General features: G+C 35.3%; 4 protein-coding genes across 5 annotated transcripts in view; 2 read left to right on the top strand and 2 right to left on the bottom strand.

Annotated features, from left to right (window-relative positions):
• Positions 1 to 2,976, bottom strand: part of LOC109435548 (C-type lectin domain family 12 member B) — an 8,517-nt gene extending 5,541 nt beyond the window's left edge. The window contains exons 1-2 of the mRNA XM_019713490.3: positions 2,366 to 2,976; positions 630 to 728 (exon numbers count right to left, since the gene is read on the bottom strand). Of these exons, the coding sequence (XP_019569049.3) occupies positions 630 to 728; positions 2,366 to 2,456 (190 nt within the window). The 5' untranslated portion in view covers positions 2,457 to 2,976. The remainder of the gene's footprint in view (positions 1 to 629; positions 729 to 2,365) is intronic.
• Positions 2,977 to 15,057: 12,081 nt separating this feature from the next.
• CLEC1B (C-type lectin domain family 1 member B) lies at positions 15,058 to 23,426 on the top strand. 2 transcript variants are annotated; one of them, XM_019713472.3, is made up of 6 exons: positions 15,062 to 15,324; positions 15,986 to 16,084; positions 17,114 to 17,233; positions 17,393 to 17,544; positions 19,784 to 19,890; positions 21,423 to 23,426. In XM_019713472.3, the coding sequence occupies exons 1-6, from the start codon at positions 15,261 to 15,263 to the stop codon at positions 21,565 to 21,567; spliced, it is 687 nt and encodes a 228-aa protein (XP_019569031.2). In that variant the 5' UTR covers positions 15,062 to 15,260; the 3' UTR covers positions 21,568 to 23,426. The 2 variants fall into 2 exon arrangements, with proteins under 2 accessions (XP_074182121.2, XP_019569031.2); XM_074326020.2 differs by lacking the exon at positions 15,986 to 16,084 and having other exon boundaries at positions 15,058 to 15,324.
• Positions 23,427 to 23,538: 112 nt separating this feature from the next.
• On the top strand, positions 23,539 to 37,544 carry CLEC9A (C-type lectin domain containing 9A). The gene is made up of 6 exons (XM_019713528.3): positions 23,539 to 25,782; positions 27,494 to 27,574; positions 32,641 to 32,787; positions 34,724 to 34,875; positions 36,065 to 36,186; positions 36,972 to 37,544. The coding sequence occupies exons 1-6, from the start codon at positions 25,692 to 25,694 to the stop codon at positions 37,102 to 37,104; spliced, it is 726 nt and encodes a 241-aa protein (XP_019569087.3). The 5' UTR covers positions 23,539 to 25,691; the 3' UTR covers positions 37,105 to 37,544.
• Positions 37,545 to 41,713: 4,169 nt separating this feature from the next.
• On the bottom strand, positions 41,714 to 60,463 carry CLEC1A (C-type lectin domain family 1 member A). The gene is made up of 6 exons (XM_019713516.3): positions 60,132 to 60,463; positions 50,053 to 50,151; positions 48,486 to 48,662; positions 44,945 to 45,096; positions 44,025 to 44,143; positions 41,714 to 42,927 (listed from the first exon to the last, which is right to left on the bottom strand). Exons 1-6 carry the CDS (start codon positions 60,244 to 60,246, stop codon positions 42,777 to 42,779), a joined length of 813 nt encoding a protein of 270 aa, XP_019569075.1. The 5' UTR covers positions 60,247 to 60,463; the 3' UTR covers positions 41,714 to 42,776.
• Between the last annotated feature and the right edge of the window lie 485 nt (positions 60,464 to 60,948).

Consider the following 60,948-nt stretch of genomic DNA (forward strand, 5'->3'; position numbering starts at 1 on the left):
ATTGTCCAGTGATGGGCCAGAATCAAGGGAATACTCTTTTTTTTGTCAATTGTGCTCAGGAGTGGAGCTTGTATTGTTATGTGGCAGTGGTTTAACTTCCTATCTACTGGCTAAGGTATGTCAGGCAACTCTTCCTCCTTGTTTCTATTTTTTCACGCATAGCATCCCGGCCATTGCTGCTGCTTAGAAGTTTTCTCTACACTAGAAATGTCTTGGGTGATGGATTAAGCCAGTCTTGTACAGTCTTAGAGGTAAATGAAATGGCATGCTCTTCCTTAAAGCCAATTTCCTCGGCTCCCTGTTTCTTACAATTGGGATAAGTGGATGTGTGTCTATATAGAAAAGAGGCTCCTTATTCCAACGAATAACTGGAAAAATAAATGTCATCTTCATAGTCTAGTCTAGCTTATAAACAGACAATAGTGGGTTTAGGACAAAATCCTCATAATAATAAAGTATGTTTTTTGCCGGTTTACCTTGGAGCCATGGGGAATGAGAGAGATAGGAAGAGGCAGAAAATATTAGAGAATTCAGCATGTAGCACCTATCATATAATCTAACCTGAATTTACGTAGTTTACAAACGTGTTTCATAATCACCTATCTTGGATTTGATGCAAATATACTTACACATGATCCCCAAGGTCACCAGCCCAATCATCAGCAGCAGACAAACAGTTAGCAGACTCAGAGCAGCCCAACTCCATGTGGGGGATGGAGCTAGAGACCCTGGAGAAAGTCAACAGAGGAATTAGCAAATACCACTGCCTAACAGTGTTACACATGCTTGTTTATTTCTCCCACTTAGGAAGCTTCTTAAGCTTCTTCAATGCCCTTATCTGGAAAATACCTAAAACAATGTGCTGTAGGGCCCTACTATCAGGTGTCCTCCATTTCTTTTTTGACCATTCTCCTTTCCTTCAAGAGGAAGCATCTTCTAATTTTTAAGTTTCTGTTTTATATCATCACACATTTCTTCTTCAAATTTACTAAGTTCATGAATAAGATGTTGTGGAAAATGCTTATCTGGATGATCCTGACAGAAGATACCCCAAGGTTTTGAGATTTCAAACCTCCAGAAGGCAAGTATCATTACGGATTTTATTTTTACCTATTATCTATTCTATTTATCATCCAGTAGACAAAGAATGAATACTGAGTGAAAGAAAGAATGAATGTGATATCTAACCTACAAACAGCAGAATAGACCAGAAAGCCAGTGAATAACTTCAAATTTTACATAGAAATACAAATGGTTCTATTTACCTCAACTTCCTATTCCTTCACTGCATCTAGCTCAATATTTCAGATAAATTAATGCAATCACCAGGTGCACTCACATCCACCACATCCACAACTCTATGTCAAGGATTAGAGTTATGTTTCTGAAAAAAAAACAAAACAAAAATGTATAACCTTTATTAGAAACATGCAAAGTCTATTCACACACACACACACACACACACACACACACTTACACTAAAAATACATCTAAAAAGAAGAATATAGTTCATATATTTTAGATCATTTAGGACAACAACCTGAACGGTCAACAGATTCTTGACGGTAAGGGATGTAGTCTGATATATGAAATTGGATTCCTGACCCCCAATCGGGTACAAGGAAATGAGTGGAAGACTAGAGCTTTGTGTGAACTCCAGCACATAACAGTTGTATGAACTTGGTTAAATCATTTCATTTCTTTCAGCCTCAGTTTTCTCATTAACACTTTGGAGAAAACACCAATATTACTCCATTTACTTCACAGTAATATTTTGATAAAGATATGCTATAATGCGTATAAAATACTAAAAAATATATATTGGTATTAACTGTTACACTACTAATTATATTGGAAATTTCAACTCCCTAAAATTTTTAAAAATCTTATAAAACAGATACTATCTCTTGTCTATATCTGACGACTCATCTTTTAATTTTTCTCTTCAGTTATTTATACGTTTGAAAAGAAAATTTCCCTTCACTTCCTCTGTTTTAGGAACCTTTGATCTGGCTTCTAAAACAATAGTCCCCTGGCATCTCTCACAAGGCAAAAATATCAAGGACTACATTTATAAAAGAAATCTATTAGTCCCCAAACTCAATCTCTGTCTGACATATCTAACCAAAATTTTTCACCATAACACAGAGCTTCATGAAACATGGTGATATCACAAAATTTAAAGTATGTGTTTTCTCCTCAACATTAGGAACATTCATTCTACTAATATATTTCACAACTTTGTCTCCATTTCTGAGCTTCCCCAGTACCCCTCTCTTTAGCATCAATACCAAAGCCAGAAACTCAAAGCATTGACCACCTGTCCATCCCCCAAGGTCAAGTCTTGCTTTCTCTGAACTCCTACCTCTTTTCCTTAGGTTATTTCTATCCTGGTTATTTCCTGCTCCAACAGAATCCTGAAATGTGAGTGTCGCGTAGGTCACTTCTTCAGACATTGTAGAAGAAAGCACTACTATAAATTATGTAATTAATGTTTCAATATCCTCAGGCCTGGGAACAAGATATTCTTTTCAAGGATGGGAACTTTTATGTAGACACTCAACCGACCCAGGACACATCCCATTGCCCCTTTGTAAAGACAGAATGACAATAGATTTTTCTGCAGAGAAAGTGAGAGAAGTCAAATATTCTCCTTAGAAACCAGGATATTGTAGATTTCAAACTGTCTGCTCTTTCATCATTGTTTCTTGATGCGAAACAAAGAAGAGCTACTTGGAAGCAGAGCAGGAATGCTGGTTTCATGTGAGAATTCCCACAATCTTTAATGTTTCAATAAAGGACCATGTTGTCCTCTTTACATGTATCAAAGGGCAGCTATCCTGCATGGACACATTGGATCTGGTTTAAACTCACCCATATCAGATATCAAGCAGACAAACCTATTAAGACAGGAAGAGGTATGCAGTCACCTGTACTGAGACAGAAGAGCTGTATAGTTAAAAACCACCCACTCATGGCTGCTGTTTTAAGAAATCCAAGTGTGTGTGTGTGTGTGTGTGTGTGTGTGTGTGTGTGTGTGTGTGTGTCTAAGAGAGAGAGAGAGAGAGAGAGAGAGAGAGAAGGCTGAGTGCATTGTTGGTAATGGGGGTATGGAGAAGAAATTGACAGCCATTAAAACTGTATGAGAAATGTCTCTCCAGGTCCTCTGCCAATTTTTCAATTGGGTTGCTTGTTTTTTTCTTGTTGAGTTGTATGAGTTCCTTGTATATTTTGGATATTAGCCCCTTATGGGAGGCAGTGTTTGCAAAAATCTTCTCCCATTCAGTTGCTTGCATCTTTATTTTGTCGATGGTTTCTTTTGTTGTGCAGAAGCTTTTAAGTTTGATACAGAGGACATACAAATGGTAAATAGACATATGAAAAAATGCTCAACATCACTAATCATCAGAGAAATGCAAATAAAAACCACAAGGAGATATCACCTCATCCCGGTTAGAATAGCTATCATCAACAAGACAAATAGTAACAAGTGTTGGAGAGGCTGTGGAGAAAAAGGAACCCTCATACTCTGTTGTTGGAAATGCAGATTGGTGCAGCCTCTATGGAAAGGAGTGTGGAGGTTCCTCAAAAAATTACAAATAGAATTACCATATGACCCAGTAATTCCTCTTCTGGGTATATACCAAAAAAATCTGAAAACATTTATCCATAAAGAAAAGTGCTCCAATGTTCACTGCAGTTTTATTTACGGTGGCCAAGACATGGAAACAAACAAAATGTCCTTCAATAGATGAATGGATAAAGAAGTTGTGGTATATATACACAATGGAATACTATTTGGTGGTAAGAAAAAATGAAATAGGATCATTTGTGACAACATGGATGGATCTTGAGATTATGATGCTAAGCGAAATAAGTCACACAGAAAAAATAGAGAACCATATGATTTCACTGATATGTGGCATATAAATCAAAAACAACAAAAGAACAAGACAAGCAAATGAGAAACAAAAACTCATAGACACAGACAATAGTTTAGTGGTTACCAGAAGGTAAGGGAGGAGAGGGGTGGTGGTAGATGAGGGTTAAATGGATCAAATATATGGTGATGGAAGGAGAACTGACTCTGGATGGTGAACACACAATGTGATTTATAGATGATGTAATACAGAATTATACATTTGAAATCTATGTAACTTTACTAACAACTGTCACCCCAACAAACTTTAATAATAATAATAAAAAGACTTAAAAAACAAAACAAAAAAACTGTGAATGGGAGTTCCCTTCTGGCATGGCTTAATTTGTAACAGAATAATCCTGTTGCAGATCACAACTAATACTCAGGACAAGATTTTAAAAATAATTATCTGGAGGTTTCAGGAGAGTGAAAAACTCAGGCAGATGCCAAGAGAATGAGACTGGCACACGATAATGTGCTTTTGCTTTTAATTCATTTGGTTGATTTGGTTTTAGCCTGAGGGTAGCACAGTCATTGTTGTGGGGCAGCTAAAACTCCTATAGAAAACATTTAGCCTTTCAGGTCTGAAAAGTCAGAAGATTGAGTTTGGGGGGCAATCACAGGCACCAACAGTGCTGGGTATTCATATAGAACATGGATATGGGGGAATCTATACAGTCTTTTTCTGTCTTGACATCTTGTTAAGCTACAATTTATTAACATTTCATTTAAAAAAAAGTAACTAGGTAAAATAACCTACCCCGATCTTCTCTTTCTTAGGTCTAGAAATACCGTGAAGAGATGTTTCCAATAAAACCGACGTAAACTCCAGGATTTATGCTGTAATACTCTACGTTTCAACAACATATGAGCAAAAAAGAGTTGACAAGTTTTATAGGAAGTGTTCAGGCTGTTATTTGGAAGACGTAAGAAAAAGCAGCACATTGCATGCGTAGTTGGTCATTTAGTCACAATAGACATCAGACTCATAGCTCTTGAAGGATTGCATCTACTTTTAAGCCCACCATAATTTTCATAAAATTTACTAATTTATATAAGAAAGTAAATTTTTGTTAAGAACCTGTGGTAGGAAGAATAACAGAACTCCCCCACCCCCAAAAGATGTTCACTTTATAATTCCCAGAACCTCTGAACATGGTATTTTACATGACAAAAGAGACATTGCAGATGTGATTAAGATTACAGACCTGGACCTGCACTATCTGGGTAGGCCCAATTTAATCACATGAGTCCTTAAAAGTGGAAAACCTTTCCTAGATGTGGTCAGAGAGAGATGTGACAACAAAGGGTCAGAGAGATACAACATTGCTGGCTGAAGGTGGAGGAACGGGGCCAGGAGCCAAGGAATGTGACTAGAAGATGGACAGGTTAGGAAACTGATTCTCCCACTGAGCCTTCAGAAAGGAATATAGCCTAGCCCATAGCCTTGATTTTATCTTATGATTCTCATATCAGACTTCTAACCTACAAAGCTATGAGAAGATAAACATGTGTGGTTTAAACTGCTAATTTGTGTAATTTGGTACAGCAGCAATAGGGAACTAAAATAGGACTCAAAAAAATATTTGGGCTCTATCTATGAGCAATGAAACTAAGGAATCTTTTCTAAGAATTTCCTTTGGGGGTAAGGAGGAGAAGATTAGGTAACTAATCTCAGGGGAGCATTTGGTGTGGGTTTTGTTTTCAGATGGCTGAGGGAATGATCCAAAATCTTCCAAGGTCCACCTCTGTTCAAAGATTATCTTAAATCAGAAGTCTCCAGAATGAGTGATACCCACCTCAGGGGTGGAAACAAATATCTAATGGGCTGGAGAAAGGCAATGTAACAATAATAATTCATCAGTGACATTTGTGCATGTTCTCTAAATACATAAATGTACATATATTTCTTGTTCATGTTCACTTTTTTTCAAACTAATGGAGTGCTCAGTCAAAAAAGAAGTTTGGAGGATCAGGGTCATAATCAACTAAACTCCATTTCCCAAAATGTGGAAATGAATAACAAATCTATGTTTATGTTCACTATTCTAAGCAAAGTAGGTAAAGGCAGAGACCACTTATCTGAGGAAAAGATACATCAAATAAGTGATTATAGAAATGAAAATTTAGGATGTTTTTCCATCTCTGCTGTGGTCTTTGACTTTCACCAAAGGTTGCTAAGACAGAGTTTTCATGTTCATTTCCATGATTCTTTCACATACCTTAAAGTTCACTAAAAAGGTATTTAAGCTCTTACTATAATGCTTGGGTAAAATAATGAAAAATCTTACCTGGTTCATAATTATTTCTATAAAGAAGAAAATTGATCACAATTTTTGTTTGTTTTTACTTCACTACCTACCTACTTTTTTCTCAGATCTGCTGATTCTTCTTTATCTGATTTTAAAATGCTGCTGTACCCCAGAGTTCAGTACTTGGTTCTCAATTTTCTGTTTATGCTGATCCCTGGATCTGGATGAGCTCTTCTAGATTCATGGCTTAAAGTAACGGCCGTACACTGATGACCTCCAAATGTATATCTCCATTGATCTTCAGGCCCATCTGGTTGACTAAGGATTTGTCATATGTATTTAGATGTGTTATAGGATTTTCAAACTTAACACGTAAAGAAATGAACAAGACTTTCTCAATGTATTTTACTCTATGCTTCCCCATCTCAGTAAATAAAAACTTCATATAGTTCCTCACCCCAAAATTTAGAAACACATTTGACTTTTCTTGCCGCTCTCACATGTGTTAAAACATCAGAAAATATTGTTTATTGCACACAAGTACTAAATATAGAAATATTGTTGATATGGGATACATTAAAAGAAACACCAAGTTTACCTGCTAGGAAGTTATATTCTCACTCTGTTCTTCAATGACAATTCCACTGCCACCGATTTTTCCTATTTCATATTTCAGAGAACACTTTTAAAGAAAGTACACAGGGTATTGGGTAGTACCCAGAGAATGGCCAGAATGGGAATTAATTCAAACATTTTTCCAAAAAAGGAGGAAGAAAAGTGAAGATTAAATTTGATGTATCAAACATCTAAAGAAAATAAAGATAAAAGCAGAAAGAAAAAATGGCCACAAGGGGGAGCCAGAAGATGACCATAGGATGGAATTTATAATACTTCCAAATGCATATTAATCCAATCAGGGTAATAAAATATCCTTATTAAAATAAAAAGTTCTGAAGACAGGCTGATTGATTGAAATTCTGCATCAACATTTACTTGTCCTGTGACTTTTGGCAAGTTACTTAACCTCTGTGTTTTACCTTTCTTACTAGTAAAACCGGCGTAAGTCTAATACCCACCATAGAGGTGAGTAATGCATATACCGTGTTTCCCCGAAAACAAGATCTAGCCAGACAATCAGCTCTAATTCGTATTTTGGACCAAAAATTAATATGAGACCCGGTCTTATAGCATATAATACAATGTAATATAATGTAATACCGGGTATAATATAATATAGTACTGGGTATGATGTAATATATAATATAATGTAATATAATATAATATAATATAATATAATATAACATAACATAATATAATATAAAGACTGGGTCTTGTATTAATTTTTGCTCCAAAAGATGCCTTAGAGCTGATTGTCTGGCTAGGTCTTATTTTTAGGGAAACACAGCAGACATAATAATAAATGGTAGCTATCACTATTAGTATATCAGAAGTAAGATTAAGTATTCTAGATTATATTAAAAATGGAAGAAACTGTGTAATTGCCCAAGCATTTCTAGTAAAAGTTAAACAAACCAATTCAAATGAACACAGCTAGGGCCTGTCCCATACCTGACCAGTAGAGATCTATTATCCGATTTTTTTTCCTTCATCGCATTTCTCATGAAATTATCTTGCTCTTTGCTTCCTTTGCTTCTTTGCTATCTGTGTCCACCCTCCCACCCCCCACTAAAATATAAGCTCAGTAAGAGAGCAACTCCTGTACATTTTTTTCATCATTTGATCTCCAGAATACAGAATAGTGCTTGAAACATAAACAGTGGCCAATAAATATATGTTCTAATAATTGATTTATGGATTGTGCCTGCCATGTAAGTTTTATAATCATTTTGATAGGACACCTTCTATTCAAACATGCTGTGAAATGAATCCTTAGTTTAAATATGGTTGATCAATTGACTGCCTCTTGATCACATGCTCATTCAAACATACAGTTTCATTCAGATGTTTCCCATGCATGGTAAACATTCTCTTTCTCTCTCTCATGAAATGTTGCCTTTCCTTCAAGTCTTATATATTCCATTTGGTGATCATTTAACATGTTTACTACAGATGTTTTGTATGCATGTGTATGAAAAACTTCTCAGTAGTACAGATGGAGTCTCACACATAGTTTTTCTTCATTTTTCTCTGCTACGTCTAACAAAACGCTCTGCCATAGTTGCTGTCTGATAGTTATTCATTGTTTAGTTCACTAATTTTTAATACAGCTTATTTTAACTTCAGTCCACATGTTCAAGCTTTCTGAAAATAAAGAGAAAATATTAATTATGCCTTTTTCATGACAGGAAATCCTAGCCTTTTCCAAAAATAAACAGTATTTAATGTGTGTAAGAGGTTATTCAGTAAAAGGTGAATCGAAAATGTTAATGCAGAGGACTGAAAGAGGCAACAGAATATCACCGATAAATACACCTAAAGGTGATTAGCTTAAAGGTGATGTACATTAAAAAGTCTATAAAAAGATATCACCAACTGCAAAATGCTCAGTTCCTTTGCATATTTTTTCAGTTTAGAGACATTATTATAGCATTCAACATTATTTTCTTTTTCACTTTCTCTTTCACACATCTACTAGCCATCATTTTATATTGATCAGTCTTATCTGTCACGTTATGCGTTCCACTAATTTCTTTTCTTATTGCATTTACAACTTGTCATTGTGACCCTAGTGTCTTTTACTTCTTCTTCAGCTATAAACATAGATAATGGTGTCTGGACAATGCCTAAATTTAAAAGCCGTCATAGTGTAGTGAAAAGACCTTGGAAACCAGGCAGATGGTACTACTTTTTACAAGAAGTATGATCACAGAAGCCCCAAACTTCCTTAAACTTCTCTTTTTGCATGAGTAATATTAGAATGAAAATACCCATTGTACATATATTTATCCATTCATTTATTCACCAGTATCTGTTGCGTGGTAACTGTATGTCAGTCACTATTGTAGTGTTATGCAATACACACTTGAGGGGATAAATAACAAAAATTTAAATATCTAGGAAGACTATATGTGTCAGATAGTTAGGTGTTACAGAAAAGAGTGAAACATGGCAGCAGAATGAGATGTGGGCTGGTGTGCAGTGGGGTAAGGGAAGTTGTTCTAAATGCTGAAAAATAAAGGGTAGAGAGCAAAAGTCTAAGATTCTGTGCTCCATAAGGACTAGTACCATGACTTTCTCTATGAATGCTCAATGTCAGTTTCGGTGTCTGAAATACAATAAACATTAATTAAATACCTGCTTTAAAATAAAAGAGATAATTCATGCAAAAGTGCCTCTTAAATAGTAAACAAATAAAGGTTTTTATTCTAAATTCAAACTCATAAGTTTGTTTGGAATAAATAATGTTTTCTCAGATGTTTTTTAGTTCCCTGGACCAAAAAAAGAGGGAGCAATGAAACATTCAAGCAAAGTTAAAATATGTCAATAATATGCCTTGTAGCATGATTAAGAGTTATCTAGCAAAGCTCCTAGATTTTGGAAAAAAGAAAGTGTCGTGAGGGGAGGCCTGCAGGGTCTCTGGTCCCGCTCCCCACATAACGCAGGATATGGTGAGGCCAAAAAGGAACACCCACGGAGCCATAGGTAGGGCAGTCATACCACTACGGTTCACTGGACGTGCGACCTGCTGTCCGTTTTGTCTGCAACCCACCGACGACTCTCTTTCACTCTCCTTCTCTCTCCTCCGTAGCCGCAGCAGTTATATTAGCGGCTAATTGGCTAACTGGCTACAGCTGACGGCCAATCAGCCACAGCTGATAGCCATCTACTACCTGAGCCAGCACTCCTCCACGTGAGGCCGAGAGCCTGTAAACTACTTTCTGGGGCTCTGTCCCCACAGAAAGCTTGTGATATCTATGCTCTTTGTCCTGCAGTTCTCTGTTTAATTGTTGCTGAGTAACTCAGCTTGTATTTATAAGACATGTAGAGGGAGAAAGCAGAATTAAGACTCAATGTTATCACGAGCTCCATTGAGAGTCTCTGTACTCAGAGCTAACATATTTCCAATAGCACAAAGCTATTCTTGGGGGATACAAATAAAGGCAAATATGTTTTTATGAAACATAGATCTAGACATAAGACTCTCAGTCTGTGGCTAGAGTCATCAAAGACCCTAAAACCATTATGAATTATATTCCAGAGACTGAGATATAACAAAGGAATATCATCTGAGGCTTCCTGTTACCTGTTTCAGCTTTATTTACTTCGGATGTTAAATGTATACTTTTTAAGCATGCATGGATCAAGAAGTAAGTCCAGAGTACTCCTGGATTTGGGGATTTAAGAGATTCAAGTACTTCATTTTTAGTATATTATCACATTTGACTTTTATTTAAAGTAAGTGGCATTTTTCATTAAGGATTATATTTTGGTGAAAATATTTAAATCATTGCTTTTGAGGTCAAGTTCATAAAATCCTCTCTGAACCCAAGGTCCAGAAGTCTAGTACCTATGCTTTCCTCTATGCGATTTATTGTTTCAGGTCTTATATTTAGGTCTTTGATCCATTTCGAGTTAATTTCGTATGTGGTGACAGATAGCAGCCTAGTTTCATTCTCTTGCACGTGTTTTTCCATTTTTCCCAGTACCATTTATTGACCTCAAAAGCAAGGGAAGTAAATGCCAAAATAAATGAATGGGGCTTGTTGGGGCAGAGCCCCAGAAAGTAGTTTCCAGGCTCTCGGCCTCACATAGACAGGTGCTGGCTCAGGTAGTAAATGGCCATCAACTGTGATTGCATGGACATCAGCTGTGGCTAGTTGGCCATCAGCTGTAACCAGTGAGCCATTGGCCACTAATATAACTGCTGTGGCTACGCTAGGAGAGAGAAGGAAAGAGAGAAAGATGGGGGCTAGCAAGAAGATGGTGGCTGAGCTAGCAAGAGCGGATGGCAGTTTGCGGACAGTGTGGATCCAGCCTCCAGTGAGAGTATAGTGCCGCCAGAGAGAATATAGTGGTATGACTGCCCTACCTATGGCTCCGTGGGTGTTCCTTTTTGGCCTCACCATGTCCTGCGTTCTTGTATGGGGAGCGGGACCAGAGACCCCGCAGGCCTCCCCGCATGACAAATGGCGCAGCGAGCAGGGTATGGTGCCGGCCAAAGCTCTCCGAAGAGTGGTGGAGCAGTTTGTGTGTATGAACGCTCAGTCTCTAGAAGACCAGAAGGAGCAGCTGCCGGAGAGCTGGACCCCTGTGGAGGGGTGGGAGGACGTGGATGGTTCTCCCACCAGCACAGGAAAAGCCATGCAGCTGCTGGAGAGATGGAGCCCCGTGGAGAGGTGGAAAGATGTGGACGGTTCCCCCAACCAGCACAGGCCGGAGAAAGCGAAGGTCGTTGCAGCCCTGTGGGCTGGGAAGTTCCTGCTCAGGCAGCCTGGATGCAGGACTTAATAGTCCCAGGAGGTAACGCTTGCTGAGTCCTCCGTGGGAGATGCGGGTGAGGTCAAGGTCATCCCTCACCCCCAGGACAGCCCTGGCGAATGACTATGGACTATGGGGAATTGCCTTCCATCCCTAATTTAATGGACCGCTTGACTGTTTGTTTGGGAACTGTTGTTAGTGGAACTGGGGGATATTTGCTTTTGTCTCTTGACTGGCCGCCATTGAGAATATGTAAGCACCTTGATTGTGAGTCGCTATTGTTCCAGCAGGGTACCCCGAGAGGCCCGGGGAGAGTGGCAGTGCCCTGAGAGCCCTGGCTGAGTCCAGGAAGTCTGGCTGTGCCCTGAAAATGCCCTGGCTGTGCCCAGGAAGTCGGGCTGTATCCCAGAGAGAGTGGCAGTGCCCTGAGAGCCCTGGCTGTGTCCAGGAAGTCTGGCTGAGCCCTGAAGATGCCCTGGCTGTGCCCAGGAAGTCGGGCTGTTCCCACAGAGAGTGGCAGTGCCCTGAGAAATCCTAGCTGTGCCCGGGGAAACTAGTGGTATCCTAAGAAGTCCAGGAAGTCTGGCCGTGCCCAGAAGTACTGGTGGTGCCCTGAGAAACCCTGGCTGTGCCCAGAGAGCCTAGTTGTGTCCAGGATATTGCATTCACCTCCAGGCTCCTCGCACAGGGCCCCTCGCGGAAGACACTTGTTGTGTAGATTGTGAGGCGAGAGCCTGTAGGGGTGGAGTGTGGGGGCAGAGCCCCAGAAAGTAGTTTCCAGGCTCTCGGCCTCACATAGACAGGTGCTGGCTCAGGTAGTAAATGGCCATCAACTGTGATTGCATGGCCATCAGCTGTGGCTAGTTGGCCGTCAGCTGTAACCAGTGAGCCATTGGCCACTAATATAACTGCTGTGGCTACGCTAGGAGAGAGAAGGAAAGAGAGAAAGATGGAGGCTAGCAAGAAGATGGTGGCTGAGCTAGCAAGAGCGGATGGCGGTTTGCGGACAGTGTGGATACAGCCTCCAGTGAGAGTATAGTGCCGCCAGAGAGAATATAGTGGTATGACTGCCCTACCTATGGCTCCGTGGGTGTTCCTTTTTGGCCTCATCATGTCCTGCGTTCTTGTATGGGGAGCGGGACCAGAGACCCCGCAGGCCTCACCGCATGACAAGGCTATATCAAAGTAAATAGTTCTGCAAGACAAAAGAAACCATCAACAAAATGAAGAGGCAACCAACCGAATGGGAGAAGATATTTTGCAAACAACACCTCCATTAAGGGGCTAACATCCAAAATATATGAAGAACTCATACAACTCATCAACAACCACAAAAGCAATCCAATTTAAAAATGGGCTGAGGACCTAAACAGACACTTCTTCCCAAAAGACATGCAAATGGGCAACAGATAAATGAAAAAATGCTCAACTTCACTAGCTGTTAAGGAAATGCAAATTGAAACCACAATGAGAAACCACCTCACACTTGCTAGAATCACTGTGATCAACAAGACAAGTAAGATCAAGTGTTGGAGAGGTTGTGGAGAAAAAGGAAACCTTATACACTGCTGATGGGAATGTAAACTGGTAAAGCCACTATGCAAAACAGTAAGGAGGTTCTTCAAAAAATTAAGAACAGAATTACTCTATGACCCAGCAATCCCTTTTCTGGGTATCTACCCCAAAAATCTGAAAACATTTATCCATAAAGATACATGTATCCTTATATTTAGGTCTAAAGACCCTAAAACCATTATGAATTATATTCCAGAGACTGAGATATAACAAAGGAATATCATCTGATTGCAGCATTATTCATGGTGTCCAAGATATGAAAACAACCAATGTCCTTTGGTAGATGATTGGATAAAGAAGATGTGGCACATATACACAATGGAATATTACTCAGTCATAAGAAAGGATGAAATACTGCCATTAGCAACAATGTGTATGGATCTTGAGATTATCATGCTGAGCAAAATAAGTCAGACAGAAAAAAGTCGAGAGCTGTGTGACTTCACTCGTATGTGGGATATAAAACTGAAAACACAAAGGAACAAGACAAATTAAGGAAGAAACAAAAACTCATAGACACAGACAACAGTTTAGTGATTACCAGAGGTTAAGAAGGGGCAGGGCAGTGGTAGAAGAGGGGAAAAGGCGTTAAATGTATGAGGATGGAAGGAGAACTGACTTGGGTGGTCAACACGCAGAGTATGCAACATACAGGTGCAACAGATATGTTACATATATGCAACATATAGGTGATATATTATAGAAATGTATACTTGAAACCAATATAACCAATGTCACCCCAATAAATTTAACAAAAAATTAATTAAAAATATTTAAATCATGGTAAGTTTGGGATTTTTAGATCACGCAATGCTTTTCATGCTGTTTTGTTTATTCTTTCACCATTCTCAAGACATTTTAAAATAAAAGGTTATTTTAAGTGAATTGACAAAGAATTCAGAGTGAAGGAGATAGCAGGAAGAAAATAATATATGTATACAAGAAGTGCCTGAGGAAAGTTAGTAAGCAAAATATCTGTCATGAAATCCTATGTAATTACTATATTGAAAAGTAAAGCCTAACACTTTGTTAACTAAAGGAAAAGTAGAAACAGGATCATTTAGAAGGTAAATGTTTAATAGTTATTCAGAAAAAGAGAAACTTTTCTGGCCTGGAGGTTTAACAAAAATATCTGTATAAAACGATATAAAAGTGATCCTACAAAGTAGATAGTACCTTCACTGATATTCCTACAATAAGTATAGCAGCTAACTTTGTATGGGTGTTCTTATTATATAAATGCTTTCAATATAAGCTAAAATGACAATTTAAAAATCCATTTCATAAAGTTAAATGTGTGGAATACATATTATATTGTGATGTAAAGGCTACTAGGAAACCATCCTTTTCCCAAATAGCTCTTCATCTAAGCACAGCTATACTTGAAATTACATGACTTCATTGAGTTAAGAGTTTTCTATTCCTGGAAATTCACTTTAAAAGATAAACATCACTAAAAGTCAATACATGAAGTCACTAAATGTATTATTTCACTTTATGATTGTTTGCCTTTGATGCCTAGGCTCAAGAAGTATGCCTTATGTGGAGCAATTGAATTTATAAAGAATTTGATTTGTGAAAAATGCAAGCAGTTGGTTGAAGTCAAGATGAGAATTAGAAATGGTGTCTTCTAACATAACACCATAAAATATTTAATTTAGCCTATATTAAATCAAATTATATTAGACTTTCTCCTCACAATGGGATAGAATTTTTATCAGAAATCACTTCATTTAAACAATATGATTTAGACTCTGCTAGGGTTAAGATAAAGTGTGAACTTTTGTTCTTTGAAAGGATACACGTGATGCAATATTCCTTCATTCAGAGTTGAAGATAAGGAAAAAGGAAACAAATGCTGTATCTACTCCTTTACCACAAGTTATTATTATTTTTGTGTTTTTATGTCCAAGGTTCATGTATCTCTGAGGAGCTATGTAAGGGTTTCCTGGAAAGAAAGGAAAAAAAAAAAAAAAAAAAAACCAAAGAAACAAATATTTGCCCCAACTCATGTCTCCACCTTACCAGAGAGAGGAGGATCACAGACTGAAAGACACTGAAATCATAAAAGTGGACACTACATTTTGTAAAGGCGTTGAACCCGGAGCTCACTTGCAGTTCAAAAGAAAGCCATGCAGGATGAAGATGGATACATCACCTTAAATATTAAAACTCGAAAACCAGCTCTCACCTCAGGTAAGAATGCCCAGAGGCAACAATTTGGAAATTAATTATTGAAATACGTCAACCCTAATTTACTTTTTTTTTTTTAACTAGTGACAGCACGTACAGTTTTCTTTTACTTTCCTGAATGACTTTCTTTTTCCATAACATTTGAGTACTATCTTCATAGGTTTGGACAGACTTATTTAGAATACAAACAAGAAAAGATACAAGCAGGGAACACTAGTTTAGGTTTATAGAGTTTAATGTCAAGGGAATACAAACCAAGGAAGGTAAGGGGAAAGAAGGTTTGAAAACCCATTTTTAAGATGTCGACAAATGGGTGTGATTCTGCAGGTCCGGCTTATTGAAGCAATTATTTATTGTTGTTATTATTATTATTATTATTTATGGGGAGGGTTGGTCACAGAACAAAACAAAGATAAACACACAAGATCTTAACAGCTACTTGTATTTTGACTCAGAGACAAATGCACTAGGGATGAAGATGAATGTGTGGAATGGAATTGGGTTGTGCTTACTGTTGATGATCACTGAGGGAACATTGGTAAGATCTGCCAATGATGCTGTTTATATGCCTTAAAAAATCCTGAGTGGACAGGGCCAGGAGTGGCGTTGCCCCGTAAGTATGCCATACTGCCTGCCCCCTGACATTTTTATTGTATGCCCACAGTTGACCCTGCTTCCTCATCTCGGTGGCTTGTGATAGCTTTGATTCTGCTGGTCTTGTGTATTGGGCTGGTTGGTGGACTAGTGGCTCTGGGGATTATGTGTAAGTACTGACTCATTGCCAAAGATTTCATCCGAGGAAGGCAATACCTAAGAGTCCTGGTGTAGGCCACTAAACTTAACTTATTTGTCAATTTGTCACCACTCCAGTCATCCTATACATAGCTCTTAAGATAGTCTCAATAAGAGCTCTAAACTTTCCCTTCCAATTAAAATCACCACTTAGTTTTTTTATTAATTAAAAATTTTTTCAAGAATTTTTAACTGGTCCTTAAGTTTCCCCTCAGCATAGATTCACACTATCTTTTGAAACTTTCTTTTCTTCCAATCCTGAATATCCTAAGATCCAGCCAACATGGAGTTTTCTGTTTCACAAATACATCCCACGTTCCTCTGCCTGGGATTTTGCTCATTCTATTCCCTCTTCCTAAAATGTCCTCCACCCCATTTTGGTTAATGAATGCATTTACTTCCTAAGAGTTAATTCATATCCCACCTAATTTATAAGCATTTTGTCCTTTAAATCTAAAAGCCGTCCAAAGTCACATTATCATCTATGTAATTGTTGCTTGTTTGTGTTCTTGTTTATTTTTTCATATTTTAGAATCTTTCATTCACCATTTTTTATTTACTTAAATATTACAGTACTTTCAACATAAAAGTCAATCAACATGTAACTTTTAAATAAATAGATATTTTGGTATTACATGAAAAACAAAATAAGAGAGTTTATTCACCTTTGTGAGATCTGCATAGAAATCTGTACTATGGAAACTTCAAAACAACTGCTTTGGGCATGTGATTTGATCATGGCCTTTTCTTATTTGTGATTAGCTCCTTCAAATAGTTCACTTATTCTTTTAGATAACCCTCAGCTGTCAGTTTGCTTAGTTTTTAATTTGTTCTTTATACCCTACCCCTTGACCCTGGTCCCTTGTCAGCACTCATTTCTCGTGTGTATCTTGTAAACCTTTCATAGATTGATAATTCTAGTAAAATTGAAATTTATTGAAATGTCTTTGCAGTATTTTTTTATTCTGATTATAAATTATTAACTAATTTTTGCATTTAGCTCTCACGCAGCAAAACTACCTACAAGTTGAGAATAAAAATCTCTCAGGGTCTCTGCAACAATTAGCAAAGCAGTTCTGCCAAAATTTAATAAAACAATCAGAACAAAAGAATGGTTTCAGTAAGTATGGTTTGGTAACTTCTACATCTCCCTTATCCCTGGAATATTTCTGTGATGCTATCTGTAGAAAATCTTGAGATCTATAGGAAAAATTGAATTTGGGGAATATGTAAGTCTGATTTAGAATAAAAGGTTTCCTATGTTTGATTTCTTCTTAAGGCCATAAGTGCAGCCCATGTGACACAAATTGGCGATATCATGGAGATAGTTGCTATGGATTCTTCAGGCACAACTTGACCTGGGAAGAGAGTAAGCAGTACTGTACCAACAGGAATGCTACTCTACTGAAGATTGCCAATCAGAACATCCTGGTGAGGTGATTCCTATGTTAAATATTTTGGGATCATAGGAGAAAAATCCCAAGTGAAATATTTGACTTAAAAAAAAATAATTTTCTCATGCCTTCCAATTTTGCTAATCTGAAAACCCTATAAAGCTCAGTAAAAATCACAAAATTTGAGAATAGAAAGTGGTTAAGTAGGACTAATGAGAGTTGAAGTTCTGGTCTTATTTCTGCAACAAGTCACTTAATCTTTTTTCAATTTCCTTAACTCTATGTACTAATTAATAAAATAATCTGAAAACATAAAGAAATGAAATATGATTGTAAAATATAAATAACAGTGTTATCCCAATATTACATGCCTTCTCAGTTCCTGCTGAATTGTAGACAACTGAAAAAGCCATAAAGCAAACCCCATTTTTTCATAGGCTCTCCCAAACATAGTTTGGGGAGCAATCTCATTTGCAAAACACACAAGATTTAAGTTGAAAATTTTCTACTAAACATATCTCCTCTTCCATATTTCCCTCTTTGACAGCTTCTAAGCCTATATTTTCAAACAAAATATGTCCATATCCACATTCTCTTTATTATTTAATGTAGCTTTTCTTTTCATGAATCCTAGGAGCAAAGCAGGAACCAAGTCTTGGAGTCTCTCTTTTACCCAATATAGGTTTATCAAAACATATTTTTCTTGAAGGCAAGAATTCTTTTTGATATTTATTCTATAATTTCTAGTATAGTAATTATTTACATTTTGCACATTAAAATGAAAGCAAATGTAAATGGGAATAGAAGATTAGGATTTGGGCTATGTGCAGATAGAGATTCAACAGAACTCAAATAGTCAAACCAGTCATGTTCTACAGAATTGATCCAGTTGATCAGCAAAATTGACTTATAATTTCCTGAGAGCTGAAGTACGTAGCGGTGAACCAGACATGAGGAGATCAGCCTAGTGGTATCCATGTCATTGTGTTCCCTCTTATTTTAACTTGCTGTACCATCTACTTACTTTCTTTGTGGGTTCAGACTCATAGAGAATATACTCAGAAAAATAAATTAATCTTTCCAATCAGACAAAAGAAGAGAGTACCCTAAAATTTCAACTCCAATACAAAGAGATTAATTGGAGATGTATAAACATCTCTTGAATTTTATTATTTTAAGCTGATGCCAGGTTGGAGCTTTCTACCTAATAGAGGAGATAATACAATTTTTGAAAAATAAAGTTGAATTTTAGACAGAATTTCAGGTAGAATATACTTCCTATGGTAAAGTATATAATGTGGTTGTATTTGAAAGAAAAGAATAGGAATTAACCAAAAGGTGGCAAGTGACACAAGCTTCAAGAAATAGGTGGTCAAAAGTGACCTTCTCTTTATGGAATGCCATTCTGTGTCTCACATGTGTGTCAGAAAGCTTGAGACATTTCTTATTTGCCAAGAATGATTTCCCGCCTCTCTGTTTTTCTAGAGGGTATGACAGTATATGAACATTTGACCTCCATTTAATTTTGATACACACAGATTGATTGATTAATTTATCTATTAATTCAACAAATATGTATTGGAACTGTTCCAGGACCTAAACCTATGCAATTAATAAAATATTTTTCATTAATAAATCAATAATAAAAATTCCTAACCTGATGGAGTATATTTTCTAGTAGGAATAATAAGTAATGAACAAAACATAGTACATAATATAGTAGATAGTGATAATTACTAACTAGAAAAAGGTAAATCGGGAAAAGTAGATATACGTTATTTGTAAATCCCATTGAGAAAGACATCCTATAATTTTGTTTTACCCAACTAACTAAATTAAATTACTACTCCTAATGTGAGACTTTGTAAGCAAGCTAAATAATGAAACCAAAGCAAGTAAAGGTTAAATCTAGGGAATACAAAATTTCACCAACAATGTATTTTTTTCATTTTCGTTCTCTAGTTGTTTACCATTTATCTCATTTATCTTATATTTGGTACTATAATCTTCAATTGATGGAAGATAAACACATAAGATTAGAATATCAGCTATCTTATGTATAATTTATTTCCTGTGTCTTACAAATATTTTAAAATTCTAAAACAAGTGAACTTGGTACAATTCTAAATATCAAATATAATTCATTAATATTAATATAGACATATAATGTAACTTTTTTTTTTTTTGTCCAGGGTCTTCTAAAGAAATTTTGTCTTTATGTCTTTAAAGAACTGTGAAAGCATTCTGACTGCTATACTTATTTGTGTTTGCAATAGGAATACATCAAATCCAGGACTGCATTAATTCGTTGGGTTGGATTGTCCCGCCAGAACTCTAATGACGTCTGGATGTGGGAAGATGGCTCAGTTCCCTCCAAAAATGTGTAAGTCACTGGGCACTCAGAACACAAGGCACAACTAGCAATTTTTATTCTTGAGATACTCTAGCGTCTTAAATGTAAATTAATTAAAAGTTGGGAAGTAGTTTTATACCCTACTGTGGGCTATATAAGCAGATGTTGAGTCTCTTACACCCTAATCCTAAGAAGACAACACTGCTAATAAAACAATTCCCTACTCTCCCATTGCTCTGCTCTTTATCTAAGTCACAATCCACCTCTATTCCCCATATTTTTTTCTCATTCATTTTTACTCAACTTGACTGTTGGAACATTTAATGTGTCTTTTTTTTTTTTGCTTAATCTGATTCTCTTCATATTATTTATAGAACAAAATTATCATCCTTATTATTTTATGGTTGAAAGTTATTACTTTGTGGATTCTTTCGACTTTTCAGCAGTGTTTTACCTACTCATCTACCCTGGGCATTTCTGAGAATCAGGCATAACATCATTTACAATGTGGTTCTAATGTTCATGCCATAAGGCTCCATCCTTCTACAAACAACTTAGGCAAAAGGGCCAATTACATTACAAGTTATTTATTGTGGCTTTCCAATTTCCAGTCTCAATACATTTTGCTCATCTTGTGTATCAAAACCACAATGTCTCTCCAGTTAAAATTTAAGCTGATATCACCCCAATACATTTAATGAATTTTTTTTTAATTTAAACTGATTAACCCAAACTTTTACAATCTGATTATTACTTAAATTTTTAATTAATTTATTGAACAAACATTTATTAAGTATTTATTATTAAGTATTTATTATAAGGAGAAAAGGCTACTACAGCTACAAACAAGCCTCATAGACCTTTGGCTTTGTCTCCTATCACAATATTGTGTTGCCTTATTCACAATATTGCAGGCAAACTGGTATTCTCTCTGTTCTTTCAACAAATCAATATACCTCAACCACAATGTAAGTTCCCTATGAGAAGGGACCTTGTCTTTGTTTGCCACTCTATCATCACCTCATAAAACAATTTTGGCACATGGTAAATGCATTAGTAAATACACATTCCCCCCCCTTTGGTCATAAGCAGTGTAGTAGAGAATATAAACAAGTTAACAGGCAACTACCATACAGTGTGCTGTCTTATGTCTGTTACCCTATAACCGAAGTCTTTATTTCAAAATATTTAACCAACTTACTTTCCCTTGAGGTCATTTCCATCCTGTGAAGCTACTTGACTACAGAACTAATGTATTAACTTCTATGAAAAGATGAAAAAATAAAGTCTTTCCCATCATTTCAGATCCCCATCCTTCTCTTCCTCTGGACTACTATTGTAATTACTGTTCACTTGCTGCTTAATCCTATGTTGTATTGAATTACTATTGAGCTATTCAAATACATACTTCCAAGCAGATTAGAATTTTCCCAATGATGTGAATGTTGTTTTCAACTTTTCACCCCATAATTTTGTCTTTATGCAACAAAATATTACACAGAGCCTTTGATTGTTGAGTATTTAGCTTCCAAAAGAATTCATTCTACCTTTTTCATTCACAGGTTTGAGCTTTCTGGAAATGGAAGAGAAAATATGAATTGTGCTTATTTTCATAATGGGAAAATTCAACCTACCTTGTGTCAGAACAAACATTATTTAATGTGTGAGAGAAAGGCAGGCATGGCAAAGATAGACGAACTATTTTAATGCAAAGAGATGGGAAGGATGTCACAGACAGTGCTTGATTGTACAATAAAATATCTGAATGTAGGAATCACTAACCATAAAATTGCTTATTTTTTCTTTTATTCACCTTGGAGTCATCTTTTCATTATCTTTCCTATCAATACCCTTTTTTATACATTCCTATATACTAAGGTATAACTTAGTGTCTTCTTATACATCCAAAAGCCAATTTGTGAGTTGATTCTTCGTTTCTCAGTTGTTTTGTTTCCATTAATTTTCTTTCTTCTTGTCTTCCATTCCTAATTATCTCAACATAGTATGACTCACTGCATCTTCAAACATAAACACATACATTTTAAACTGGAACAAAAAAGGTTAGGGCTTAATTGACTTGAGCTGCGTAAAATTCTTAAGTTTGAAAACTATACAAAATATCTAAATTTGAAAGACAGCATAAGGTAGTAGAAAGAATACTAAACTTAACATTAGTAAAACGATTTAGATGGTGTGATCATTTAATTAAAGTACAACCATGGACCAGTCAACTAGCCACTTTAACTTCCATTTTCTCATATTTAAAATAGGTTAACAGCCATCTTGTATACCTCACAGTTCTACAACCTAAAATAAAACTTCAGAATATTAACTATATCAGAACCTCTATGAAGGCATACACTATGACTTTCCTTTGCTACTCTATGCCCAGCACCAAGAAGTTTCTGGTTCATAAGAGAAAGAAAAATATTTGCTTCCCATTGTATGAGATAGTTTTATAGGAAGCAGCATAGTCAGTAAAACACTATACAAATATAATTTTGATTCCAAGTCTACCTCTTTTCAGATCCAACTGCAGTAATTTTCTGTGCAAAGAAGGAAAATACAATTTGCAAGAAACCTGATGAGTTCTGAAAATGAATAAATCCTTCTTGACAAGGCCAATAGGCTAGTAGATAGCACAGCAAGTAAAAATATTTTATCTAGTTCTTTTCCTGACAGTTCTATGCTTGGTTTTTGCTGAGTAACTCATGAAGTATTTATAGATATGTGGAGAGGCACCCTTCAACAGGATAACAGGCAAAAACTGCATTTCCTTGCCACAGCTTCCCTTAAGGTACTCTTTTTTCTTAAGTTAGTGGTAATAAACTTTATGAACATGATCCTCAAACATCTCAACAGAGGTGTTTGTTAAAACACTAGATGTTCAACTACAAATGGTTATGGTATTCAGTTGAAAGGCTGAGGAGACACAGTCCTGTGTTTTTAATAAGCACCCCTATTTGATTCCGATACAAGTTGTCTTTAATACATTTCAAAAAACATTACTTTAGAATTTACTCCTTATGTGGTTTTTCATAAGTTAGTCTCTTTAAAACTCAGTTTCTTCGTCTATAAAGTGAGTTTAATATTGTTACCTTACTGCTAAGGTAATTGTCACAATCATTGAATGTAATAATACAAAGCATTGCACAGAGTACCAACGCTATAATGAGCATTCAATAAATATGTGTTACTTTTATAAATTTGTGTACTAACATTCAAAGACACTTAAACCTTTCTCGTGTTTTATACTATTAATAAACAAGCAGATTTAGGGAGGAAGAGAGAGGAAAAATAACAGAACTACTTCAGATTCTGCTTCTATTTCAAATGTCTTGGGATCTTGGCTTTTGGGTGTTAATATCATTATTTTTCTATTTTTCACTTGTTTATATAGAGAAACCAAATAGGAAATGAAAATTCTAAAGCCATATCTCTGGACTCAAGGGTTTTATCTCCCCCAAATGGAAAAACATTTATATATTATTATGGCACAACTAAATTTCAAAGAATAATATTATACTGCATGACAAAAATGCAATTAAAAATGTAAATGAAACACACTATGCCTACAAAGATTCTTTTTTCTGGTACTCATATCAAAAGCGTCTGACACATGAAATTAGAGTAGCACAGATTTTAATATCACAGGTTCTGTTATCAGACCACCTGGGTTCAAATACTAACTCTTCCACTTACTATATAAGTGAACTTTGGTAAATGTTAGCTTGGTACAAAAGTAATTGTGGTTTTTGCAATTATCTTTAACCTTTTAAATCGCGATTACTTTTGCACCAACCTGATAATTTGACTTTTCTTTGTCTCAATTTACAATTAAGTTACAATATACTAATAATAGTGCTTATTTCATAAAGCTGTTGTAAGAATCAAAATAATTCAAGTCGAAGCCCTTTGAAACAGTACTTGGAATGTAATGAATGATAATAACAGGTAGTGTGATTAAAAACATCAAAAGTAATGCAAGCAACATATTAATCTTTTATTGAGAATGTCCAATGCTTCCCCAAAGAAATTTGTTAGAGAACATACTGTATTTGGGAAGACTAGGTCTTTCTGAGCATGATGTTTAGTGCTGATAAAATTTGAGAGAACCTAAAAAATGATGACAACACATTGAACTTCTGTTTTTGGGTTCCTGACACTAGCCTTAATGCACATCCGATATGCTTATGGTTTCTTCCTCTTCTTCTCCTCAAGACAGAAACAATTCCATTGATTTAGTCACATTACTTTTCAGATCAGAATCTCAAACCACAGGAAAATCATATAAAATATTTGGAGAAATTCTCATTTGCCTCTTAATATCCTTTTAGCCCCACCCTGTGCCTTGGGGGGCAGAACTCAAATGGAAAGCATTATCTGGACAACCATGGCCTCTGGCTTCCAGTTAATTCAGCTATAGTGGGGTGCTAGCATGATCAGAGGATATTTATTCCCCTAGCTCTCTCCCTGCCTTTCCATTCTCAAGGCAAAGGCTGCATGTTCCATATCTTAGGCCATGGCTCCTGTCAGACAGGTCACAAAGTTCCAATAAACACCTTCCCCTTAATTCTTAGGTCTACCGGTAATAACAGCTTCCGAATGTACATCAAACCACCGTTTTTACTTCCCTTAATCCTTCTAAAAACTTTATAAAACAGCATATTTATTAAATTCCCTTAGATACCCTTGAGTGCCATTTGTTTTCTTCTATTACAGAGATCAATGATTGATCCAGTGAGACACTGGAAACAAAAAAGAACATTGCAATTTTGCAGATTGTGGGATTTACAGACTGTAAATTACTGAGGCATGACCTTTGGCTGTAAGGAAAAATGGCCAATGATAATTAAAGTATCAAATTTCTCAATACCAGTGTAATAGTTACAGGATGTGACAGAAATAGCCATTTATCCACTACATAATTCATGCTTCCTTTCTAAAGTGTAGTTATCATAGAAAGTTTGCTAGCCAGGCAAAAGGTACATTTATCTGGCTCAACGTTTAGACCCAGACATGAACATTACATTAGTAGGTGTGGATGGGATGTTATTTCTAGGTTATGGCTGTTAAGAAGAAGGTGTGGATTTGTCACCTTCTCTTTTACTTTCCAATGGTTTAAGTGAAGGACTTTAATGTTTCACAAGACAGAAGGAGCCCAGGGATCATTTGGAGGAAAATTACACACTAACTAGGATTAGTGAAGTTGAAATGTTATGTGAACAAGAAATACAATTGTATTGTGCTAAATGACTGAAATTTTGAGGTCACAGCAATTTTGTCACAGGAACTGCATTAGCCTAACAAATGCAGTGTGTATATTTATTTTAGGGATACAATCCCTTCCTAGCTTTTTTGTTTAATGATGCGCAGTTTTCTACTACTCCTTACACCCTGGTTTGCCTAACATGAGCTACCCTCCAACCTTTGCTACCCTGACCATCCCCATTCTTCATGTTCTATGCCAAATATAAGTACAGTCTTGCACTTCCATACGTTTCATCTTAACAGTAAACTGATGTATTCACCTTCAATATTTGCTACATTTTAGAAACCAGAGCAATTAACATGTTTTATTATTGGCCATTTTGAGTTCAGTTCCTTTCTCATTTCCTTCTTTGATAAGTTGTGCTTTGGCTTAAACTTCATAAACTTCTACTTTCTGGATGAAGATGCATTTATCCTATTCCTTAAATTTAAACATATTTTCCCACTGGTGGGAAAAATAGCCAATTTCAGTTCTTTGACCAGTCTGCTCCTGATTGCAAGAGGAGTTATTTGTCTCAGTTTCTCGTGGGGACTGTGTTGCCTATCAAAGCATCACAGACATGCAGGAGGAAGAAGTATACAGCTCCCTTCAGTGGGATACTCCATCATCAAACCCTTACCAGAAACATCTGTCTCCTACCAAATATTCAGGTAACCTGATCTAATTATTTACTCCAATAATTTGTAGTTTATGTTTTGTTTCCTGTTACCTAATGAACCCAGGTGATTTTTCTAATGAGGTAACCCACTTAAAAATACGACAATATGTATGATACACTAACATTAAAAAATGAAATGAGGTTTAAGAGGAGTAAGTAAAGGTGAAAAGAAAAAGAGCAATGCATTTGACAAATGTGTAGTGCTATCCCTTTCTCTCTCTCTTCTCTCACTCATTGGAAAAGACAAAGAATTCCTGGATTTGGAAAATAAGTGACAAAAATCACATTTTTTTATTATTTTAGTTTCTGCATAAAATACTTTGCAAATTATCTGATAAACATTAAGAAATAAAGAGAAAACAGACATTGAAAAACTGGCAAAATCTCATCAGCCTGAAGCTGCCTGCTATAGTAATCAGTTCTGTTTTTATTATATAATATTTGTATTCGTTTCCCATTGTTGATGTCAAAAATTACCACAGACTTAGGGGCTTAATACAATACAAATTTATTATCTTACAGGTCTAGAAATCAGCAATCCAAAATGGGTCCTACTGGACTGAGACCAAGGTGTTGGCAGGACCGCATTGTCTCTAGAGGCTTTAGGGAAAATTCCATTCCCTTGTTTTTTCCAGTTTCTAGAGCTGCATTTCTTGCTTTCCATGGTTCATGGCTCATTCCTCTATCTTCAAAGCCAGCAGCATCATGTCTGCTTCCATCATTGTATAACACTCTATCCTTCTGGTCCCCCACCTCTCACTTAAAAGGGTACAAATAAAACAGGATGATCTCCCCATGCCAAGATTGTTTACTCAATTACATCTTTGAAGTCTCTTTGGCCACATAGGTAACACTTACAAGTTCCAGAGGTTAGGACATGGGCATCTTGGGCAAGGGCATTATTCCGTTTATCGTAGTATCCAAAGATAAATTTTATCTGTTTTTCTCTGGTGTTGGGAAGATAATAAATCACACATTCTTCATTTTTCCTTCTGAGATAATTGCAAAATTACCTGGGAAAATGTTTTTTTATCCAAAACGCTATGTTTAAAAGGAAATATCTGAACCAATCATGTTCGAGTGATACTGAAAGGAGATGAGAATGCAATACAGTGTTTTTACTTCCAAAAATTAAAGCTTGCCTGCACTGTACACCTGAAGCTGAAGCTGAATAATATTGAATGTCAACTATAACTTAGTATACATATAGTCATGGGATATGGAGTACAGCATAGGGAGTAAAGTCAGTGGAACTGTAATAGTTATATACGGTGTCAGAGGGCTAGTAGATTAGGGGAGGGAGGTTATCACTTTGTGAGGGGTGTAAATGTGTAATTATTACACTGTTTTGTACACCTGAAACTAATAAAAATTGAAGCTTACTACCTTGTTTGCTATAATATCTAAAATATGTAACATATAAGTAGTTAGTAAGGTTGTGGCATTATATAAGGATGGGAGAAGTATGTTATTAAATCTGTTTAATTTGACATTTTTGCAGATCCAATGTATCCCAAGTTATAACTTGCATTTCAAAGGGTTTGAGTTCTTTTTTTTCCCTGTTACTGTTACAAAGCCTCAACCATTCTCTACTAGGAATGCCTAAGGTTAATTTTTTCGTTTACTCAGTCTAGTCTTATCTTGATCCATCCCTTTCACCTACTTTTTCTAACTCAATTTCATTGTCCCTATTTCTCGTTTAGGAACATGGTGTTTTGTGATGGTGATTTTATGTATTTTTTGCGTGGGCTCATTAGCAACCTCCATTTTCTTGGGCATCAAGTGTAAGTACAGAAGGATATCTTCAAAATAATCTATGTGTATCGTATACTACATATAGCTTTATATACAGTTATATGTATATTATAAATAAAACATAATTTATAAATGAATAAATGAATCAATTAGACACATCTAAATGCATATTAATGATATAAAATATTGGCTTCCTAATTTAGGTCATGGGACCTTTATTTGGTATAACTCTAAGCACTTGGATACTGTTAATGACTTTTAATGTTCAACTGAATGGTGTTTAACTCAAATCTAATGCTGTAAGTCTCTTTGGGAAAAATAATGCAAATATTTATATTATGATTCAATTTGTACATCATGTTACCATGCCAAAGCATGCAATTTGAAAGATTTCAGTATATACTCTTTCTTTAGAATAAATATACATTTATTCTAAATTTGACTTATGCCGATTATTTTAATAAGAGTTTTTCACTTTATTTTAGGAAAGGTACAATCTAATATGTTTAAAAGCAAACCTAAGAACTTTATTTGTGCCATATTTAGTCACATTTATTTATTCCCTTTAGGCCAAATTTGAGACATGTTTCCATCTCTAGCAAGTTAATTTTTTATAAAATATAATAATTACAGTGCTGCAAGTTCCAGAAAAAGGACTAAGAACCTTTGTAATCACACATGCTAGTACTCAGAACTATGCTTAGACAGAGATGATTGTCCAGATAATTCTTCTTGCTTGTATTCTTTGGCAAATCATTTCTCTATCTAAGAGGCATTAGGTGGTGGGGAGAGTTATGAGTTCTGAAATGAGGAAGAGAAGGGTTCAGATTTGCTTCCACAAAATACAGGAAACTCGTCCTTGTTCAATGTTAATTATGAAATCATTTTCCTGGCGGTTCTGAGAAGAAAGTTTTAATAATTACTAGGAGCTCAAGTGTATTTATTACCTTATCTGTCTCCTCAAGTAAAATTTCACAGCCCAGCATAAATCTTAGAACTTCCAGAAAGTTTTCTTATCTCACCTTATCCTCCTTCTGTGTTTTATCAGGAAAAAATTATTTAAATCAAATGTTAGTCCACTTTTTAAAAGAATCTCACATTTAAATATCTGCTTATCACGTGGATATACTGGAAGCAGATTTACAGAGATAAAAGAGAACTAACAGATAAGTCAATTAACATATAATAATCTAATTTCTTCTGTAAAAACTGAGAACTTTCAATGGAATATTGCCAAGATCTATTCTAATGACAAGAATCCATGTTTAACTGACATTGCACTTACCAAGAGATATGGTTAAGTATCAGTTCTAAGAAGTTTCAATGTTGTTTTATAAACTAGGGTAAGAAGATGAAAGAAACTACAAAGAACATTTTTAATTAAAAACAAGATTAACTACAGATGCAACATTTTGAAGCAATGTTGTCAAGTGAATGGGATATAGGATTTGTTTTTTATATAAAAATATATTTGTAGTCTTTAGTCACCAATTATTATCTAGTCAAAAAGCACATATTGCATACTAAGGATGTTAATAAAAGCACACTGTCCGTTTTCCGTGTTCTCAAAAAATTTGCTGGCCAGTGGATACTTAACTTTGTCTTCTTCTCCGAGTAGTTCATGAACGCTATTTAGATAAACCAAAGACAGTCATGCTCCTAACATGTTCTGTGTTATCTTAAACTGCATTAATTAATTTTGACCCAGAAATCCCGCATTTGAAAAATTTTCTTGTAAATAAAACTGCATGTGTAGCAATAGGCGGGAAAAAGATTGGACAAAACTCAAATGCCTGTTATCAAGGGACCATTTAAGTCCATAATGATACATACACACTATTTGATACTATAAAGCAAGAAGGAGAAGGGTGAGGAAGAGAAGGAGAGAAAAAGTAGTAAATTTAAAAGTAAGGAGAAGTAATTTTTTGCTTCCTTCTTACTATTTTGTAGTTTCTGGGTTTTTTTCTGCCATATTACTTATGTTAATTGACTTACTATTTTAAAAAACTCTATAGTGCAAAATGTTTTTCTAAGAAATCAGATTTTTTCATTTGTTTTTACCATTCTTTTTCATTTTCCTAATTCATCAATTAGGTATCACTTATAACGTTTTACAACAAATACTTTTATTTTCTTTCTTTTTGTTCTTAGAAACATTTGTCTTCTAGTTTCCCAGGTAATTATATTGTTTAATCTTTATTTCTCATTTGTGAATTGATTGCTACCCCAACACTAATAAAGGTACAATACATTGCTTCCCACTTAGGGGTACCCTAAAGAGAAGTCTCATTTCCCCTTCTCCAGTTTTATTACAGTTTTCTGTAGTACAAGCTTTTTAGATAGTAATAAACAAGGCAACAATAACCTCAACAAATAGTTAATCTAAAAAAATTAATCAAAATTAGAAATTTTAGAATAATTCGAATTTCTAAAAGGAAGATTATTATTGTACATTGTCTAAACAAGCTAGATTATCAACAGGATAAAATAAATAACACCACTGTCCTACTCCTCACTCTGGTTAGAGCCAGCCTTTTACTGAGAAGGAAAATAAACAGCTGGCAGCCTGGGTTACTTGTGCTATCCACAGATGGATGGCGCATAAGCACCTGCTTTCTATAGTCCATGGCTCTTAGTTTTTAGCATTTCCTTCTCAATAACAATGTTGATGACTAAAATAGATCAGAATATGCAGGTATGAAATTAAATATTTTTTATGAGTGCTGACTTGACCAGTTGAACGATGTGCAGATGCAAATTGCTGTTTTTATGTACAAAATTCCTCTTCGTGACAATGTTCTCTGTTAGGAGCAGAACCCAATTATATCCAAGTCTCCCTTTGAGACAGAGCTAACTAGCATATGTATAATAGTAAACTCAAAAATAGAGGACAGAGGGAGTTGGGGGAAAGTAATATTATTGTAAGACTTATTGGATAAGTATTTTACAAAATTGATTCAAAAAATTAAGCCACAGTTTCAAGAAATTCTATGAAATACAAACATCATAAAGAAAATCGATATCTATGTTAATAAAAATATTTAATAAAATAGAAATTGGTAGATACTTCATAATATGATTTTTAAAAAGAACTGGCTTAATAAGCTAGCCAGAATTGTAGAAAAGAACAATCGAAAATTAATATAAAAGTAATATAAAATAGGAGAAAGATTGGCCCTATCCAATATTTAAATAAATTATAAACCTGAAATAACTAAGACTATGTTTGTTGAACTGACATATGAAAAGATAAGTAGGTGAATTGAATAGAATGAAAATAATAGAAAGACTGTATAACCAAGTACTTCCTTGGAAGTTTACAGTAAATTAAAGATGGCAAATAAAGAGTATGGAGAGGGGGTTTAAATAAAGATATGAGATAACTATGTAGCTATTGGGAAAAAAAGTGTTGAAGTCATAGCTTATAATTTACAACAAAATAAATTCCATCTACATCAAAATGTAAGTGTAAAATATATTTATAAAAGTTTAATCTCAGGTATCAAACTTTTACTAAAAATGACAAAGAATGTCTGATCAATGTGGGATAAACTACCACAAACAAAGTCAAAAAACAAACTGGAAAAATGTAATTGTAGTTCAAATCATACCAAAAGTTAACTTTACCAAAATATGAGTGCACTAACAGAGTCAATTAAACAGAATTTGTTGCTAAAGAAGACTCACAGGATAGTGAGTCCCCAAGTGACACTGCTTACAAATCTATAGTTTACTGCCAGAAAAGAGTACAATGTAACAATAGCATTTAAGTAAGGATATTTGTTACAATAAGAGGTCTGGAGAAGCCAGGTGCAGGCAGGCACCTTTTTCTCTCCCATAAGTGTCCTTTCAAGACAATTTCTCTCTTGGGTCAAGAACCACTGATCTGTACACAGACACCTTGGTACCACGGAGACCCAAACAGTGTCTTGCTGGGAATTTTTGTATTTTGCTGATCACATAAGCATATTCCTGCAAGATAACCAGCGTCAGCAGCAGAGCCTTCTCAGAGCCTGTTTGTAACCAGGGAAAAATCATCAATCATATGTCGCCAATAAACAATGCTGATAGCTACTATAATCTGGCTCAAATATTCTCAGACTGATGAATACAAAGCTATGGTATTAATCAGTATGTTTAATGCCTTTTCCAGAGTGAGTGCCACACAAGAACTTTAGAAACACGGCTTGGGCTGATTCCAGGCCTGCTAAAATTAAGTCTCACAGTGCAATATGACTTCATATAAAACCGTAAGGAAAAGACTAGAAACCCAATGAAAAACGACAGGGAATGTAATTATACACTTCATACTCATAGAAAAGGAAATACAACTGACTTTTAATTACATGTATGTGAAAAGAGTTTCAACGCCAAGCATATAAAGAGAAGCGCAAATTCAAATGATATTATGATAACATTTGCAATAGCATATACTGCAGGTAATTTGGAAATATCTAAGATCTAAGTGTACATAAACTTTGACCTAGCAACCTATCTTAAAAATACACTTGCACATGTGTGAAATTATGTATGATTAAAGTTCTTTATTATAGTATTTATTTCTGTAATATCCAAAGATTACAAGTAGCCTAAAATCGATGGAGAATGACTACAATAAATCATTATACATCCATACAGTGGAATTGTATATAGTGATTATGAAAGAATAAGAAAGCTCTATATCAGCTGATATAAAATTATATCCAAAATATATTTTAAATGGTAAAATGAAAGGTGCATAACCATGTAAACAGATTGTTGCTGTTTGTGTGAAGGAAAGACAGGGAGTTTTATATTTATTTTCTTGTAAAATTCAAAATATTTCTGGAAGAGTGAAAAATAAATTGGTAAGCCTGACTGCTTTGGGAGTATGGAATTTGGTGAATAAGGACATAGGGGTGGTAAAAGGGCTTTCTGCTGTGTATCCTTTGTAGTTTTTGATTCTGGAACAATGTAAATTTGAAACAAAAAAATGAAATAATGCAAATTAAAGTCACAAAAATAATTAGCAGTTTGTAGTTGTCTTTAGTCTGTGTTAAAGGATGACTTTGTTATAGTTTGCTAGGAATTTATTAGAAATAATTGTTGTTGGAAGTGTTCCAGGTGTCCTCTGTTGCAAAGAAGCAAGAAGAAAAACTCATCCAACAGGACACAGCGCTGTTGAACTTTACACAGTGGAAGACAAAGCATGACCTCCAGATAACATTTTGCCAAGCCTTGATGCAAAACTCTTTTAGTTCAGGTAACTGATATAAAAAGAAGCTTTCACTGTGCAGATACAAATGTATGCACCACCTCCTGAAAAGAAACAGTGACCCACATTTTATTCTCTGCAAAATTGTGGTCAGCATTTTATAATAGAAAATATTTATTAATAATTTTGATTCACTCTCCAGTTCAATCTTATTTTCATATTTCAGCAGCATGTGGAAAATACAGAGGTTCCAAAAAATGCAGATAAAGAAAACACACAGTCAAATTTCAAAGTGAAATGTGTGAGATTGGTAGGTTAGATTAAAAAAAAAAAAGCAACATTCTACGTTTTATCCAATCACTCAAATTTATACATGTCTTTAATTATAACTCAAAAATCTTCAGTCTAGTTAGTTTAGATATTGTTTTAGATTAAAATTTAGATAACTCTGCGCAAAAATTTCATTTTGAAAATTAGAGTATTTACCATAAAATTATAATAATGCAGGATTCACATTTTTAAAAAAATTCTATAGTTATTTCAGTTTTATCTTTTATAGTCCTTACAAGTCTTTTAAACCTAAAATAGCAGATTTCTACCTGTCGAATAGTTTGTGAAGTATTCTGTGGTTACTTAATTAGCATTTAATAACACTTATGCATATAATTTAGAAAATTAACTTCCCTTTAGTGGATACCATGTAAGTAATCTCCAATGAAAGAGGTCAAAAAACTACCCTAGCTCCTTCTTTTGTTTTTAATTAAAATTTATTGAGGTGACAATTGTTAGTAAAGTTACATAGGTTTCAGTTATACAATTCTGTATTACATCATCTATAAATCACATTGTGTGTTCATCACCCGAGTCAGTTCTCCTTCCATCACCATATATTTGATCAACTCCTCTTGATTGAAATTCAGTCACATAAAGGTTTAAAGAATCACTCCGCCAAACAATGTTTTTAAATTTAGCAGGCTATTACAAGCATTAGTGAGGCCCACCTCTTAGCCAGCAACCTTGAGTCAATGACAGTATCCATTTTGGAGACCTGCCAATCCAGCATATTCCCAAACCCTTCAACTGCCATTGTCAACACTAATTATGTTATAACTTTAACAGTATTCAGGATACTGATTAACATGGATTCCAAACAAAAGATATTGAGGAGCCTTAAATAATTTGACATCTGGGCCACGGAGACTGATAATGAACTATTTGTGACTCTCTCTAGAAACTTGAGTTGTGGAAGCCATAGTGTCTTTCCCTCTATGAAACTGTGCCAGAAACCCTTAGTCAAATTCTTGCTCTTTGGTTCCTCTTTTATACATTTGAACATCCTTCTTTTGTGAATATATTCTTTCTTAAGACAAGATTCTGTAAGACTGATTAAACATTACGGCTTGTTTCTTCGTTATATCAAAGTCTAAAGGTAAGCATATTGGTTACTTATGTATTTCTTCAAGTATCCTCACCCACATATTTTCAAATTACTCCTTAAGGTGCATTGTTTGTTCTCTCCATTACATATGAAACATTTACATGTTTAACTCTGAGAATTTAAACATCACTTTGAGTCTTATTATTCAACTTGCCTAATGGTCCAGTACATTTCCAACTAGATTGGACCACTAAGATTAACAGACATGAAACAATAAGCAAACAAATGAAGACTGTAAATGATGTAAACATAAAGAAAGATTTATAAAAATAGCATAATCAGCCAATTATTATAGAAGAGGAAGAATTTGAAAAAAGATATTTCCAAATTAATTTTATCTTACAATAATTCTTAGAGACCTATTGCAGTTTGAAATGATCATAGAAATCTTACTGTAGTCATCCTCAGAGAAGCTGAAATTGGTAAGTATTGCAGAATATGAACTATTCGGATAAGGGTGTTCAGCTTCACTGGGAGTTCTGTTGAGGAGATGTGCTTATAATATTTTTACAATAACTTTAATAAAATAAAATGTTGTATTCAAAGCTCATAACTGCAGCCCTTGTCCACACAACTGGATTCAGAATGGACAAAGTTGTTACCATGTCTTTGAAAATTGGGAAAAGTGGCAAACCGGTAAAGAGAATTGTTTGAAGAAGGGTTCTCATCTTCTACAAATAGACAGCAAAGAAGAAATGGTAAACACTATTTTATGGTTTCATATAATTTTGGAAATACCATATTGTCCATTAAAAGGAAGGACTGAATATAACCAGATAGAATATTTCAATATTTTATAACAGTAGCATATTTGTTGTAGTGAAGGTTTAAAATAAATAAAATGGGAACTAATATAGTTTGTTTACCTTTTAATTAGAGAAACAAAATACAGGATGGTTATCCAAAAACAAGAAGAATATATTAGTTCTCTGACCTTTATTAATCAAAAAGGGGAGGAATAAGGGAAATACCACTTTGTGACATGCTAATCTACTCCAAGATACACATACTTATAACTGTATATATGTTTTAAATTTATTATTTTCAATGCTATAGGATAGTATAATAATTTATAACAATTTGGTAATTATGAAGGAAAAGCAGAAGTATAAAAAGTGAGGTGATGTCATGAAATGGAGAGGTCTGTGAAAATAAGCATTTGCTAAACATTAAACCTAGTTTACTAATATTTTAAAAGCAAACAATAAGATATTTCCCTGAAATCATTCTACCCATAAGTATGTGTGAAGTAGAAAGTTACACATTTCTGAGCTTATTAAAAATGTATGCCTATTATATTCAGTAATTAATCGAAGTTCAGTTTCACAAGAATAAAGGGAGAAGAAATTGTTAAGGATATGCAGTAGACCAAGGCAACTTGAACTAACTTATTACAATTATGGGTTTACACTATTTTTTTCTGTGCAAATTTGGTAACAAAAGTTAGTAATGTTTCTGCTAAGAAACTATGCTTACAGTTAAGTTGGTTCTGGAATCTTCTAAACTATTTTGCATATTGACATATACTGGAAAAAATGACCTATGTGGTCTATGATGTCAAGGATATTTTTGCTTCTCCTGATAATGAGGCTTCAGTAGAATACTTTTTTGATATATACTATCTGCTAAACTCTAAATCTGTTACAACTATTTTAATACCAGGTGCTTGTTTTTTCCATAGTCCTTAACACTATACTGATCACATGGTAATAGAAAAAAATCTACAAAATGTATTTCTTCTTTTAAATAACCCCTCTCTCTCTTTCTCTACCTTTCAGTTTCCCATTAGTTTTTGTCTAGGCAAAATAGCACACTTTACATTTCATGGTAGTTTGTTGTTGTTGCTTTTTCTCCCTCAGTTCTCTATTCTGATCTTGTTTCTTATAGGACTTTATCACTGGCAGCCTGAGGAAGATCAAAAATGGTAATGATTATTGGGTAGGACTGTCTCAGGATGGAAACAGCTCACTTTGGTTTTGGCAAGATGGCTCCTCTCCTTCCCCTGACCTGTAAGTGTCTAAGGGAAAAGTCACAAAGTTACAAGAAAAAATAGAAACATGAAGGAATTCAAATGTTAATTTTATTTTATACCTTAGATTTCCCCCAGGAGACATAACCAGCATTATAATTTCACAGGTTTCTGAGGTAATTTAAGAGTAGTCTCCTCGCTTGTAAATCCTCCTCCTTCTCAGCCCATTGGCATTACCTTCTAGAACATTCCTATCAAAATCTGAGAGTCTGAATGAACAATATCATTTAATTATCAAGTATGTTTCCTTTGTATAATTTAATGATTAAAGAGTGCTAAGGGAAAGAGAGTATAGTAATTACTAAGCAATTTCCAAATTAAGCTTTTCAGATAGAACCAGGGAGATTGGTGATCAGAATCGGGTACCTTAGTATATTGAGAATTAAGCGTCAAAAAAGAGATTCTAATTTGGAGATTCTAATCTTTCTCTCCCTCCCTCCCTCCCTCCCTCCCTCCCTCCCTCCCTCCCTCCCTCCCTCCCTCCCTCCCTTCCTCCCTCTCTCTCTCTCTCTCTTTCTTTCTTTCTTTCTTTCTTTCTTTCTTTCTTTCTTTCTTTCTAATATGTGGCTTATTAAAATTATATTAACATTTTTATTGAGAGAAAACAGCTGTTATTTGAAGAAGGAGGACAAAGCTACTACAGGGGTGTACCATATTAAGATAAAATAAAACAAACAAAAAGCTACGCACCCCTCATTATTTACCCAAAAGAACGTCACTGTAAGTGCCATACTTAACCTCAGATATACTGACTTGCCTCTCCAGGTTACCAAAACAGAGACCCAAATCAACTCACCAGCTCTGTGGATACCTCAGAGACAAGATCCTTTCTTTCTCTAATTGCACCAGTTGGAAGCATTTTATCTGTGAGAAGTACATGTTAAGATTCTCTACCTGAAAGAAACTGTGCTAAAAGTGACCTATTGTAATTATATTTGGAATAGGTTATTGAAAAACCTGCCACAAAATGCCAAACTTATTTTTGCATTTACACTGGGTAATATTCTTCAATATTTTCCAGATGTCCATTTGACATTGTTCAAGTTGCCAAGAATAAAATTGACTTAGAGTTATAGAGGACAAAACCCTGAAGGTCTGAGGGCAAATTAAAGGAAAATCATTTCCATATGTCATTTTTTATTTTATTTTTTAGTCTATAGAGACTATAAACTCCATACAGAAATCTATAAATCACTGGGGAGATGATACAGTTTTAGCTAACTGATATTTTCATAAAGAAATAAATTAAAAAATAAAATAAAATAAAATAAAATGCAGCCTTCAAACTCATTGTCTGCCAGATCTTTGTACACATTTGCTAACCTTCCAGGCATTATGTTATCTGACTAGTAGGATGGGAGGACAAGGGTATGGATTTACAAATTGGAAGGAAGACAAGCTGCTTTCTGCTCTCTGTAAGAAAGTAACCGTTTTTAGGACTGCACAATTCTACCAGAGAGATGAAATACCATAACTCCACAAAAGTGGAAGGAATAGTCAGGCTGCTACTACCAGCATATCTCCAGTGAAGGACAGCTGTAAGCTTCCTTCCCCCCTCACAATCTGGACTCTCAAGGTTAGCACTTCAGCACTTTTAACTGCATCTATCTGTGCCTCAATTTTTTCATTGTAAAATAATAACAGGACTGATTTGAAAATATCTTTGAGGCTTTAATCCAGGGGTGTCCAAACTTTTTTCAACGTTTTTTACCAAGGGCCATATGCGGTAAAACGCACAAACAGCCGGGCCACTCACTTGAGGTGAAATACGTATTGCCTCACCTGGTTTATTTAAGTAAACTAAATATATTTTTGGAATTTGCTGCAGGCCAATTAAAAATGGATTGCAGGCCACAGTTCGCCCGGGGCCGCAGTTTGGACACCCCGCTTTAATCATTAATACGTGTAAATTGCTGAAAATATACCTTGTGTAGAGTTTGACAGTGTATCAGTGTTTGCTATTCTTGTCTGGAGTAAATCACCAGTCATCCCTAGGCATCAACCGTATGCGTGTATTCCAGATAAAAATGACCCCTTTTCCTGCTCATGTTATAGGAATAATGAGAAGATAAAGTTTATACGTAAAATGTCAGCAACTGTCTAGATAGAATATCTGTTTTAAAGTGAATGAATCTCCTCAAATAAATTTATAGACAATCTGTGTCCTAGAGTCTGCAGGCTCCCTGTATGTGAATTAGCTTGTTCCCAAGAGACAGTAGATATGAAAATATCTTGTGATATATAGGGAGCAAAAATTCACTATTTACTATTTCATTACTCTTCTCTCACAATCCCTAGAACAACTTGCTGCGCAGTAGATTCTCATCAAATATTTGCTAATTTTAATTTAATTTAATTTAATCTTTTTAAACAATTTTATTTAATCTTTCACTTTTCACAAGGATTAGCTGACCTACCCTAGATTCTCATCTTTCTTTATAATAAAGACACCACTTAAGTAAATAAAGTAAAATAAAATCTAATTTAGTCAAACAGTAAAAATCTAAATTCATTTAAATGAAGTCTATCGTAATAGGTGACCTCTGAAGGATTTTGTGGGTTTTTTTTGTTTGTTTGTTTACTCTTGACCTGGAGTTGAAATGGTGGGGATTTCAACAAAAGGGGATTTTCTCTAGTTCTCTGAGGAAAGTAGAAAAGGAGAAGAGCAAAACAGCATAAGTTGTCTCCTGTGTTTGGTTTTCACAGCTGGCAGCTGGCAGCTGAGTATAATAACCTGGAATAAAAGGGAAACAATAGCAAATTTTAGTAGTAAAGACTGTTTATCTTCAAGATTCTCCAAAGTATTGTCGTGGAGCTATGTTTAGAGAAAGGATAGGAAGCATTTAATAACTCTTTTTAGAAAAAGTACAAAGAAGCAAAAGGCAAACATCCTTCAGCTGATGTCACCCCACCAGTATGTGATGCTATGTTTACAAGTCAGAATTTTATCTCCAGTGCAGCTGGCATAAGCACCTACAAATTCCAACAGTGGCAATATTGATTTCCACACAGATATTATGAGTAGAAGATTTTTTTCTTGCAGGTTGCTTTTGGTCCAGAATACCAAGGCCTTTTACAAAGCAGTGGGAAGAGACTGGGCCTTAGCACTGGGATAAACAGTGTTGTTTCCTAGTCCCACCAATAATGAATTGGGTATCTTGATTCACCTCATTGAATTCCAAGTTAGCTTTAAAAAAGTGAAAGGAAACATAAAACTGTGTCCTACAGATATAAAGAGGATGTGTTATGTGGTATGGTTAAAGTACAATAAGTGTGTAAAAAGAACATTAGACAAGTAAAATTTATAGAATAATAGTATTATTAGATTCTAAAAAGTCTGTTCATACAATGAATCTTGTTAAAAAGTTATGTACACTTTAAATCAGATCATGCTGCTTTTTGTATTCTTCAAAAATGACAAAGTATTTGACTTCCAGATATTAAGGCCAATCCTGAGGCAACTTATTAGACTTTTCTACTTATTTCATAATCTGTTTATATCCCCAAAGTAAAAGCTTCCATTGCATTTCTCATACTTCCTGCTGTTACAGGGCTCATGACCTGTTTCCTGTTGATAAGTTTTAAGAACTGGTTCAATATCCTCAGGAAAAGAAATAGCTCATTGTGTACCCTGGGGAACTCAGATCTACCAGTAAAGGCCACGTTCCTCGTTTGACTTTTCCTGCAATTTCTTCAGAATAACCTAAACATACAACAGCCCAGAAGAGAAAAGGTCTTCCCTTACTGGAAAACCAATTCATGGGGTGCTGCCTTCTCTGATTCTAAATGGAAAATTGTTCTCAGCAAATCATATTTTCAAATTCATGTTATAATTATTTTCTAGTCTTAATTTTTTTTTTCTTTTTTAGTTTGTGGAGAGAATGTTGTGCCGTATTCTTTTGCTGTTCTTTTGAAATGTTTGCTCATATTGTCAGCAGTATTGTGGGTCCTGATTACAGATGAGAGGATTATTGAGGGCAAAGATGGAGAGAAACAAGCTCAAGAATAGCCAAAAATGTTTAAAAATGTGATTCTTTTTCCTTCCTCACCATCTAAAGTGACATTTTCCCTTAGGTGGCAGATTTCAAAAAAGAATAATATTCAACACCCAGTCTCCAGGCACCTAGACTTTTGAAAGCAATGTCGTTTAAAAACACACTTGTCATCCAACCCTGCACTAGACTGTAGTTACGTAGGATGCCAGGGGTCAAAACTTGTGTGCATCGTCTTCACTTTACAAGTTAGTTCACAAAGTCATTTGACTTTCTCATATGAACCATATTTTCTTTCTGTAGTAGCGATGCTTAAATGACACTTAATTGCTTAATTAAAAGCCTAATCCACATGTATAGGCATGTGCTTATTACATTAATTGTGTGCATTAAATATCTGTACCCACCATAGAAAATATTTGGTAATATCCACAGCTCTTCAACTTTGGTGACTTTCTACAATTTGTTCATGAATACATGTCTCCAAAGAAGGTTGTTTAAGGCTCATTTGTGCTCCTCTATTTTTAATAATAATCAATAAATCCTTTCCCTCTTTTAAACATATTTTAATATTCTTTAAATTTGATATTACAATTTAGAGTATAAAACAAATTTCACATATACCTCATTTCAGCCAACAGTTACACTGTGAGGAAATTATAAATATTTCCACTTTTTACTTAATGGAATAAGCTTCTGGAAGTGGAGTGATTTTTACAATAATAAATGAAAATAGAGGATCTACAACTCTCATTTTATGATCACAGTGCAGTTCTCTTTGCACAATACAATAAATCAACACAAAATTTGCTCAACACTGAAAAAATTTCCTAGCTAATCAACAGAATATTGAAAGGAAAATTCTTAGGGAAGAAATATACAACTAGTGATTGATAAATGACACAGCCTTATGAAAATGAACGCAAAAGTGTTATCTTTATCATTTGTTTGCTAACTTAATGTCATGTCACCATGAGATGGATGTTTACTGAAAATAAAACTTAAGCACCCCAGTTCTCACTGTTGAAAAATAAAGATTTATAGTAAATTATCCTAAAATTGACTCATCTAGAAACCAACAAAGTCATTGTCTGTGATGGTGCTATTTGCAATGACCCTTGTTATGGTTGTGAGCATTGTCACCCTGAGAAAGGGACACCTACACAAGAAACCAACTATGTATATGGATGTCAGTCTCTCACTTTTGTGACCGGAGTGGATAATGTGCCCTACTGCAATTTGAATTTACTCATCTTTAGCCATGTGTTGATGACATAAACTTGAATCAAAAGATTTCATTTTAGGAAAGTGTTAAAGCCATCCTCTTGAGGACAAAATGCATTTCAAAGACTTCTTATTTTCCTCAAGTAATCAAACATTAGTACTCTTATAGAGTCCCTACAAACGCTCAGTAAGGGGCAAACAACCAAAATACCGACTGCTATCATATTTTGAAAAGCATTTCCACACGGAATTTCCCCCCAAATCACAAATCCATTCTAAAATGACACACAGTTCACATTATCTACATTTATTATTATTAAATATTTAGTACCTGTAAGGTATAAATATGGATTGAATGGAAGAAAATAGGAACTGAAACCAAACTATCCCAGATGCACACACACAGACTGATTTTTTTTTTTCTAGTCTTCATGCTCTCTGAATGGAGCATCAGGAACAGTAATTCTGATATAGAATTGAGTTGAGAATATTTCTTTCCTAGGAGAAATTCTTAGGGAAAGGACACAATCATTGGAATCTTAAATGGACATAAGGAGATATATGTGCAAGAAGTTAAGATACTAATAAAGAGAACTAGCCCAGTGGAAAGCAGGTTATAGACATAGCAGATGGGTGCTTTATTGAGAGATTGAGAAGGGAAAAAGATACACACACACACACACACACACACACACACACACGTATATCTTTTTAGTTCATATATATATATGAACTAAAGAAAACAAAAAGAATCAGTTGTGTATTTGGTAGCACAGTATAAGGAATGATTGCTAATTTCTCATGGACTATTTGACTACTGGAGTAAAGGGTGTTACATACACTTATTTCTTTGGTTTAAGTTTCTCACTTCTCCAAATATTAAGGTAGACAAGAAAACAGGGAGATGATATTAGATGCTGAGAGGGAAGAGCACTAGAAAGTTATTTCAAAGTCAAGAAGGTATCGGATTATAACTTGATGGGTTTCTAGGGCTAGTTGGTGATACATAAATAAGATTTCTCTGTGACTAGTAAGTACGCGCATGAACCCAAGTTCAGAATGCTGATGATCCTGAGCAGGAAATATGAAAATCCTTCTTGTGCTAGTGGAGGGATTGCCTTTCTTGATTTTTTTTTTTCTGTTTCCCCATGTTTCAGTATCCCTTGCTTTGACATTACTTGTCTTAGACATTTTGTTCAATTGTATAAACATGGATCAAATTGAAAAAAATAGGAACTGGAACCAAACTATTACAAGTGCAACTTTTGTTCTGATCTTAAGTTTCTCTGAAGGGAGCTCGAAGTTGTAGTTGCAGCTGGAGTGTCAATCACCTTCATGTAATCATTCAAAGAAGCTAATGGAGTCTCTCTAGCTTCACTGTGGCCGCCATTTTTTCACATGCACACCGCCTTAACTCTTTGCAGTCTTTTGAGAAAGCCTTTCCATTGAGGATGGTCACACAGTCCCTGCTTCTTAGGCTGGTGAAATCTATAATTATCTCAAATCTTAAAAAAGAAAAAAATGTTAATTTAATCACAGTTTGTTTCTAAAATGAAATATTAAGTACCCAAGAAAGTACATAGGAAGTATTCCTAGCTGGATAAAATTATAGAATAGATGCCCAGAATGACTTTGCTGGAAAGATGGGGTCACCAAGTCCTTTTAAATTTTTCAGTCCCTCAATTTCCATAGTTATTCTTAGAAGCATCAGATCACCCAAAACAACAAAAACTGTTTGTAACTAATATTACGTTACACATTATAATCAAAACTTAACATATAATTTTATTGCCATCTGAAAAATTATCTACCTTCAGTTTACTTAAAAATTACCTGCTTAGTTTATTTAACTATGAAATAAAAATGATTACATTGAATATGTTCTATTTCCTGGGAGAATAAATTCTATATGGTATATAAAGAAGAAAGATGTCTGTTTAAATATGGCTTTCAATTATATATTACATTTACCTATTTCAAAGGATATTATGCACACTCCTATCTAAATGCTCACATAAGTAAATCTAATTTTTGATAATATTACTCTTTATTTTATCAGTAAATCTATTCTCAGAGACTGTATTTTTAAAGATGTGCTCCCCATTACAATGCACATCTGAGAAAGGCAAGAAATCTGAGATCTTATACTAGCTCTGGGTATTGACAAGTGGTGAAGTTTTATGACTTTAGGCAAGTCACCATTACAACTGGACTTGAGTTTACTCACTCAACAAAGATTTCTCCTCTTCTTTCCGCTCCCTTCCCCTCCTCTTCCTTCCCCTCCCCTCCTTTAGGGAATCCCAGACAATTTTAATGCTCCAAGAAACTTCAGGCTCTAAAATAAATAAAATTCTAAAAGCAACCAGACAAAGAACTTTCTCTATTATTTTATTAATAATGTGCATCTGTCTCCCTCTCTACTTTATAAACCATTCAAGAGCAAGCACTATTTTATACATTGGTGGATATTCTTCCTACAAACATAGCATCCAATACAAAGCAGATGTTCCATTACAATTTATTGAAACAAATTGTTGAACTCTGTCACTCAACAACATGGCTCTATTAAATGCCTTTCCAACAAAATATTCTGAAGGCTTACAGTTCAGAGGTGTAAGGGGTTCCATCCAACCAGAGCCAGGCCTTGCCACTGCCATTGCGGGATAGCCCTGTCCAATACGAGTAGAAAAACTCAGTGTAGCTCTGAGACATGGCAAACTCCTGTGAAAGACACACAAGAAAACCTTTAGCTTTAGAAATTGTGTGTGTGTGTGTGTGTGTGAGTGTGTGTGTGTGTATATATATATATATATATATATATATACACACACACACACAGATGTGTGGGGCCAACCAACACTTTTCATAAGAGAATAGCATGAGTCCTGCCTCACATAGATGATAGTACACTTCAGAGGAAAGCTTTTGTGCTGAGATCAGTGAATGTGTCAAAGTTAAAAAATGTATTTTGTTTTAATAAGCCTGGAATGTATACTAATAATCTGAAATCAAGAATCACACCACTGAAGGTTTATAAATGATCATTATTTTCAAGTCACAGGGTAAATACTAAGATTGATATATAAAAAAACACAGGAGACAGATTTACAAAAAGATGATTGATATAAAAAAATACAGGAGACAGATTTCCAAAAAGATGTAGTGGTGATTCTGGGAAATGGAAGACTATGGAAGGTAAAGTGAAAGAATGGGGAAGTAACCTTTATAAATACATGAGAAAAGGACTGACCAGGAAGGAAGAAAGAAAAATGAATACACTGATGCAAAAAGAGGTAAAAGAAGAATTTGGAAGGACGATTTATGTCTCAGACAAGGAAGGGAAGAAAGAAAAAAAATCTTTGTGTGTGTACGTGTGTGTGTGTGTGTGTGTGTGTGTGTGTCCCTGAGTGCAAAAAGTGGGAGAGCCCATGGACACTGACTCCTTAGATTTTTCTTATATAGCCTTTTTAAAGACCTGTTTTTAAGAATACTTCAAACACTGACAAAATCTCAGGACCTTACCAACACTTCTTGTGTGTTTATCTTCAGCATGGTGGAGTGCTCAGCAATGCAGAAATATTCACAGCCTTGCCAATTCCTGCTCTCTTTATAGAACTGGTAGCATTTGTCCCCATGCCACTTCCATTTTTCTGGGCAAGGGCTACATCTGTGCTCTTGGAAAGAAATCAATTTTAATAAGATATTTTTTATCCAGATTTGCTGGTTTTCCACTCCTGAAATTATATAGTATGTGATGACCCAAGAAAGAATGGATTCCCTTTCTCTTAGCTATTTCATTGCCCAGGCAATAACTACAAATGTTTACCTAGCACTCACTATGTGCTTTGAATTGTAATTGGTGCTGAGCATACAGTGGAAATTAAAACAGACGCTACCTGCTTTCATGGATTTGGAATGTAGCAATGAGTGACTGGCACTTCCTTGTCCTTTTCCCTATGCAGTTCAGCATACAGAGAGGATATTCAATTTCATAAAGAACTTTTCATATGTTCAGTAACTCAATATGCATTGTACTTAAGAAACATTTGAAGTTCTATAATTTTCTTCCTCAAAATCCTCTTATAGGAGTAATATGATTTTTTTAAATGCAGCACATACCAATAGGATACGGACTCTGCTCATTCTAAACACAAGTAAATACAATTTTAGAAAAACATAACTACTAAGCCAAGTATGAATTAGAATGGTAAATCTCCATGTATCAGAGATTAAGATGGGCATCGAATTTAGAGAAGTAAGAGCATAGGTCAAGGGTGAGATGAACTATGTGGATAGTGGCTGTAAATATAGGAACTAGGCCCTGAGAGCCATGGTTTTAACACTTATATGGGAACTTGGGCTTGCGCCTTTGAGGGTTGGGGCCTATAACAAGTCCGTTGTGGGTAAATAGTGGGATAGGAACTCAATAATTCCATAAAAATGTCTTTATTTTAAAAATCCAGTGTCAAAATATTGATGTGTTAAACTGAATGGTCAGTACACAAGTGGATACTACATTATTGTTTGTAGTTTTCTGTATAGTTGAAATAGTTCACAAGATAAAGCAAAGTTTTAAATAAATAAGTTAGGAGATTTCTTTGTAAGTCAGTTTATATCTCTGTCCCAGACGTTATTTCTTGTGTACCACACTGACTATTCCTACCTCCACTTTGATACTTAATTGTATTTCAAATTCAACATGCCCAAAACAGCATTCCTGGTTTCTAACCTTCCCCTTATAACCACAGAGTTCTTTCCCATTTCACTTGGTCACATCATTATGCTTCTAGTTGCTTTGTCCAAAAACTCTGGAGATATCTTTGACTCCTTTATTTCTCTCACATTCCATTTCATTCCATCATGCATTCATCTCCACTGATAACATCCTAGTTGGAGGCACCATCATCTCTACTGGAATACTTCAATAGCTGTCTGTTATGTAATATATCTGTTTCTATCCTTCCCTATTCCAGTCTATTTCCAACATATTTGCAGGGTTAGCCTTTAAAAATTCACGTCAGATGAGTATTTCCTCCGCTCAAGATCCTGTCATGAATTCTCACTAGGCTTAAAATACAAGCTAACTAAATCCCTTACAATGTTCCCTAACGCCATAAATACTCCCTCACTCTGCTCCAGGTACACAGGGTCCTTATTATTCCTTGAATATGCAGATATATTCACATTTTAGGACTCTTACACTTTTTTCCCTCTCTATGAGGCTTATTCTACCTCCATATATGCACATGGCTAAGTCCCTCAACTCCTCAACTCTTCAAATCTTTGCTCCTATATCATCATCTTAATTAGGAATTTATGGTATCTCTATTTAAATTTGCAACCTACCATCTGTGAATCCCTAATCCACCTTACCTTGTCTACTTTATTTCCTATACGATTAATTACCTTCTCATATATGATGATGTTCAGGTTGACCAACCATTCTTGTATGCCTGGAATCTAGGGTTTCCCAGAATTCAGGACTTTCAGTTCTAAAACTGGAAAAGTTTTGCACAAACTTAGACAAGCTGGTCATCTTATTTTATGTTTTTAAGTCCATTTATTACAACTACCTTCAATAGTGTAAGAGGTTCATGAGGAAAGAAATCTTTGTGTTTTGTATTGTATGTATCAGTAGGTGCTCAATGAACACTAATTGAGTTGGTGGATAAATGGATGGATAATGGGAAAGAGGAAAGTAAGAAATCAAGAGGAACAAAATAAAACTAACTAACATCAAACCAAGAACATTTTCATGAGAATAAAGAACATCATTAACACTTTTGCATGTAGATTTTATATTTAAACTAAATGTAGTTTATTTGTGTAGCTTTTTTATTTGTTTTTGTGCAGCTATATGTAAATTCCAGAGACCATTCATGTCACAGAAATTTGGGTTACCTTCTGATAATGTGTCATCCAACAAATAAAATAATGTACACTGGGGGCTATTGTTATCAGAAACATAAGAAGAAGGGGGGGAAGTACACGAGGTGGTAGATGTGTTAATTAACCTTGATCTTGATAATTACTGTATAATGTATGTGTATATCAAAGCATCTCATTGTACCCTTTAAATATATACCATTATACTTGTCAATTATTTCTCAATAAGGTTAAAAAAGAAAAAAGACAAGAAAGAAAATTGTGATCAGTGAGATCATTAGTCACGTGGAAAAGAATCACTTTAGGGAAGTGGAAGTGAGCCTATTGATATTATTTACTGGGTAACTATGCATTCAGGCTGTCTGCGTAGTGTGGGAAGTGGTACGTGTCTGGAAGATGAAGAGACTTCCTTCTAATTCAGAGCCCTTGAAAGAAAAATAAAAAGTGGAGACTTGGAATATATGTAGCTTCCAATGCATGCCTGAGGAGAACAGAAGGGAAGGCTGACTTGAATACAGCTGGATATTATGAAACATAAAAAGAGAGGAGAAAAAAAGACAGGAATGAGGTGATGCTTCTAGTCTTGTTCAACAGTATTTATCAGAGCATGCTTCATCTGCCACTGGCATTGTCATCATAGGCAGTTCTTATTAAAATGCAGATCTTCGGTACCCAGACAAGTCATACCAAATTAAAATAACTGTAATTTAATTCAATTTATCAGCATTTTTAACTTGCATGATTCTTAAAATTTGAGAACTATAGTGACGAGTTCATTAACTTCTTAATGGGGAAGGATTTATAAAGACATTATCAAATACATACTACTGTTAGGTCTCCATGTGCCAAAGTAAATTGAGGAATAACCCTGTATTTTATGTACTTGTAGTGTTATTTTGGTTATTTGAAGTCAATTGTTTTTATTGTTTAAAATGTCCGAATTTGAAGAATTCTTTCATATATTATAACACAGATGTATCTGAACTAAATGATCTCAATAACTGAAGATGCCCTGGATGCCCAAAGTCAATATTAAGTGTGCCAGACAACTAGTTAAATAATACAACTGGTTAGTTACGTAATACAGTGGTTCCCAGGTACACTGATGGCAAAGTCAGACCCATGTTGACAGATATCCTAAGGGCAGAGGGGAGGATAGTGATCAGAACTCACTTACCTCCAGTTTTGTTATAGAGCTCACGACAGAGTTTTTCAGCCACACGCTGCAGAGTTTCTGCAAGCTTCCTGTTCTGAGCTTGGAGAGATTGCAGCTGTTGGGAGAGATTTCCCAATCTTTCTTCCTTTTCAGAAATACTGTCTTGCTGACTATTGGAGAGCTGGTAGTACTGAAAAACTAACCCAAGTTACTAAGTCAGAATGTACAGCTTATTTCTTCATTTCTATTTCTATTTCTATTTTCTACATATAGTGAACACAAAACAGTGTATTGTTTATGATCTCAGGACCTGAGATCTCATATCACCTATATTCAAGTTTGGACTGTAGTCCATAATAAATTGTATTACTATAGGTAAATTAATTTCTCTAATTTGTTTTTTGATCTGAAATGTGGAATCATAATAATAATTTCTAACTTCAGGAATAAATTCCTTAACCATATTTACTGCTCAATAAATATTTCTGTGTATATTCTCAAACCAGTACTCAATGTGAAACCACAAATCCATGTATCCTTTGAACGTTATATTGAGTATTGACAATGTACCATACATTATCTCATTCAGTCATTAAAATAGTTATGTTATCATTTCTATATTTTAATAGATTTGCAATTGGGCTCAATGAGAACAATTAACTTCTTTAATATTATCTGGCTAGAAAAATTCAACATTTAGGTTTAACTCTCTAGGTTTCAAAGTCTAAGTAGAGAAATGTTTCATGAATCATGAAAGCTGCTTCATATCCTTAAAGAGAATAGTGTTTTCAAAACAATAGTTATATCAAAATGAAGTAAAATTTTGGGGGTTAGGATAGAAACACTAAGAAATACAATTTTTTTAATTTGAAAATTATAAACAAAAGTTCTAAAATTTTCTATAAGAACCAAGTTTTTGATATTAAAATATGCTTTTCGATGTAAACTTTTACCTTGAACCACTTTCTTCAACTGTTAAGGAAACTGTTGTAAGGTGTGGATCTAATGAAGCAAATTTACCCACTTCTTTTTTTACATTTTTCAACTTGTCCTTATTAGTTTGAAATTTAAAGACTTTTTACACATGCATTTTTCCTTGTTTGATTTTCACAAGTGTATTCAAAATAATTTTATAACTTCTTGAACTTTTTGTAAAAATATTATAGGGATTAAGGACCTGATCTGTTCTTATATTTTGCAGATGGAATATAAATAAAATCTCTTCCCTCTGCATTAAGCCCACTGAGCTAGACATACTAAAAATAAAAAACCACTGCCTGTACTCTTTTGAGGAATGGAAGAGGGCTGAAGCATGCATTCATTCAAAACTGTTGATTTTAAATATTGGCATATAATCAGACAAAAACCTTCTTATCTCAAACAGAACACAAGAGTCTAGCTGGCAAGTGATTACTCTATTTTAATGTTTCTTCCACTACTCATCATATACATAGGTACTTTAGAATAAGATACATTGAATTATCCACAGGCTCCAGAATTAAATTTTAAAAAAATTCATAACAAGTATTTCTCATCCTGGACAAACCTTGGAACCAGGATTCTCCCCCAAGTCAGAGCGCAGACTTACACACAAGCCCCAGCGCTGCCAGGCCCATCAGCAGCACCAGGCACAAAGTGAGGAGGGTCAGGGCCGCTGGACGCCAAGCTAAAGAGGGCGGCCGGTGCTCTGCAGGAACAAAAGAAAAGGCAGGGTTTCGCTCTTTCTTCCTCTTGGATCTGTATCAGCAGCAAGCGAGAGGAGTCAATTCTGGGAAAGAACATATTCTGCAGGACAGCAGTAATCAGGGACTAGATAACATTCCTTCTGTCCTCAGAAACGTTGTCATAAGGCTCGGTGCCAAGCCTCACTCATCACGGCTAGATTCTTTCACAAGCCCCACCCATTTCTATCCCCCACACCCACCCCATCCTACTTTCCACTGAATCAAGTTATACATTACCATTTATTATCTTTATATGATTGTTTGTATAACCTTATTTTTGACAAAATTCGAGTTATGAAAGACTCTCATGAAAATGCCTTAAGAAAGAACAACTTTTAACATCATCAGAGAAGAAACAAAATTAAATTTTGTTAGTTTTGCAAAACGCCACCCCACCCCAAAGTTCCATATACGCTTCCTCTAAAAAGCAAATTGCACATCAGTAATGAGAAACAATCATTTTACTGTTTCTTTTTGGGATTTCTTTGTTGAAAGTCCCTTTTTTGTAAGGATTTTGTTTGTTCATCCATTTGTTTCATACCTCTCCAAAAATAGATTATAGAGAAATACAATCATCGACTTCTCAAGGATGGATCTAATCTATCTCACTTTTGAGCCGATGGAAAAACTGTAGGTAGCATCCCTTGCCCACACCCCCACACGTTTGCCTTGTGGTAATTTTAGGGGCTCCACTCAGTGGAAAGTAAACCCATCACCTAGTGAAGTCAGCTATCAATCTGAATGACCTGAGATATCTGACAAGGAAGACCCCCTCTCCCCCAATCAGGTGGAGGTAGCATCTAGCACTGTGATTAAAATGAAACAAAGGGAGAGAAACCCTCAAACAAACTGATCTCTTCTTGACCTGAGCATTTTACTTCCTTGGGAATTCAAGTCAGGTTCCAAAACAGAAAGAGCAAAGAAACAAACTCACTTCCTCTTTAGAAAAGCCCTCTGCATAATATATTCTAGGCACAGAGACTTATGTTAAATATTATTTCCAAATAGGGAATGAGAAGTGGCAAAGATAGTATAGAAATAGAAAATATCATTACTATTCTTTGGAACTTACAATCTAATAGGGAAAATAAGTAAAAATCCTGGAGCCCTGGGAGGGGTCCATGTGTCCATCTGTAGCATATCACCCTGTTGTGTATGTTTTTAAAAAATAAGATTATTAAGTATTATTTTCATGGTTTTTCTGTTTTTGAGTACATTCTATCAAAACAGTGGTCTTGTCTATCTTGTTCACCGGTGTATTTATAGTACTAGAAATAGTGCCTGGCACGTAAGGGCTGAATACATATTTGAACGAGTAAATGAATGAAGAATGAAATGATGAAAAATTAAAATTACCTAAACTATGTAACTTTTACAAAGGCACAGAAGATTATCTAAAGTTAAACCTTATAGGTTGACTTTTAAAAATCTATTGATTTTTCAGCAATAGTTTTTGTCAGCAGACGGGGGGCAGCTAAATTCATCTCCCAGCCATACTGGCTTCTATACACTGACGTGAGATTTTGAATCATGCACAGATCCCAGAGAGTTTTGCTTTCTCCCCTACTTCTTTTCATCAGCTGGCCCGTGTGGTTTGTTTTAAATTTTCCTGAAAAATTGCTGACTTCTCAAAGCTTTGCCCTTAAGGATATCTCAGATCAAAACATCATAAAAGAGCAAGAGTCTAAACCTACTCTCCAAAACCCAAAGCCTTTTTAAAGTTCTGTGTAACTAAAGAACATTAAGCATGTGGATGTGTCTAGATTTCAGAGGTAAAAGTGCACCAACTATCATGGTGGCTTTTTCACCATATCTGTTATTACCATCAAATAATTATATATCTTATTCCTTTTGATTTATATCTGTCTTACTCCAGTAGAAAGTAAGCTCCTTCCTAGAAAAAGATCATTGTCTGTTTAGCATGTAGGACATCAGTTGAAAAAAAGCTCAATTAATGTTGAATGAATGAATGAATGTATGTGTCTATTATATACAGATATCTCTCTTATATGCCTATCTACCCCTGCTTAGGTGCATTTACATTGATACAAATGTAAAAGGAATCATTTTTTAAAATGCTGTTATGATTAATATTTCTTTGGCCAAAACTAGAAGTAATAAGAAAGTAAAGGAGAACTATGAAATCAACCTAATTATTCATTCTTTAAGAAATCTGCTTTCCCTCCTATAATATAAACATAAATGAAAGTATTGATTTTCTTTCCAAAGGATCGAAGAGTGAACTTAAATCCTTACTGTGAAGTGGGGGCATGGACTTTGGGAATTAAGATATTATTTAATAACAATTATATCTATGTAAAGAATAAATACACGATCCTTTCTAAGACTGCCTCTAGGACAGAATAAGAAAGAAGTGTAGTAAATCTTCTGTTAAGGAAACAGAAGAATTTAAAAATTCCCTTCTAAGGAATTAATCATCTTTCCTTGATCATTTGGAAATTTTTCTGCTTTGATCTCTTTCTCTCTCTCTCTCTCTCTCTCTCTCTCTCTCTCTCTATTTTTCCCTCCCTCTCTCCTTTCTTTCCTCCTTCTCCTTTTCTCCCTCAATATTTACAGTCTCTTCCTATTTTATCTAGATATCCAGAGAAGCACAATCTTAGGGAGTTTCTATACCAGGTATGGTCATTTCTTAGGAAACCAGGTTTCCAAGATTGAAAGTTTCACTTTTTTTTTTTTCTTTGATGCTGTTTTCCCCCTCTAGGTATTTTTTTTTTCTAACTGTGGGTTTAATGTTCCTGAGTTTTATTCCAAGTGCCCCTGATTATAATGAAGTCTCTCTCTAGGGACCACTCACACTAAAATAAGAAAAATAAGCTGCTTGGGAGGTGTTTCAGTTTGGTTTGGCTTTATTGTGTCTTTATTTCTTGGAAGAAAACTCTCATGCTGTCTCCTGAGGCATGTTTAGAAGAAGGTGTGGACAGGCCAAAGAATGATATAAACATCCCTAGGAATAATAAGATATATATATACAGAAAGAAAGAAAAAAAAACAGCCCTTTCCTGTATCCTCTTACTATAAAAGGCTGCAGTGTTAAGATCAAGTTTTGAGTACAAATTCCTTTGTAGTTATAATAAACTTTGTGGATGAAGAGAGTTGTCATATTAAACCAGTTACTCTTCATCGGCATCACAGAGAGGAAATTTTATACACTTCCATTTCTTGGGCCTATAAGAAATGAAACAGACATTATTAAATGTAATCTATTAGCATGCCTCCAACATAGAAAGGATTATAAAAGCTGGAAGAGACCAAGAGAATTTAAATAATTTGCACAAAGCCACACTGCAAACGATTAGCAGAGCCAGGATTAAGCTGCCATGCTTAACTCCACTCTGTATACTTCCCTGTGAACCAGGATCCACATAGAAACAGGGGCTACCCTGATGGCAAGGTACTTGATATTTCAGAAAATACATATCTTCTCCTTTAGATCACTGTACTTTTAACATTTTTTAATCACGAGATATTACTAGCCCATATCTGTTCCTTGGATATAGTTTAAATTTTTAAATGTTGTCTTTTCAGCAACTTCTTGTTTCCTTAATCTTAGCATGTGGCAGTAAACCTCCTCATGAGAGTGTTCGAGGTTTTGTGGGTTAAGAGTATTTTTCAGTGTTCATGAAAATGCATGTTTGCTTTCTCTTATGAATATATTACAAATACTTGCTGTTTTCACTCTCTCTAAAAGTAAATGGGTGTCATGCTTCCTATAATTTCAAAAGAACATATATCTAAAAACATGTTATTTCCAGAATATATCAAGTTTCCAATTTACAGCAATTAGAAACTGAATTATACATTTTCTTTTGAGTAAAATGTAAATGAATCAATTTTATATCCCGATCAAGGAGTTTTATTTCTGAAATATAATTCAAAAATAACATTACTATTAATGACAATTGTTAACATGAACTTCTGAGATAAATGCCTTATAAGAATCATCTCATCGGGCCGGCCCGGTGGCTCAGGCGGTTAGAGCTCCGTGCTCCTAACTCCGAAGGCTGCCGATTCGATTCCCACATGGGCCAGTGGGCTCTCAACCACAAGGTTGCCAGTTCAATTCCTCGAGTCCCGCAAGGGATGGTGGGCTCTGCCCCCTGCAACTAAGATTGAGCACGGCACCTTGAGCTGAGCTGCCTCCCGGATGGCTCAGTTGTTGGTTGGAGCGCGGGCTCTCAACCACAAGGTTGCCAGTTCAATTCCTCGAGTCCCGCAAGGGATGGTAGGCAGTGCCCCCTGCAACTAAAATTGAACACGGCACCTTGAGCTGAGCTGCCGCTGAGCTCCCGGATGGCTCAGTTGGTTGGAGCCTGTCCTCTCAACCACAAGGTTGCCGGTTCGACTCCCGCAAGGGATGGTGGGCTGTGCCCCCTGCAACTAGCAACGGCAACTGGACCTGGAGCTGAGCTGCGCCCTCCACAACTAAGACTGAAAGAACAACAACTTGAAGCTGAACAGAACCCCCCACAACTAAGATTGAAAGGACAACAATTTGACCATTGTTCCCCAATAAAGTCCTGTTCCCCTTCCCCAATAAAATCTTTAAAAAAAAAAAAAAAAAAAAAAGAATCATCTCATCTATCCTTACAAACACCCAATGAGGTAGATACTAGGATTATAATACCCCTTGTACAGGTAAGCAACTGAGTCCTAGAGGGGTTAGTTACTTTACTCAAGGGCACCCAGCTTGTGATAATAATACTCACTGAGTGTGTTATATATATGCTGTGGTATTTCATTTGTATCTCCCAAAAATCATTCAAGAGTATGCCATTTTCAACCTTTATTTGGGTAAGAAAACTAAAGTATGGAGGAGTAACTTAGTTTGCTTAGGGTTGCACAACTAGTAAGTGATGGAGCCAGAAGTGTTATTGAAGCCACTTATTCTAGAGATGAATATTTTAAATCATTCTCCTATCCCTTCAACAAATCCCACATTAATATTTGGTCTTATATGTCAGTTCCATATAGAATTATAGAAAGACTCCAGTGTTTTGCCACTTGCAAATTTTCACTTCTATATTGTGAAATATCTCAGTAATACCCACCTTACATTATACATTCTCCACTCTACCACCAAAGTGAACTTTCTAAAGTATAAATTTAATCTCGTCCTTAAGGATAAAACCATTACTTAGCATGCTATACAAGGCCCTGCATAATAGGATCCCATCCTATGTTTTTGCCTTATCTACTTACATCCCCCTCATACATCACTCCTTTTGAGGATTAACTATTCCTCAGCCCCATCATCTACTGTGCCATCATGTTTTGCCTGCTGATGATCCCCAAATTATCTTACTGATCTAATATCAATCCAAAATTAACATTTCATCTTTCTCCTCTGAACACTTGTCTTAATTTTATCTGTTAATACACTGCAACAAGCTAGGTCCTTACCTCTCTGCTTTTGTATTTGCAAATGTGATCCTCACAATGGAAATGTCACCCAGTGCGCCATCTTGCTCTACCTGGAAAAGTTGGGCTCAGCCTTACAGACCAGATCAAATGTCATCTTGTTAAAAAACACACACATGATGTAAGCACAATAAGTAACTTATTCATTGCTATTTTCTTCTGGGGCCTCCTATATATATTCCATAGCACTACATAATACTTTCTTATAATTATTGATTCAGATTATTCCTTCCACTTCTCTAAGCACTTAAAAATACGGTCTCCCAGCACCTACCATAATGTTTGCTATTTAATAGGTATTCATTAAAGATTATTGACTCAATTAGATGTGATTTATGCCATGACTCTTCAATGAAGGGTTTATGTTGTAGTTGATAAATGAAGCTAAAAATTTGGGAAAATTGGAGAATATTGTAATTAATATGAGTAAGGAAAAAGTGGAACTTGAATTTATCATTAAAGTTTTCTTTCCCTTAAATCCAAATCAGTTTCATATTCTTTTGACAGGACTATATTTAATCTTCAGCAGGAATTTTGGTTCATCAGTTATTTCATTTTCTCTCTCCCCAGTACGTTAGTAGTGTGAAGTGTTCTAGCTGTATTCTTTTCAAGCTACAATTGAGTTAGAATCTGCCAGATCTTTAAAAAAAAAATTATAAAACACTCATGCAGCCCCATAATACCTCAGCTTTAACACTTTATCTTTTGTTTTTACATCTAGGATCCTCAAAAAAGAAAAGAAAAGAAAAGAAAAACAACTTAAATTATTTATTTTCCTATTTAACGATTAGTGCCTTCCAAACCTATGCTATTAAAAATTACCAATAATCTATTTTCCTTCTTATTGCTGAAATGATAAATTGTTTTTAGACTTCTTATTCCTTGAACTTTCTACAACATTTATTATTATTTTTAAAATTCACTATTCACTACTACTGTTGTTTTTATCCATTTCTTTTAAAGTTATTGTCTCTTGGCTTCCTAGATGCTTTTCTCTCCTGGTCCACTCCTACCACTGTCCATCATTCATTCGTAGTAGCTCTTATTGCAATCTCTTACTGCCCCTTAATTTTGTATTTCCTAAAATTCTTTCCTTGGCACTCTTATTCTTGCTTTTTATTGCTTGTCTTTTCATTTCACATTCTCTTCTTCAGTGATATCACTCATTCCCATTCTCAGAAGGTTTAATTCTTACCTAAATGCTGACAATTCTCACATAAATATGTAGCTCAGAATCCCTACCTTCAATCCATATGCTGTACATACAAGTGTCTTCAGGCAACTCCAATTGCATGTCCCTTTTCTTACAGGCATCTCAAACTCAAACTGAATTCATCATCTTATTTCCTCTTGTAGTTTCTATCTCAGTTAATGGCAGCACCATTACAAATGAGAAGACAAGGAAAGGAACCTAGTTAACCAATGCTCCTTTCCTTGTCTTCTCATTTGTAACCAATCACAATTCTTTAAGTTCTACCTCTTCAACATCTCTCATATTTGATTCCTCTTCCGCATTCCCATACTACTTCAGTTCAGGTTCTTTTAATCCCATGCTTAGACTAATGCAAAATCTGGGTATTAGCTTCTCTAGTTTCATACTCCTTCAATCCATCCGCCTCATTGCAGCCTAGATGGTCTTCTAAAAGCACAAAATTGATTATATTACACCTGTTTAGATCCTTCAGTGACCTCATTTTACCTACTGAATGGAATCAGAATACTTAAATGTGACATAGTAAGTCCTCCTTAGCTTCCCAGACTTACCCTTTGTTAAGCTTCCCCCTCACTGACTTTAAACCTTAGCCGTAATATATTGCTTCTAGTTCTCTGAAACACAAAGTTACTTAAGATCTCCATAGTTTTCTCTCATTTGTCTGTCTGCCTGTAGCGCCCCTAGTCCCTTAAACCCTCCCATCTCTGCTTCCATATCCTGAGGAACATCTTAAAGTCAACCCAACTCAATGATCACTCTCTCAAACCTTTCCAGATCTCCTCTACCCCTACCAGACAGAAGTGACCGAGCTCTCCATTTTACCGTACACATGGTTTCATCACGGCGCCTTATCACACTGATTACTGACTTGAGAATTGTATTGGACTTTAAGTTTCCTCATAAACAGGAATCATATCATGTTTGGCATTATATCCTCAGTACTTTGCAATAGGACTGGCCGAACATGACCCCAAGCACCAGTTTGTGGAAAGGCTTTAGGGTATTGCCTTTCATTTTTGCTTTCTAGCTTCCAAATCATTTAGCATTTTTAACATAATTATAACTATATTTTGAAAAAAATGAAAATCTAGAAAATAAATGAATGTATATTACTTATTTTTATTAATTCTAAAATTTTCCAGTTGTAATTGTGTCACAATATTATGTTGAACCTGAATCTTCTGCATTGCCAAAAAATTTCCAGAGTGATTTTTGTTCTGTCATTTTTAACAGTCAAAATTATATCAGATCTATTTTCCTAAGAAATAATTCAACTTCATAGTGACTTTCCTCTAAATATTTGCATTATCACAAGACGAAAACAAGATTCTATACACACAGGGTAAGATAACTGTTTTCAGATGTTTGCCTAGAAGACACTGTTTTGCAACCTCTACTCCTACTGTTTCAATTTCCATTTCTTACAAAAAGGTTGTCAGATGTTTTAGTTAGTGTTTTATTTCGCACCATCTCCTTCTCCACCCTCCAACCTCAGCAGAATTTGTTACACCCTGTTCCTGATTATGCTGATCACTAATTCTCATGAGAGTTCCTGGCTCTAGTCAATAGTGAAAAATGAAGTTATCCACAAGCCACTTAAAACCACAGCCTTCAGCAGTGACTCTTCACAGGATTTGTTGAAGAAAAATATACTGTATCCTATTATACATATGTAGTGGCTACAGAAACTGACATACCAAAATTGTCACTGTATTTCACACCAACGAAGCTGGAAATCCCCAGTGTCCCCTCATAGCTTACTAGATAATTTAGAAGAGAAAAACCGAAAGCACATAAGTGAGTCTCAGGTGACCAATCATTCAATAAAGAAAGTGAATAGAAAGGTTTAGTAGAGGAAAGGAAGAACACATAACGTTCCTTGGTTAAGAGAAATGGAAGAGAACAGGGTAAGAGTGTGTGCCAGATTTACAGAGGTGAAGAAGACCTGGATATGGTTAAAAGAAAGAACATATTAAGATACAGGCACTTGGTATAGATCTCTTTGATGCAGATTGACACAGAAATGTTAAATAGAACATTTTAGGAATTCTCAAGGAATGGATATTGAAAAGAAACTCACATTTTGTTGTGACTGAAATGTACGAAGGACTTTATGTAGCTAATCAACTTTAGCACTCATAGCCATCTTATTTATAGGAGAGGTTTTGTTACCTCTATTTAACATCTGTTAACATGAGTTAATACGTATAAAGTGCTTAAAAATGCCCAGCACATAATAATCACTATATACATGTTTATCATCATTAACATTTTATAAATGAAAAAACTGAGGCCCCAGAATACTTAATTAATTTGTCCAATACCACACAGTAAGTGGCATACCTGGTATTAGAACCTAGTCTTGTCTGTATTACAGTGTGAGGTCATTTTACTACAAATCAAGTCACATTTTTGCCTTAGATTGGCTGAGTTGCCCAGGAAATAAGATCCTTTTCTATGCATGTAAGTTATCTCTTCTGTGGACTGAAAAATACATATTTTATTACTATGTCACAGGATGAATTATTGGAAATAAAGACATAAGATGGAAGCTAAATGTAACTGAAATTAAATATTTTCATAATTTAATTCAATTGTCTCAATAATATTCTGGGAGACAATAGGATTTAATTGCACTTGAGGCCACCATTTAGAGCATCAAATTACAGAATTTCAGAGTTGAAGGGCCCTTAGAAAGCATTTGCTTTAATTCCTCTCATTTTATAGATGATAAAACCAAACAGCTGATGTTGACATGACTTTCCCAAGGCCTCACAACTTCAAGATGCAGAATTATTATAACAAAATACCAGGGTTGACATTCCTGCTTGGAAAGCTCTGTCTAAAGCCATGAATTCAAAACTAACAGAAAGGTAGCCTCTATAAATCTAAATTTCCAGATCAGATCACAGATGGTTAATAAAACAGCATTGGATGTGACCTACATGGCTGGTGGGAAGGAGAAAGGACATTGCTTTAATTGTAAACGCAACCACACCTTTGCAAGCTATACCCACTTGGTAAAAGCAACACACCCTCAAATGTAAAGCACCTTGCCAGCAACAGAATCTTAGAAAAACAAACATCTGTGCACATACTGAGTTTAATTTTTTAGAGGCTCACATGTGTGGCACACAAGTGGTAGAAAGCGAACAGTTACACATTATTGCAAATCATGAAAACATTTTTCTGTTTTTCCTCTATTTTGCACATTCCTAGGAGAGGTAGCTCATCTCATGCATTTATCAAGGATCTGGCCAATTTAGACTTCAAGAGACAGAGACAGAGTACCTGTGTGCCTAGGCTCTGGCCGCTGGGTTGTAGCAGAGGCTCGAGAATACAGGCTCATGGTGGTGCCTTCATCAGCATCCAGCATGTTCCTCGTGCTGCTGTATTTGGCCTGCATCAGGATTCCTGCAAGGGTGAGGGAGAGCTCTGGTTGGATTGCCCCAAGATGCCTGGCGGCTATGAGACAGTTCAGGAACCGAGACACTGAAAGGCACTCCTAATGTTCTTTTCTCCCAGCAAGTGGCAGGGAAGCCTCTGACTCTAGTTCCTGCCTGGAGAGGCCCAGCCCCTCTCCTGTGAACTTGTACTCTGGATGCCAAATCGGTCAGGCCAAGGGGAAACAGCATGTGTTTTCTGTTTGGGCAGTCTCTGTCTGAACAATTACTAAAGGGGTTGTTGTGCTTTTCAGATCTCTTTTGTTCATCTGCTTGTACTTCCTGTTTAACTGCATAAAGACGGCAAAACCATACAATCACACAGAAGTTCCTTCAGGCTCTGCAAAGCAATAATCAATCAGAGGATATACATATACATACACACACACATATATATATGTATCATATACATATACATACATATATATGTATATGTATGTATTACCTACTTTCTTACCCATCATACAATCACTGAGTCACTTAGATTAAGTTTAATCTCTGTGCTTTTGTGAAGACAGAAGAGGATATAGGACCAGCCTTTTCCTCTTCCCAAGGGCATAGTATAAAGCATCATAGATACGTAATGTCAGTACAAAAGAGTCCTTTTGAGGCTATCTAATTGATTCTATTCTTTCTTATAAAAAGGGAGATTGAAGCCCAAGTAG

Source organism: Rhinolophus sinicus, chromosome 1, assembly GCF_057876585.1.
Source record: "Rhinolophus sinicus isolate RSI-liver-muscle chromosome 1, RSI-T2T, whole genome shotgun sequence".
Lineage (NCBI taxonomy): Eukaryota > Metazoa > Chordata > Mammalia > Chiroptera > Rhinolophidae > Rhinolophus > Rhinolophus sinicus.

Bases quoted from the DNA above. Each gene is read 5' to 3' on its own strand.
- CLEC1A (XM_019713516.3), bottom strand. From the start codon at position 60,246: ATGCAGGCCAAATACAGCAGCACGAGGAACATGCTGGATGCTGATGAA. The intron at 50,152-60,131 runs GTACTCTGTCTC...TTGTTCCTGCAG, and splicing joins GCCAGAGCCTAGGCACACAG to AGCACCGGCCGCCCTCTTTA. The intron at 48,663-50,052 runs GTAAGTCTGCGC...AACTTGGGTTAG, and splicing joins GGCAGCGCTGGGGCTTGTGT to TTTTTCAGTACTACCAGCTC.
- CLEC9A (XM_019713528.3), top strand. From the start codon at position 25,692: ATGCAGGAGGAAGAAGTATACAGCTCCCTTCAGTGGGATACTCCATCA. The intron at 25,783-27,493 runs GTAACCTGATCT...TTTCTCGTTTAG, and splicing joins GTCTCCTACCAAATATTCAG to GAACATGGTGTTTTGTGATG. The intron at 32,788-34,723 runs GTAACTGATATA...TTGTATTCAAAG, and splicing joins GCAAAACTCTTTTAGTTCAG to CTCATAACTGCAGCCCTTGT.
- CLEC1B (XM_019713472.3), top strand. From the start codon at position 15,261: ATGCAGGATGAAGATGGATACATCACCTTAAATATTAAAACTCGAAAA. The intron at 17,545-19,783 runs GTGAGGTGATTC...TGTTTGCAATAG, and splicing joins TTGCCAATCAGAACATCCTG to GAATACATCAAATCCAGGAC. The intron at 19,891-21,422 runs GTAAGTCACTGG...TTTCATTCACAG, and splicing joins TCAGTTCCCTCCAAAAATGT to GTTTGAGCTTTCTGGAAATG.